Source organism: Dasypus novemcinctus, chromosome 10 (genome assembly GCF_030445035.2).
Source record: "Dasypus novemcinctus isolate mDasNov1 chromosome 10, mDasNov1.1.hap2, whole genome shotgun sequence".
Taxonomy (NCBI): Eukaryota; Metazoa; Chordata; class Mammalia; order Cingulata; family Dasypodidae; genus Dasypus; species Dasypus novemcinctus.
In genome coordinates this window covers 163285-218621 of record NC_080682.1, presented here as the reverse complement: position 1 = coordinate 218621, position 55337 = coordinate 163285, and the positions used below count along the sequence as shown (strand labels likewise).

General features: G+C 48.5%; 1 protein-coding gene, 3 long non-coding RNA genes and 1 pseudogene across 7 annotated transcripts; 2 read left to right on the top strand and 3 right to left on the bottom strand.

The window, feature by feature from the left end:
- Window positions 1-4243: 4243 nt before the first annotated feature.
- On the bottom strand, window positions 4244-6936 carry LOC139439776 (uncharacterized). Its single transcript, XR_011649817.1, has 2 exons — window positions 5669-6936; window positions 4244-4624 (listed from the first exon to the last, which is right to left on the bottom strand). It is a non-coding gene; the product is annotated as an uncharacterized lncRNA (long non-coding RNA).
- Window positions 6937-11425: 4489 nt separating this feature from the next.
- LOC101441477 (uncharacterized) lies at window positions 11426-24105 on the bottom strand. Its single transcript, XR_189068.4, has 3 exons — window positions 16408-24105; window positions 15160-15284; window positions 11426-11572 (listed from the first exon to the last, which is right to left on the bottom strand). It is a non-coding gene; the product is annotated as an uncharacterized lncRNA (long non-coding RNA).
- Window positions 24106-24161: 56 nt separating this feature from the next.
- On the top strand, window positions 24162-25197 carry LOC131279944 (interferon-induced transmembrane protein 1-like). Its single transcript, XM_058304853.2, has 2 exons — window positions 24162-24475; window positions 24866-25197. Exons 1-2 carry the CDS (start codon window positions 24227-24229, stop codon window positions 25055-25057), a joined length of 441 nt encoding a protein of 146 aa, XP_058160836.1. The 5' UTR covers window positions 24162-24226; the 3' UTR covers window positions 25058-25197.
- Window positions 25198-25674: 477 nt separating this feature from the next.
- On the top strand, window positions 25675-46862 carry LOC101417694 (ethanolaminephosphotransferase 1-like; annotated as a pseudogene).
- A 2773-nt stretch (window positions 46863-49635) lies between these two features.
- LOC131279942 (uncharacterized) lies at window positions 49636-54980 on the bottom strand. Of its 4 annotated transcripts, XR_009187443.2 has the most exons (5): window positions 54454-54980; window positions 53748-53918; window positions 53150-53214; window positions 52180-52227; window positions 49636-51663 (listed from the first exon to the last, which is right to left on the bottom strand). It is a non-coding gene; the product is annotated as an uncharacterized lncRNA (long non-coding RNA). The 4 variants fall into 4 exon arrangements; XR_011649816.1 differs by lacking the exon at window positions 53748-53918 and having other exon boundaries at window positions 49639-51663; window positions 54454-54726; XR_009187442.2 differs by lacking the exons at window positions 53748-53918; window positions 54454-54980 and adding an exon at window positions 53575-53682 and having other exon boundaries at window positions 49639-51663.
- Window positions 54981-55337: the final 357 nt, after the last annotated feature.

Here is a 55337-nt window from a genome sequence, read left to right as displayed (position 1 = left end):
TGAGGAGAGAGGGCGAGCGGGCGGGGACCCCTGAGGGAGAGAGGGCGGGCGGGCGGGGACCCCTGAGGAGAGGGGCGGGCGGGCGGGGACCCCTGAGGAGAGAGGGCGGGCGGGCGGGGACCCCTGAGGAGAGAGGGCGGGCGGGCGGGGACCCCTGAGGAGAGAGGGCGGGCGGGCGGGGACCCCTGAGGAGAGAGGGCGGGCGGGCGGGGACCCCTGAGGAGAGAGGGGCGGGGGCGGGGGCGGGGGGACCCCTGAGGAGAGAGGGCGGGCGGGCGGGGACCCCTGAGGAGAGAGGGCGGGCGGGCGGGGACCCCTGAGGAGAGAGGGCGGGCGGGCGGGGACCCCTGAGGAGAGAGGGCGGGCGGGCGGGGACCCCTGAGGAGAGAGGGCGGGCGGGCGGGGACCCCTGAGGAGAGAGGGCGGGCGGGCGGGGGACCCCTGAGGAGAGAGGGCGGGCGGGCGGGGACCCCTGAGGAGAGAGGGGCGGGCGGGCGGGGACCCCTGAGGAGAGAGGGCGGGCGGGCGGGGACCCCTGAGGAGAGAGGGCGGGCGGGCGGGGGACCCCTGAGGAGAGAGGGGCGGGCGGGCGGGGGACCCCTGAGGAGAGAGGGCGGGCGGGGCGGGGACCCCTGAGGAGAGAGGGCGGGCGGGGCGGGGACCCCTGAGGAGAGAGGGGCGGGCGGGGCGGGGACCCCTGAGGAGAGAGGGCGGGCGGGCGGGGACCCCTGAGGAGAGAGGGCGGGGCGGGCGGGGACCCCTGAGGAGAGAGGGCGGGCGGGGCGGGGACCCCTGAGGAGAGAGGGCGGGCGGGCGGGGACCCCTGAGGAGAGAGGGCGGGCGGGCGGGGACCCCTGAGGAGAGAGGGCGGGCGGGCGGGGACCCCTGAGGAGAGAGGGCGGGCGGGCGGGGACCCCTGAGGAGAGAGGGCGGGGCGGGCGGGGGACCCCTGAGGAGAGAGGGCGGGCGGGGCGGGGGACCCCTGAGGAGAGAGGGCGGGCGGGCGGGGACCCCCGAGGAGAGAGGGCGGGCGGGCGGCCCCCTGAGGAGAGAGGGCGGGCGGGGGACCCCCGAGGAGAGAGGGCGGGCGCCCCCGAGGAGAGAGGGCAGGCGGGCGGGGACCCCCTGAGGAGAGAGGGCAGGCGGGCGGGGACCCCTGAGGAGAGAGGGCAGGCGGGCGGGGACCCCTGAGGAGAGAGGGCAGGCGGGCGGGGACCCCTGAGGAGAGAGGGCAGGCGGGCGGGGACCCCTGAGGAGAGAGGGCAGGCGGGCGGGGACCCCTGAGGAGAGAGGGCAGGCGGGCGGGGACCCCTGAGGAGAGAGGGGCAGGCGGGCGGGGACCCCTGAGGAGAGAGGGGCAGGCGGGCGGGGACCCCTGAGGAGAGAGGGCAGGCGGGCGGGGACCCCTGAGGGAGAGAGGGCAGGCGGGGCGGGGACCCCTGAGGAGAGAGGGCAGGCGGGCGGGGACCCCTGAGGAGAGGGCAGGCGGGCGGGGACCCCTGAGGAGAGAGGGCAGGCGGGCGGGGACCCCTGAGGAGAGAGGGCAGGCGGGCGGGGGACCCCTGAGGGAGAGAGAGGGCGGGCGGGCGGGGACCCCTGAGGAGAGAGGGCGGGCGGGCGCCCCCGAGGAGAGAGGGCGGGCGGGCGCCCCCGAGGAGAGAGGGCGGGCGGGCGCCCCCCGAGGGAGAGAGGGCGGGCGGGGGACCCCCGAGGAGAGGGCGGGGCGGGGCGCCCCGCCGGGCCGGGCGGGGACCCCCGAGGAGAGAGGGCGGGCGGGGACCCCCGAGGAGAGAGGGCGGGCGGGGACCCCCGAGTAGAGGGCGGGCGCCCCCGAGGAGAGAGGGCGGGCGGGCGCCCCCGAGGAGAGAGGGCGGGCGGGGACCCCCGAGGAGAGAGGGCGGGGCGGGGCGCCCCCGAGGAGGGCGGGCGGGGACCCCTGAGGAGAGAGGGCGGGCGGGGACCCCTGAGGAGAGAGGGCGGGCGGGCGCCCCCTGAGGAGAGAGGGCAGGCGGGGCGCCCCCGAGGAGAGAGGGCAGGCGGGGACCCCCGAGGAGAGAGAGGGCAGGCGGGGACCCCCGAGGTAGAGAGGGCAGGCGGGGACCCCCGAGGAGAGAGGGCAGGCGGGGACCCCCGAGGAGAGAGGGCGGGCGGGCGCCCCCGAGGAGGGCGGGCGGGGACCCCTGAGGAGAGAGGGGCGGGCGGGGACCCCTGAGGAGAGAGGGCGGGCGGGGCGGCCCCTGAGGAGAGAGGGCAGGCGGGGACCCCCGAGGAGAGAGGGCAGGCGGGGGACCCCCGAGGAGAGAGGGCGGGGCGCCCCTGAGGAGAGAGGGCGGGCGGGCGCCCCTGAGGAGAGGGCAGGCGGGGACCCCCGAGGAGAGAGGGCGGGCGTCCCCGAGGAGAGAGGGCAGGCGGGGCGCCCCTGAGGAGAGAGGGCAGGCGGGCGCCCCCGAGGAGAGAGGGCAGGCGGGGACCCCTGAGGAGAGAGGGCGGGGGCCCCCGATGAGAGAGGGCGGGCGGGGGCCCCTGAGGAGAGAGGGCAGGCGCCCCTGAGGAGAGAGGGCAGGCGGGGCGCCCCTGAGGAGAGGGCGGGGCGGGGCGCCCCTGAGGAGAGAGGGCAGGCGGGCGCCCCTGAGGAGAGGGCAGGCGGGGGACCCCTGAGGAGAGGGCAGGCGGGGGACCCCTGAGGAGAGGGCAGGCGGGGACCCCTGAGGAGAGGGCGGGGCGCGGGCGCCCCTGAGGAGAGGGCAGGCGGGGACCCCCCGAGGAGAGAGGGCAGGCGGGCGCCCCTGAGGAGAGGGCAGGCGGGCGCCCCTGAGGAGAGGGCAGGCGGGGGACCCCTGAGGAGAGGGCAGGCGGGGACCCCTGAGGAGAGGGCGGGGCGGGGCGCCCCTGAGGAGAGGGCAGGCGGGGACCCCCGAGGAGAGAGGGCAGGCGGGCGCCCCTGAGGAGAGGGCAGGCGGGGGTCCCTGAGGAGAGGGCAGGCTGTCCATGTCGGTGCATTTTAAATAAGGCCTGTCAAATCAGGGCCTTCCGTCTAAAGAGACGGGGACGCTGCGCCGATGCACCTGCCATGCGACGTGGTTCCGTATTGGTCAGCCAAAGGGGTGCTGAGGCCAAGTACCAGAGCTCTGCGGGCTTTTATGAGGGCGTTTATTTGGGGTGGGAGCTTCCAGGTACCAGGCCATACGGGGTAAGGCACTTCCCTCACCAAAGTCTGTTGCCTCGCGTTGGAGCAGGATGGCTGCCGACCCCTGCGAGGGTTCAGGCTTCCTCTTCCTCTCAAGGCTCCGTGGTCCCGGCTCCTTCCTTTCTCAGCTGGAGGCTGCACTAAGGCTCTTCTCTCTCCGGGGCTCGTTCCTCTCCAGGCTCAGCGGCTCGGCACTCTCCACGAGCCCCGCTGTGGACTGTCCGGCAAACATCTCGCCCCTCTTCCCAGGGCCTCTGTCGTGTCTCGTGGAGCCTTTTCTCTCTCTCTTCAGGAATCTGCTTCTCCGTGTATTTACTAACTGGGGCTCCAGCATTAAAAATCCAGCCAACCCCTCTGCCTTGTCGCTCTCTCTGTCCTACTGACGTGGCCCACTCAAAGCCTTAATCATAACTTAAGAGTGAAGCCTCTGAATCCAATACAAGATAGTCTGCCCAGAGGAACACACCAGTTTATGGATATAATCCATTACCTATTTTTGGAGTCATAAACAATACCAAACTGCTACGTCTACCAAGGAAACCGGCAGCATCCAAGTGGCTGGAAGCCCAGACCCTCAGCTCTGCAGGAAGAACCCAGCAGCTTTTCTGAAGAGCTGAGCAAAGGCCCCTTCTCTTGAGGGCGTGGGCAGCCCCACGCCAGCTCTCAGGGCCCAGCTGCTGGTTCCCAACCACTTAGACTTGACCCTTGGGCCATGGTCAGCCAGGCTGCCCCTCCCAGGAGATGCCCACCCATAAGGTGAGGCCAAGCCTCTTGGGCATCCCCCACCCTCTGGATGTCCCCCCAATGCTGGCAGGGTTGGGGCGGGGGGGATCTCCTTTTGTCTACTTTATGCCCTGGGTGTAAAGAGCTATCCTGCACTAAATTAAATCCAGGTCCAAATTGTATTCTTCTCCCCGAGTTTCCTTCCTATCCTGTTTTTCACCCCAAATTATTCTTAACCACTTTATCAAAATCTTTTTTTCCCCCCAAAGAACTTCTTGCTTTAATATAGAGAGGACATAAATGGAAGAGTTCTTTTGATTAGCTCTAATATGATTGGAGACCATGGAAAGCCTTTTTATTTTGCAATAAAACAAAAGATTCCTCTGATAATTCAAGTCCTGTTTACTTAAAAAATGTTTTTCTACTTAATTTTCCACTTAGAGTTCCAAAGAAAAGACATGAGAATCTTTGCCACAGAAATTTCACCATTTCAGTAATTGCTCAGATATCTGAAAGACAGTGTTGATCAGATGTCTAAAAACAATATGTGGGAGGGGACATGACTCAAGTGGTTGAGCACCTGCTTCCCACATGGGAAGTCCTGCAAAAACAGCAGCAACAAAACAAGCAAAAAGCAAACAAATGAAAAAAACAACTCGGGATCCGAAGTGGCTCATGGTTGAGCACCAGCTTCCCACATAAAAGGTCCAGTACCTTAAAAAAAAAAAGGAAAAACAAAAAACAATGTGCATTTTCTCTTTTTGGTCTGATGACATTATCACTTTATGGCATTGAGCAAACTGATTTCTTTCCTATTGTTTGAGTTAATTTTTGTCAGTTATAATTTAATCCAGATTTCAATTACAGAGTGTGACGTTTATAATCTAAAATTTATTGCTATTGTAGAAGTCGAGAGAGGTTCAATTATTTGCATATAGAAAGGCCAGGACTCAGGAATGATTTTGAGAAGGAAAAAATGGTTTATTGACGGGCGGCCGGACTCGGGAGCTTTCTGTTTGAAATCCGATCCCAGAACAAGATTTTCACGTTCCTTGTATACAGGGTGGGGAGTCAAATGGTGCTTTTATGAAAGAAAACAACTTTCTTTGTTAGTTAAGTCTTTGCCTGAGTACCAGGTAGGTTTTGAATTAACGTATCGCCCACACCTCAGGTGAGCTTGAATTAGCATCTTGCCCACATTCCTCTGGATGCAACCTTGAATACACATTCAGTCTCACGTCCTTTCTGAACATTCAAAGCCCATATCACTTAACTGGATTTCTAGAGTCTAGGCACACTTGGATACAGAATTAAATGATTTTGAATTTATGCACAGGCTATATTATATTTCCCATTCCAGGCCAAGTCCAAGTCCCTTTAAGCTTCGGCATCACCACCATCAGAGTCTCCCTGGACTGACTGGTATGTATAGAGAGTTTGCATTTGCTAAATGGCCTCCTGGGACTGGAGTCGTTGCCTTGGCCACCAAGGGCGGGGCTGCGGCCCCTTACTGCCCCACACCCACAGGTCAGGACACAAACAGCTTAGGTTAGCCACGAAGGGACAAACAGCCCCCCACCCATAGCCCACAGGTTTTAAAACACATTACACAATTATTTTTTTTTTTTAATCATAACCCAGGAAAGATCTCTCCATAGTTTTTATGGACTTTCCTTTACTTACTGAAATTTGTTAATAGAGCCACTAATTACCTTTATTTTGTTGGAAAGAAATCTTCTGAAAGAAAATAAGGCTTACCAGATCGTGGAGAAGAATTTATTCTCAATCTTGCAAGTAGGTGCACAGAGCCAGATATGGCTGGTGCCCCGAACAAAGAAAAATGACACAATTTATACCCCTAAGCCTAGCATGCAAGCTCTTCCTCTGTTTTCCGTAGATTGGATACTTCAGAAGTTACAGCTTATCTGAGATCTAACCTTCCCACGCAAAAGTTTGTGATTTAACTGCTTCCTCTATCACATTCCAACCATTTTAGTTTTTACCTGCTCCCCTTTGTCAAATAAGGAATAGAATTTAGTGCTGAAATGGCATCGACTTAGTCCTTCTTGGGCATCCTTCCACTGCCCATAGGACTGGCCTAAACTGGTCTCCTCCACTGCTGTCCAACCCGGGAGTGGGAGACTGAGCAGCAGGCCCCCAGGTTACACCAATCAACAATTTTTTCCTTACGTGAAAATTAACCTAGTCTTTGTTTTTGTTTTTGTTTTTTATTTTATGGCTGACAAAAGGTTTAAACTGGGAAATTACAGGGCAAACTGATTCTTAATTCCCTAGCCTAGTAGATAGGTTTAATCTGCCACACCTGGTCTTGCCTTTAAAGCTCTTGCAAAAGGAGGCCCTTTCCCAATTGTTTCTATAATCAGATTTCTATGACTTTTTCATCCTGCTTAGTTTAATTTGGGCTTTAAGAATATTTACAAATATAACTGCATATTTAATTTTTAACAATTTGAATAGACTTCTTTTAAGAATTTTTATTTGTTAATTTGATATTATCCTGATGTATGAAGACATACACTGAGCATTTTTTTTAAAATGGGCAGACACAAAGAGTTAGACACAAACACAACTCATTGATATTACTTATAATTTGCATTATTTTATATACTGTTTAGCTTAATTAATTAGGGGTCCAGAAATACATATTACTTATATAACTGCATATTTAACCTCAACAATTTGAGCAAATAGGCAGATATAAATAGTTTGAGACAAAAACATAACTTTAATTACTTTAAACTTCTAATCTTTACAAAACAAGTGTGACTGCAAACATTTCAAAGACTCCTGAAACTTTCCTTAATTTGCACTATGACCATGCAGTTTACCACAAGAATTTTCCTTCTTACTTAATGGATTGTAATAACCAAAATGTTCTCAATGCCTTAGCACCATTTTGTTTTAGAACTTTATATTTTACTTTGAAATTAGCAGAATTTTGGATAAGCAACAAGATTAATTTTATAAATATTTACTGAGGCTGTTTGAAGCCTCAGGGAGACAGACTGGTTTCTCTCATGAATTGCCACTCTTAGGAACACTGACCGTCAAGGCAGGAGACTTCTCCCCCTCCACCCCCCTTTTTGATTTTGGAGATAATAAAACTCCAGTGGTCATTTAACCTTATTCTATCAGGCAGCAATTTATTTAGTTTACACTTGAATTCATGAGAGAAAGGGTTACTAATACCAGGACAGGAGACAGTGATGTCCCAGCTCTTCTCTGGCCTATAGGAGCAGAAGCTATTATGAAATAACCATAGGCAAAGGCAAGGGGTGAGGGAAACGGACTTTGGCCCAGTGGTTAGGGCGTCCGTCTACCACGTGGGAGGTCCGCGGTTCAAACCCCGGGCCTCCTTGACCCGTGTGGAGCTGGCCCATGCGCAGTGCTGATGTGCGCAAGGAGTGTCCTGCCACACAGGGGTGTCCCCCGCGTAAGGGAGCCCCACGCGCAAGGAGTGCACCTGTAAGGAGAGCAGCCCAGCGTGAAAGAAAAAGTGCAGCCTGCCGAGGAATGGCGCCGCCCACACTTCCCGTGCCGCTGACGACAACAGAAGCGGACAAAGAAACAAGACACAGCAAAAAGACACAGAAAACAGACAACGGGGGGAGGGGAGGGGAATTAAATAAATAAAAATAAATCTTTAAAAAAAAAAAGGCAAGGGGTGAGGTTAGCCTTGAAGTAACCATAAACTAAGGAAAGGTAAAAAGTTTAGAGTTTACACTTAATAATTTCAAGCTAAATTCACCCAGCTATAATTTCAGTTATTACCTTTCCACTGTTTTATAATATAAATGCATTTATAAATGATTTTAACGACAAAGTCATCTTCTATTTCCTTAACAATAAAAACACATTCCATATATCCCACATACTAAGTTACCAGGCAAACTTCTTACAACATATAATTGCCATTAATACTAAACAAGCTTGTTAAAATAATGAACTTTTCTTCACTTTAAATACTTAGTAGCATGTAATACCAGAAACAGTTTCTTTGGAAGCAAGTTGGCAGGGGAGGCTGGCTGCCAAATAAATTTATTATAAAATTACCTTTTATTATTATTATTATCAATTCAGTTTTTGTTTAATAATGACTTTCTGCAATTTGCCATTTAAATACCTTAATTTAAACAATGGTTTGTAAAACCTTTATAATTATTTATACCTTTAAGATGAATTTTACCTTCACAGAACACATTCTCTTACTTAAAGTTACTATTCTAAGAACCTGGGCAGAATGCAAACGTATTTTGGCTGACACCCTAAGGAGGGAACTTTACTGCATTTATTCTGATTCTGCTTTTCACCCCCTTCACTTCCCCCCCTTCCAGGCAGTCGGGTGCACAACAAACAGGAATGCGGCTTATGAATAGAAGGGTGGACTCACTGGAAAGGGCAAGCCGCTCCCCCCTTTCCAGCTTTCAGCCAAAATGGGCAGACAGAACCTACTCAAATTTGGCAACTCCCCCAGGGACCCAGCCACCCTGACTGGGACATCCCCAACAAACTTGGGTGCTTGGCGTGGACACAGATGGCCTCCAAGCCCCGGCAAAGGGCCAGACCAGAGACAAGACAGCAGAGCATGCACAAACATCTAGACTCCACAAACAGCCAGACTCCTCAGCTTTTGCCCCAGAATCATTTCACCCCCTTGCCAATGGCAAGGGAGGGCTCCAGCTCAGCTGTAATTCCACTCTACATAAGGACACAACTCCAACACTAGCATTGAGCTGACACAGACAGAAGCACAAAGGTCACTAATCTGACCCACAAGTTTATATATATATTTTCACCACGGCTGCCCCCACAGCCATCACAAACCTCAGAACACTTAACATTTGGTATAAAGCGAATTCATTCACAAATTAGCACCATAACAAAAGATTTCAGCTAGACTTTTTCCACTGTTTAAACTTTACACCCAGACCAAGCTCCACCAGAAAAGCCGATCCATTTTCCTGTAACCAAGTTTTGTTTTTCTTAATCTAGACCAATTTCCAGGACATTAGGACTTGAACCTATAAAGAGCCCTTTTTACTAAAATCAAGACTCCACTCCTTTAGTGGATATAAGACCAGTACCAGATTCTAACATGCAGTTAGACAAACCCAAAACACCAGGGCTTTTCCCCGGTTTTTCTCCTTTTCCCAAGCCTAGAGAGAACGGCTTCCCCCCAGCCTTCTGGGGCTACTAGGGTTCTCTCGGGAGGTGATCAGCCTCCCCCTCCTAGCAATTAAAGCTAGGGCCTTCCAGACTGTGCTCACCCGGGGAGTCTTACCTTCTTCCATGTTCGGAGTTCTTTTTCGTTCCCAGAATCTTTCTCTTCAGACCTTCCATTGCCCTCGATTTTTGTCGGGAAGATTCTGGTGGAGCCCACATCTTTTCTGGATTAAATTTAATCCAGGGGCGCCCAGATTTGGGGTTCACCCGAGTCCTCCCGGCTTCCTCGGGGATTTGGAAGGGGCAGCAAAATGCTACCATCTCTGACCTTCGTTTGTTGTCCCACCAGAGTCGCCAAAAATGTTGTAGAATTTGAGAGAAGTTCAATTATTTGAGTATAGAGAGGCCAGGACTCAGGAATGATTTTGAGAAGGAAAAATGGTTTATTGACGGCCGGCCGGACTCGGGAGCTTTCTGTTTGAATCCCGAGCCCTGAACAAGATTTTCAAACGTCTTTTATACAGAGAGGAAAGGCCAAATGGTCCCTTTGTTTCAGTTCTCAATAGGCTTCAATTAGCATATATATCTTCCACATCTTAGGTAAGCTTTTAGCATGGACTCCAGATATTCTAGATAAGCTTTTAGCATATTTGGTTTTTGCATTTCCCCTAAATACTTAAAGTTTATAGCCCTTGCATTGTTAAACTGTTTCCTGGGACTGGAGCCTGTTGCCATTGTCCCTAAGGGCAGGACTGCAGCCTCTTACCGTTCCACACCCACAGCCTTCAGCTTAGGTTATCTCTGAAGAGACAAAGAGCCTTCCACCCATAGCCCACATCATAACCAGCATCTTCATGAATTTTAGAATTGCCCACAATGGACCCAGCATTTGAAACAAATGACATAATATTTAAGTAAAATTTTAAGAAAGACCAGGGGAATATTTTAAATATATGTAAGAAAATTTTTGTCCATGAGGTCATTCACATGGCATTTGTGATAATGATAAAATAGTCCACTGAAATTTATTGCCAGCTTGAAGATTCTTAGAGCTTCTGCCTGTTTGGTGTGGAGGGTTTCTGAGAAAATTATTTGGTATTTCAATGTGAAAAATTCCTGCTACGTGAATCCTAAAAATTTCATTTTTTTAATTTTTAATTAACTTATTTATTTTTAAAGATTTATTTATTTATTTAATCCCCCCCTCCCCCGGTTGTTTGTTCTCTGTGTCTATTTGCTGACAAAATTGTCCGCTTCTGTTGTCGTCAGTGGCACGGGAAGTGTGGGCGGCGTCATTCCTGGGCAGGCTGCACTTTCTTTCGCGCTGGGCGGCTCTCCTCACGGGTGCACTCCTTGCGCGTGGGGCTCCCCTATGCGGGGGACACCCCTGTGTGGCAGGGCACTCCTTGCGCGCATCAGCACTGCGCATGGGCCAGCTCCACACGGGTCAAGGAGGCCCGGCGTTTGAACCGCGGACCTCCCATGTGGTAGACCGACGCCCTAACCACTGGGCCAAGTCCGTTTTCCCATTTTTTTATTTTTCTCTTATGAGGTACCAGGGATTGAACCCAAGACTTCAGATATGGGAAGCAGGCGCTCAACCACTGGACTACACCTACTCCCTTAAAATTTTATTTTGAAACATCAAATCTATATTCCTTGTCAAAGCAAAGTAATGCCCAAAAATATAGCTTGGCAAAGCCAAATAGTGCATAATGGAAAAGGAAAATGTTACTATAAGGTCAGATTAACTATAGGTGTAAAGAGGTTTCAGAAGCATAGCAGCTAATGTGTCTTATTTGCATCCTGAGTCAAACAAATAAACTATAAAAAATAAATATGAGAGAATTAGAAATTTGAACACTGATCAGATAGTTTATGTGAAGAAATTATTGTTAATTTTTAGGTGTGACAATGGTATTGTGGTTATGTTTTGTTCTGTCTTCCTTTCTTCCTTGGTACTGGGGCCAGGAATTGAACCTGGGACCTCATATATGGGAAGCCGGCACTCAACCACTGAGGCACATCAGCTCCCCTGAACTGGTTTTTTTGTTTTCTTTTAGGAGGCTGCGGGAACTGAACCTGGAACCTCCCATGTGGGAAGCAGGTGCTCAACCACATAAGCCACCTCTGCTCTCCTGTTGTTCTTTATTAGAGATGTTTGGGTTTACAGAACAATCATGCACAAAGTACAGGATTCCCACACACCAGCCTGCTATTAACACCTTGCATTGGTGTGGAACATTTATTACACTTGATGAAAGCACATTTTTATAATTGTACTGTTAACTATAATCCATAGTTAATAGACTGTGTAGTGTAGTTTTGTTGTAGAATTTGATACTAGGTTCAGTTATTTGCGTATAGAGAGGCCAGGACTCAGGAATGATTTTGAGAAGGAAAAATGGTTTATTGACGGCTGGCCGGATGCGGTAGCTTTCTGTTTCAATCCCAAGCCCGAACAAGAATTTTGAGTCCCTGTATAAGAGAGGAAAGGCCAAATGGTCCTTTTGTTTCAGTTCTCAAAGCCCCCAGCATGAACTTCACACATTCCAGATAAGCCTCTAGCCCATTTGGTCTGCATTTTCCCTGAATGTTTAAAGTTTATAGACTTTGCATTGTTAAACTGTTTCCTGGGACTGGAGTCGCTGCCATGGTTACCCAGGGCAGGACTGCAGCCTCTTATCGTCCCACACCCACAAGTCTCAGACGGCTTAGGTTATCTATTAAGAGACAAAGAGCCTTCCACCCATAGCCCACATCAGTTTCACCATGGTCTTTTAAAAATTTTAATATATATTTTTATTAGAGAAGTTGTAAGCTTACAAAACAATCATGTGCAATGTGCAGAATTCCCATATAACACCCTCCACCAACACCTTACATTGTTATGGAACATTTGTTACAGCTTATGAAAGAACATGATCAGACTGTTACCACTAACTGTGGCCCATAGCTTACACTTGGTGTATTTTTTCCATACACCTCTACATTACCACCATGTAATAGTATCATGTATTTGTTATAGTTTGTGAGAGCACTCATATTTGTACTGTTAGCCGCAGTCCATCTTCCAGCACATGGTTGACGGTGTTATACTGTCCCATGCCCTGTACAGTCCATCCAAAGTGGACACTCAGTGACTTTCATCACCCCAGTAAACCTTTGAACATTTTCCTTAGTTCAAAAGAGAAAACCCCATACCCCCCTCTTGCTGACCTTTAGCATCGATATAGATCCTTCTTTGACATTGATGCAAGAATATTACAATATTGCTGTTAACTATAGTATATAAGTTACATTAATTGTATTTTTCCATGAATCACCATATTCTGACCACCTTGTAGTGGTGACATATATTTGTTCTAGTTCATAGAAGAACATTCTTCTATTGTACTATTTCTTTTTTAAGATTTTATTTATTTTCCCCCTCCCTCCCCCCATCTGCTCTCTGTGTCCATTTGCTGTGTGTTCTGTGTCTGCCCGCATTCTCATCAGGCAGCACTGGGATGTGTCTCTTCTTTGTTGCATCATCCTGCTGCATCAGCTCTCCGCTTGTGTGGTGCCACCCTGGGCAGGCTGCGCTCTTCACACAGGGCAGCTCTCCTTGTGGGGCGCGCTCCCTGTGTGTAGGGCTCCCCGATGCGGGGGATACCTCTGCGTGGCACGGCACTCCTTGCGTGCGGCAGCACTGTGCGTGGGCCAGCTCACCACACGGGCCAGGAGGCCCTGGGTACTGAACCCTGGACCTTCTACATGGTAGGCGGATACTCTGTCAGTTGAGCCACATTCGCGTCCCTCTCTTGTACTATTAACCACAGACTATTAACCACAATCCTCATCCACCTCTGGGTTCACTGTGTTCACTCTAGTCCCTAGATTATTCTCTAATTCTCTGGATTGAGATTTATATCCCTAGACTACCCCTTCCTGCCACAATCCCATTTATACTCCAGCTGTGTTAGTTATACTCACTGTAATGTGTTACCATCAACTCTATCCATTTCCACACTTTCACAGTCAAGCAGAATAAAAATTCTACATACATTAAGCATCACTACCCCATCTCAGCACTCCTAGTACCTAGTATACTCTAGGTTTTAACTCCATGTATCCAAATCATTTTAATAGAATTTATACTTTCAGCTCAAACAACAAGAGTAAGGGTCTTTAATAATTTGAGAACAGGAATTCAAAGTGCAAACATTTGCATATAAAGTAGAATTAATTCTTTTCCTCTGTAAGCTAAATTTCAAAGAATGTAAACAAAATTCCTAAGTTCAAGTACAGACAGTTTGAGTATTGAGAAAGAAAAGAATTCCACATGGGGAAAAAAAAGAACTTAGTCACAAAAAAACAAGGAACTCGCAGCCCTTTTCCTGAGTAACAGCCCAAATCCTTTTGAGACTCATTATTTCTGGGACTTTTGGGGGAGTGGCTTTGGGTCCCCTGGGGCAAGTTGATTCATCAGCCCAGTCCACAGAGGCAGATGGATTTCTGATGAGTGAAAACCGTCCAGTTTCCTCTCTGTAAACCTGCCTGAAGAGACACACATGGAGCCAAGCTTTGTCTTTGGCTGGTTCCTCGGTAGTAAGTCTGGAACAAAAATTGCGTACTTGCTCACAGTCTGAGACTTTTTCCTTTAACAGTCAAGAAGAGTTGCTTTTTTTTTGGTTGTTGTTTTAATCCTCAGTGTCTCAAGTGGGCCCCTCACCCCAGCACCCTCTCCACGAGTTGGGGGTGGCTGTGGCCCTAGAAGTTTCTGCCAGGCCTGCCTCTCTGCCTGGGTGGAACTTCCAGCCCCTCTGGAATCAAATCATCACAACCAAAGTCCCTCCCCTTTAAAAAGGCAGAGAGAACTGGATGACTGTCCTCAGAGCAGCCCCGCTGCACCCCACGATGAAAAGCAAGCTCCGCCCCTTACGAGAGCTCGGGGTGCAGCCGGGGAGTCTCGGGAAGAGAGAAGAGGCCGAGAAAGGCCGGTCTCCCCAGGGGTGACCAGCACAGGCTGTGCTCCCGCCCTGTGTCCCCTGGACAAGGGGCCGTCCTGAGCTGCCCAGGCCTTCGGGATCTCGTGTGGATGCAGGGATCCTCAGTGCCGTGGGCAGCTGGGCTGGAGGAGGGGCCTGCGTGGTGCTGGGGCCCCTCCCCGTGAGGAGCCTGGGGCAGCCGCGCCCACCCCCTCCCGGCCTGGCCATGGCGCAGGGAAGGGCAGCCTGCCTGGAGGAGGAGCTGGGAGGGCACTGCCGGACAGCCTGCACCGCTGGGACACATCGGGGAAAATCCTGCGTGCGTGTGGTGGGACAGGACACGCTGACATGTGGCCCAGCAAAGCAGAGGCACGTCAGTGGCTGCTCTCCTCCATTTCAGAGGACTGGCAGTAGCAGAAAGTATGACTGCATCTACTCATTTGTGCAAAATAAGCAAAAACCAGAAGCTGAAGAGATTGGTTGCAGAGAAAGGGCAAGAGAAAGAGGAAATAAGAATGGGAGAGCAGGGAGAGGAGGAGGTGAGACTTGTCTTCTTATATAAATCTGACTGCTGGAACCAAAGTAAAGCTTCACATACTCTTCACATACTCCAAAAACAAACAATTAAAACTCAGTGGGATGTGGGGATGCAGATGAATCCAACTGTGTTGCAATAACTAGCATAAGGGGGTAAAAAAGAACTAACCTGGGAAGCAGATGTGCCTCAACCAACAGAGCATCTGCCTACGATCTGGTGGGTCCAGGGTTCGATCCCCAGGGCCTCCTGACCCGTGTGGTGAGCTGGCCCATGCGCAGTGCTGCCACGCGCAAAGAGTGTGCCCCACAAGGAGAGCCACCCCACATGAAAAAAGCACAGCCTGCCCAGGAGTGGCGCTGCTCAAACAGAGAGCTGACACAATAAGACGATGCAACCAAAAAAGAGACGCAATTTCCTAGTGCCGCCTGATAATGCAAGCGGACACAGAAGAACACACGGCAAATGCACACAGAGAGCAGACAATTGGCGGGGGGGGGGGGGGGTGAAAGGGAAGAGAAATAAATAAAATGAATCTTTGAAAAAAAAAAAGCACTAACCTAAGATTCCAAGTGGAAAAGCCCTCAGCTGGAGGGGAAGGCTGAAGGCGCAGCCTGGTTCGTAAGTGGGTTTTCCTGAGAATGTGGCTCGGCAGGTGGGAAAGCATGTTGTCCATGTACCAGACCTGAACAAACAAGGAAATCTACTGTCAGTTTTAAGAGCTGGTTTCTCGCTGGGGGAGGAAACAGTTCTCCACCAGGAGAGAAGTCTAACATGACCCCTGCGGTGTAGGGTGGAAACCCATGGTATCTGTATAAACTCCCGGTTTTTAAATCTATGTACAGATAGACAAACACAGAAATTTAGATGTGTGTGCACTCAGCTTCTAGGCTGAGGAGACCCAGAAGCGACGGCACCGCGGTTGACAGGAGCACCTGTGGAACCAGCCTTGGCTTCTAGACTCCATTCTTCAGGAAAAGGGACTGAGGCTTCTTGGAGAAATGGCTGATCTCGGGCTGTGGCAGGGAAAATACCAGATGAGCCAGAAAGTAAGAATGTGCTCAAAAAAGGATAAGGCATCTCGCAAGAGCACAAAGGGCAGGAAGGAGCCTCAGCCACAGGAGTACAGCTTCGGATTATAAACCACAGAATAAAATACATGAGACCATACTGATCTAAATAAGTAAGTGATTAAATAAGTAAGTGGGAGAGAAGGACAGCTTGTCCTTACAAAAGAATTCCAATTAATAAATGTAGAAGGGGAAGAGGAAAATAAAAAATCACTTGGGGGAAACGGACTTTGGCCCAGTGGTTAGGGCGTCCGTCTACCATATGGGAGGTCCGCGGTTCAAACCCTGGGCCTCCTTGACCCGTGTGGAGCTGGCCATGCGTAGTGCTGATGCATGCAAGGAGTGCTGTGCCACGCAAGGGTGTCCCCCGCGTGGGGGAGCCCCACGCGCAAGGAGTGCGCCCGTGAGGAAAGCCGCCCAGCGTGAAAAGAAAGAGCAGCCTGCCCAGGAATGGCGCCGCCCACACTTCCCGTGCCGCTGACGACAACAGAAGCGGACAAAGAAACAAGACGCAGCAAATAGACACCAAGAACAGACAACCAGGGGAGGGGGGGGAATTAAATAAATAAATAAAATCTTAAAAAAAAAAAAATCACTTGGGAAACCTCACACCACAATATGGTTGTAGACAAAATCCACTGATGCATGAGGACAAATTTGAGGAGAAACATGATTTACATAGTCTTAAAGGATTTCCCCAGTATCCTTATTATTTTTAAAGGAAAGATGCCACTTTACCTGAAGACCCCTGTAGGCACACCTTCACCAAGCGCTTGAGGTCCACGTCACTAGGAAGAGGACACATCGGCTCACGTCCTGGTGCTCCGAGAGGACCAGCACCGTTTCTGTGGTTTTCTTGGCAAAATGCACAACTCGTTCCAGTCATGAGGAAACGTGAGCAAAACACAAATGGAGGGACATTCCACAAAATATCTGACTGATACTTTTCATAAGTATTAAGACCACGAAAGGCAAGGAAAGACTGAAGCACCGTCCCGGGCTGCGGGAGAGACGCGGGGCGGTGTGGCGTCCGGGCTGGGTCCTGGAGGAGCTGAAGGACCACAGCAGACAGACAGGTGAGACGTGATCAACGCTGAGTTACTAGTATAGACCCAGTGTTCATTTCCTGGTTTTGATCATTGCACTGTGTAAGATGCTATCGGTAGAGGAAGCTGGGTGAGGGGTGTACTGTTTTTGCAACATTTCCATAAGTCTTAACTTATTTCAAAGCAAATAGCTAGAAAAAAATAAATATCAGGCATTTTTAAAGAAATAATACACACGGTGGAACAAGCAGATGGCATGGGGCAGGTTTAGACCCCTGCTCGGCTGCACCCAAGCACTGCCTAAATGCTTTCCCCCCCTCAGGGTGTGTGGCCCGAGCCCTGCCTCAGGAGGAGGTGCTATCATTACCCCATTTCCCAGGACAGAACGGTGCTTGGCACGGACTCCACGTCCTGGGCACGCTGACTTTCTTCATGATCACAATGACCAGAATTAGAACCAGGTGATGGACACAACTGTCGGGCAGGTTAGTGCACTGGGTGATCAAGCGGGAGCTGTCCCGGGAGGTAACATGACAATGAAGGGATGAGAAGTGCAAAACAAAGCTGAAAGGTGTGGAGAAAAGAAGCAGAAGTTGCCTACATCTCCATAGGGAAGAAGATAGAAGAAAAAGAAAACAGAGAAGGAATATTTGAAGTAACAGTGAAGGCAAATTTCCCAAAATTAAAGAGAGATACAGGGAAGTAGATGTGGCTCAACTGATTGAGCTCCCACCTACCACATGAGAGGTCCGTGGCTTGGTTCCTGGTTCCTCCTAAAGAAGACAGAGAGCTGGCGCAACAAGAAGAAAAACATAATGGGAGACACACAAAGCAGGGAGCAGAGGTTCCTGGTGCCTCCTAAAGAAGATGAGCAAGACAGCAAGCTGACGCAACGGGCAGGTGCATCAAGCTGACCCAACAAGATGGTGCAACAAGAGTTACCAGAGGAAAAGCATAATGAAAGACACAGCAAAGCAGGGAGCAGAGGTGGCTCAAGTGATTAGGTGCCTTCCTCCCACATTGGAGGTTATGGGTTCAGTTCCCAGTGCCTCCTAAAGAAACAAAGAAGATGAACAGGCACAGCAAGTGCAAATAATGAGGGGGAAGGGAGAAATAAATAAAATAAATCTTAAAAAAAAAAACGCTACAGAGCTTTGGACTGAAAAACTGCAAAGAGGCAAGATTAGAAATAACCCACACTGAAATGGACTACAGTGAAATGGAAGAGTATCACAGAAAATAAAATTCTGAAAGTTCCAGAAAGAACAGATCACCGACAAGGTGGACTAAGAATCTGATATTAGATTTCTTAGCAAATCCTATAAGAAGACAAGAGAGTTGTATTTTAAGTAACTGAAAGAAAAAAATTAAGACTAGAATTTTATATAAGGCCAAATTGCCATTCAAATGTCAGCACATAATAAAAATATTTCCAGAAAGCCTCAAAATGTGGTCTCCCAGAAACCGACATTGACATATTCTTGGTGAAAGTGCTCATACAGAAGAAAAACAAATCCAGGAAATGCTGTAAGAGATAGGGGAAGTAAGGAGAGGGCACCAAAATTTTTTGCAAGGTTATCTGCTGACAGGAACAAGACAGCAACAGAAGGTGGAAGCAAAGGGTAAAAGTGAAGGGAAGTACAGCTGTAAAATGCTATACGAAATGGGCATCTGTAAAGGGGAGGTCAAAGGGTGGTGGCCTAGATGCCAGTGGGTTCAGGGAGCAAATGGGTTGACAGGCGCCACCAGAACACACCTGGAGTGTGCAGTGTCCACCACCTGGGGCAGTCCTTGGCACAAAAGCACTTGTTAGATGAATGAATGTAATTTTTGAATAACAAAAAGAAACATGATCCATCTCCTGAAAAAACAGCAAAAGAGAGAGCAAAAGAATCATAACTACAGTAAATATGATGTATGATGTCTGACATTCTGGAGGTAACACTGTTGTGACAGTGAAAAGATGAGAGTTTGGAGGAGTGGACCGGTGAGCATGGGGCATCATTAGGGCAGTGAAACAGTTCCATGTGGTCCCGGATGCTGCTACTTGCCACTACATGTGTGTCAAACCGCACAGCTGCACATCTCGAGAGGGAACCTGCTAGTAAACTGTGGGCCTGAGTAACAGTGTATCAATGTTGGTTCATCAGTTGTGACATATGTCTCACACTAATGCAAGATGTCACTAATGGGGGAAACTGTGTGGACAGATGTATGGGAAATATCTGCACTTTCTGTGCATTTTTTCTGTAAACTTAAAACTGCCCCAGGAAACGGACTTGGCCCAGTGGTTAGGGCGTCTGTCCACCACATGGGAGGTCTGAGGTTCAAACCCTGGGCCTCCTTGACCCGTGTGGAGCTGGCCCATGTGCAGTGCTGATGTGCACAAGGGGTGCTGTGCCACGCAGGGGTGTCCCCACATAGGGGAGCCCCACATGCAAGGAGTGCACCCCATAAGAAGAGCCACCCAGCGCGAAAGAAAGTACAGCCTGCCCAGGAATGACGCCCCAGACATGGAGAGCTCACAAAACAAAAAGAAACACAGATTCCCCGGTGCCACTGATAAGGATAGAAGCGGTCACAGAAGAACAAACAGCAAATGGACACAGTGAGCAGACAACTGGAGGGGGGGGGGAGAGGAGAGAAATAAATAAAAAATGAATCTTAAAAAAAAAAACTGCCCTAAAATGAGGTTTTTATTAAAACATAGTAAATACAAAACAATATGGCAAAAATAAGTCCTAAGGGAAGAATAATTACAATAAACATAAAGTAAAAGACAGAGATCCAACAAAAACACACTGTAAGAAAAGATATAGAAATATTGAAAAAATCCCAGTCTCTGAACTTGGATTTAGGTGATTCCAGGGGTTTGCCAGAATTCACAGGCAGTCCTCTCTAGGAGCTGAAATCATCTCAGGCCTAAATTAGCTCTGTCCAAAGATAAAGAGGTGCACAAAGAGATAAGGGAAAAAGAAAAAGAAAAGAAGGGGAATTGGTACAAGAGACAGTCAACAAAAACTGTAGCTCCTGCAATTTCCAGACACTAATAGAAAGGCTGTGCTTAGTAAGTTCTTGGAGATAAAAGGTAAAATTAAAAATTTTATCAACAGAGAGTGGATATAGCTCAGTGGTTGAGTGCCTTCTTCCCATGTATGAGGTCCTGGGTTCAATCTCCGGTACCTCCTTAAAAAAAATCATCAAGGAGTTGGAAACCATAAAACGCGGCATTGGGGAACTGCGAAGGTACTACTTGATGTTCTAGAACGTGAGGCATAATAACCCAAATGAAGAACAGCTGGAAATGAGGTAGAACAGCTGGGTCTTCCTGTGCCTCTGAGTCCCTGGGGGTCTCGCTGAAAAGCAGGTTCTGACTCAGCAGTCTGGAAGGGCCTGAGATTCTGCATTTCTAACAAGCTCCCAGCGAGGCAGGTGGTACTGGGTGAAGACTCACAATGAGTGGGAGATAGATCAAAAGAAACCATCCAGAGGGAAGGACAGAGGCAAGGGATGAAACCTATAGAAGAGGGTAGAAGAGATATGGAAGACAGAGGGAAAATTCAATTTATGTTTGATTGGAGTTCTAGAAGTAGAGGGAATGGGGCAACCTGAATCTACAGACTTAAGAATCCAATGAAGCCCCAGCAGATAAGTAAAAAGGAACCCTCCCCATGATACTGATGTGGGCTGTGGGTGGGACGCTCTCCATCTCCTTGTAGATGACCTCAGCTGTCTGTGGCTTGTGGGTGGGGGACAGTGAGAGCTGCAGCACTGCCCTTGGTGACAATGGCAACGACTCCAGTCCTGGGAAACAGTTTAGCAATGCAAACTCTATAAACTTTAAATATTCAGGGAAAATGCAAACCAAATGTGCTAAAACCTTACCTAGAACATATAAAGTCCATGCTAAAAGCTTACCTAGGATGTGGAAGATATATATGCTAATTCAAGCCTATTGAGAACTGAAACAAAAGAACGATTTGGCCCTTCCTCTGTATAAAAGAAACACAAAATTCTTGTTCAGGGCTTGGGTTTGAACCAGAAAGCTCCCAACTCCGGCCGGACATCAGTAAATCATTCTTTCCTTCTCAAAATCATTCCTAAGTCCTGGCCTTTCTATACCCAAATAATTGAATCTCTCTCGACTTCTACAACATGGTGTCTTCATGTGCTGAAATAAAATGATTGTCAAGCTAAGATCAATACCAATAGAAAATACCCTTCTAGAATTAAGGTGGAATAAATATAGACCCAGCAGGCCCCCACAAAAGGAAATACTGAAGAGTTCCTCCTTCAGATGGGTGTTCTGGAGGGACGTCAGAAATAAAAGATGGAGTAAAAGCAACGAGGCTTATGTACAGATACGTGAGTCGTATAAATAACACATGAATTGCACTAAACGGTGACAAAATCCTTGTGCCAGGAAATGTAAAATTAAAGAACACAGTAACAACTGTATAATGAGGAGGGAGGTAAAGGAAACCAAAGGGTTCTAAGGCCTTTGCAACTTTAGGTGAAGGGTAAAAGTACATAATGGTATAAGATTTGGAGAAATTGCAGTTATGTCACAATTTATGAGGCGACCATCAACATGATAGGAGAAAAGAGTATAATTTTCAAGCTTTCAGATGAAAAACTGAAATACAATAATAAACATTAGGCGAAATGGAGAAATTATTAGAATGAATAAGAGAGTTGGGCAAGGTTGCCGGGCGGGAGGTCCACGGACAAGCTTCAGTTTATCTCGATGAACCGGCCACGCGCTTGGAGCCTGAGGAAAGGTGCTGGCTGCCTACAACCCTGGCCCGATATCCTCCCCTCCTCGCACCGTGACCCTGGAAGCGGAGAGCTGCAAAGGACATGGATGCGGGAGGGGAGTCGCTGGGGCTCTTTTTGTAAAAGAGAACGGACACGCTTGCTCTGGTTAACAAGGTGCAGTGGCGGTGACGGGTGTGAGTTCCAGGCCCCGTGCCTCTGCACAACTCTGGCCTCTTGCAAACCCTGCCATGGCTTCAGAAGAAGCCTACGGGAGCCTCTTGGAGGATGGGAAACTCTGGGAAAGAGCCGAGGTGTCCCGATTGGCCCGTCCTAACCCCAGCTGACCTGTCAGCTGACAAGAGCTCAGCCTAGGACAACGGAGGCTGGTGCAGATAGGCAGGACCTTGGGGTGTGTGTGTATCAGTTAGCTCTTGCTGTATAACAAGTAACCCCCAAATTCAGCACATTCCCCAGGGGACCCTGGCATGTCCCGGTGGTACCTGCCCTTGCACCGCCCGGTCACTCTGCCTTCTCTACCTGGCCTTTCTCTCCAGCTTTGCCTGCACACCTGTCCAGACTAAACATGGCAGCCTGCTGCCTGGGCGTCCAGCCTCCTTGGAGCTCCTCAGCCCCAGGTGAGGCCTGTTAGCTTGGCCCCCCCATTCCTGCCTGCTCCGCATGAGTGTGAGTGTGCGTGTGAGTAAATGTGTGTGCGCATAGGTGTGTGAGTGTATGCATGAGTGAATGTGAGTGTGCGCGTGTGTGCGTGAATAAAGGTGTGTGTATGTGTGTGCGTGCGTGTGTGAGCATAGGTGAGTGCATGCATGAGTGAATGTGAGTGTATGAGTGTGAGCATGTGTGCATGAGTGTGCGTGAATAAAGGTGTGTGCATGGTGTGTATCCGTGTGTGCATGTGTGTGCGTGTGCGTGTGAGCATAGGTGAGTGTATGCATGATTGAATGTGAGTGTATGAGTGTGAGCATGTGTGCATGAGTGTGCGTGAATAAAGGTGTGTGAGTGTGAGAGGGAAGGTGCGGGCCAGGGGAGGAGACGCAGGGCAGGAGCTCCCCGTGTGGCTTTGGGAGCCCACAAAGAAAGTGGACAGGTGAGAGTCTCCAGGGGGTTGGGGTCTGCTTCAGGGGAGGAGGTTGCAGGGCCCCCCGAGGAGGCGAGGCCAGGGAGGGTCACTGCCGGGGTCTGGGTTTCTAGGAGGGTGATCCCCTGGGGTCTGAGTGCGAGGCGGCCCGTCTGGCTGCTGCGTGGATGGAGGAGTAGGGGTGGGTAAGGGTGGAGCTGGGCCCAGGCAGGGGTGCTGGGGGTGGGCGGGTTCTGGTTAAGGCTGAGGGTGCCCGGATGTGGGGTGAGCCGGATATGGGCGCACGGGAAGGACAAGCTGGTCTCGTTAAAAAAGTAAAAGGAAGGAGGTGAACTTAATTTTTACAATTTAAAAAATCTAACCAATATATCCATGATATTATGGCAACATATAATCAACAAAAATATTATTGATGCAATAGTTTGCATCTGATTTTTTCTTGCTATGTCTTCCAAATCCAATGTACACTTTACACTGCTGGCACGTCACAGTCGTGACTTGCATCTTCTGAAGGAGACTTGACTGTGCGTGGCTGCCTAGTACCCATGTGTGGCTGCCCGGTACCCACGTGTGGCTGCCCAGTGGCCTCGCATGACTGTCCAATAGCCATGCATGGCTGTCCAGTGACTGCATGTCGATCTCCAGTGGCCTCTTGTGGCTGTCCAGTGGCCTCTGGGCTAACAGGTGGCCATGAGCAGCCTTGGAACAAGCAAAGGCACTCGTTAGGCAGGAGCGGCAAGGAGGGACAGGGCAAGGAAGCATTGTGAGTGGACAGCGGATGGGCGTTGGGTCGCCGGGCCTCTCCACAGAGCGGGGGAGGGAAACCTGAGGGTCCAGTTCTCGGGGAGCAGAGCAGTTCCTGCAGGCAGCTGGCCCCAGAGGCCCCCATGGCCAGGCGCGGGGGGCAGAGGCTGCTGAGCCCGTGGCCAGCCCAGGAGGAGGGTCCCTCCGGGGTGCCTGCCTTTCCGGGCTGCTGAGGCAGGACGGGGAAGAGCAGCAGGTACCAGGAAGGCCCTGAAGAGGCAGGTGGGGGTCGCCTCGCCCCAGGCCCCTGGGTGAGGAGTTCAGCCTGTGGCTCTGGACCCTGCCCGTCCAGGGCACCTCGAAAAAATGAGGGGTGATAGGAGGGGAGAGGTTTGAGTGCGCAGCACCCGGGCCCTGGGACCCCAAATGCTGCTCGGTGCCCTGGATCTCCTGCCCACGCCCCCTGCCTCCTTCGCAGGGACCTGGGGGAGCATCCCGCCACCAGCAGCCACACGGAGGAGGCTCAGGCGGCTCTGCCTGGGCTTGGCTCGGCCTGGGAAGGGGCCACACTTTCACGCAGGCCGTGGTGGGCTTTGGGGGCTCCCCGTGAAGTGGTGGCGGCCACGTGGGACCCCACAGGCTCTGCTCACCTCAATTCTGGACCCGCGGGGCCAGAGGGCGGCCGCGCCCTGGGCGAGGGGGCGTGGGGCGGCAGGACCCCCTAGGCCCCGCCCCGTCGGCCCCGTGTAACCTGAGCCCCGTAGGCCGCTCCTCCAATCACCAACCTGCCGGAAACAGAAACTCTCCAGAATCGAAACTGCGGGGTAGGAGGGGCCGCGGAGGGGGCCGGAGGGGCCGCGGAGGGGGCCGGAGCCCGCTGCGCTCAAAACCCTCGGGCCGCAGACCCGGCAGCATGAGCCGCTCGTCCCAGGCCGCGTTCGCGCGCGCCGGCGCCGGGCTGCCCCCGACCTACGAGATGCTCAAGGAGGAGCACGAGGTGGCCGTGCTGGGGCCCGCGCCGGGCGCGGCGCCCGTGGCCGCCACCGTCATCAGCATCCACGGCGACACCTGCGTGCCCGACCACGTCGTCTGGTCGCTCTTCAACACGCTCTTCATGAACTGGTGCTGCCTGGGCTTCGTGGCCTTCGCCTACTCCGTGAAGGTGCGCGCCGGGGGCGTGGGCGGGCCTCGCGCGTCCTGCCCGCTGGGCCGCGAGCCGGCTGCGTGGGGCGCCGGGGCCACCGTGCCCCGGGACGCGCCCCGGCCCCCGAGAGGAGCCTCCAGCCCGCCCTCCGACCGGGGTCCCCGCTGCCCCGGAAAGCGCGGAGGGGCCCCCGCGCCCGCGCCCGTCGGGGGGCGAGCGCCCCCTGGGAACACACGCGCGCGGGGCGGGCCCGCGTCCAGGCCGCAGGCGGGAGGGCGGCCGGGGAACTGCCCACTCGCTCGAGGGCAGGGGTGCGGAGTGGACCCCAAGGGCCGGGGAGGTGCGGGACCCCGGGCGCCCGGCCCCCCACCCCCGTCTCCCCAACCCCCCCACTCCTGTCTCCCCCAGTCCAGGGACCGGAAGATGGTGGGCGACGTGACGGGGGCCCGGAGCTACGCCTCCACGGCCAAGTGCCTGAACATCTGCGCCCTGATCTTCAGCCTCCTGCTGACCGTCGGGATCATCGTGCTGCTGGTCACCGGCTCCCTGATAACCGTCCGGGGTGTTTCGCAGTACATGAAGGACCAAGGAAACTACTAGAAGCTGCCTTGGCCCCGCCCCGAGCCCGCCCCCTCCTCTGCTGGCCCTGCTATCTGGGGTGTCGACCCCTCCCCCTCCACACCCCTTTTTTACGCGGCTTTGGTCTTTCGAGGCCTGAACACAATAAAGTGCCAAGTTGCCCTGGTTGCACTCAGCCTGGTCTGCGACGGACCCCAGGGTCGCCCGTCCCCTCTCGCGCCCCGTGCGGGTCTGGGAGGCGCTGGGTGGGGGGCAGGCCGCCCGTGGAGGCAGCGTCTGGCCTGGTTCCTGGGGGTTCCTGGAGCTCGGGGCCCTCCTGGGTGGGCACGGGTGGGGGGGGCGGGGCTGCCTCTGACCACCGTTGGCCCCGAGGTGCCCCCGCTCCGAGCTGGTAGTTGCCGTGGCGATGCCTGGCGAGGCGTGTGCCCTTCGAGGCTCGGGATCGCGGCTCGGGTGGCATGGCCGGTGGCTCCGGCATGAGCCTGTCGTGCCCCTGAGGCCCGAGGCTGTGCACCACAACCTCTCCCTTAGGCTGGCTAGTGCCCTGAGAACACGGAGGCCTCGTCTCCCTCCTGTTAGAAGCAAAGCGCTAAGGCCGCACTCGAGTTTCAAAGCATTTGTGGCCGTCAGCCACAGGGATGGCGCCCGGGGCAAGGGGAGTTGGGTGCGGGCCAGGGGCTGTGCGGAGGCCAGATTTGGGGCTGGGGGTGGGGCTGGGTGAAGGAGATGGACAGGACGTGCTCTGGGCAGAGGAGCAAGTTCAGGAGGAGCTCGGATTCCAGGGCTTGGTCGGCGCTGGGAGGGAGGGGAGCCCTGGAGGCCCCCCCAGAGCAACCGCGTGGGGTGCAGAGGCGGCTTCTGCTGAGGCAGCAGCCCCTCCCTGCTGGAGGCCCCCCAGCGCAGCCAGGCATGCCCGGGGCAGGGCGAGGCAGCCTCCGGGCCAGGAAGTTCCTGGCCGCGGGTGGCGGTTCCTGGCTCCTGGCCAGAGGGCACGTTGGAGAGGGTCCCTGGGCACCGGTGGCCCTGGTATGTCCTGGTGGTACCTGCCCTCGCACTCCCCGGTCACTCTGCCCTCCATCTGGCCTTTCTCCTCAGCTTTGCCCGCACACCTGTCCAGACAACGTGGCAGCCTGCTGCCTGGACATCCAGCCTCCTTGGAGCCCCATGGCCCCGGGTGGGGCCCGCACGCTGGCGTCCCCCTCCCCGCAGGCCTGCTCTGACTCCTGGCTGCCGGAGCTCCATGGTCCCTTCAGATGGCAGCCCCTGCTTGGCCCCGGGCCTTGGCAACTGCTGTCCCCTCTCCTGGTGGGCCTGTGGCCGCTCCTCGGAACCTTCCAGAACTCCTTGCTAAGGAGGAGCCTGCTCCGTCCTGGGCTCCTCTGTGTGTCTAGCCACCCAGGCAGGGTCTTGGTGGTCCTCTGGGGTCAGACTTCCCTGCTGGACGGGAGCCCCGTTGAGTTTGTTCCCTCCAGGCCTTTCCCAGCAGGACTCAGAGCAGGCGGTAGGGGATGTTTGTTGACTGGCCGAGTGAGCAACTAGATCTGCTCTTGTCTCCATTTATGAGCTGGGGTCTGGCGCCGTCCCGGCATGCAGTAGGTCCTTGGTCACATTTCCTGGCTGCTGGCTGGAGAGGGACACCTAACCTCCTTAGTTCACACCCTTTTCTGTACCTGGGGGAAGGCAGGGACCCAGGTGCCCAGGGCAGAGGGGCTGTCATCCTGGGTGAGTGTGCGTGAACGTGTGTGAATGTGTGAGTATGCGTGAGTGCATGTGTGAGCATGTGCATATGAGTGTGAATAAATGTGTGCATGGGTGTGTGAGAGTGTGCATCAGTGCATGAGTGCATCCGCCCCTTTCTTGATTATGCAATGTGTGCAAGCGTGATTTCCTGAACATACTAATCATACAGTTATATAACCAGCCATGTGTGTTCATCCATATGCATAAAAAGTAAGTAGGAATTTGGGAATGCTTTTGTAAAAGCCTGTTGAATTTTATTTAAGTAGACTGCTCTGGACATTCCTTTCAAGGTATAGATTAACCTAAACATTTCACAGTAAGCTGTTTTAGGCATTGATTGTGCAAATTTACACAGTACCAACATTTGGTTCTATTGTAGAGGTTCTGGATGATTTGCAAAATATGTGTGAGGGATGATTGGTACCTTCCCTCAGGGCTGGTTACTGGCAGGTTCTGTAGAAGAAAGAACGGCCTTGGTATTGGGTGGAGCTTTTTCTTCTTGAACAGAAACCACAGGTCCTCAGCTGGTTCCATATTTTGCTTCCTGCTCTGGTGTGATCTGCAGTTCAGGATCTCCTTTATCTGCTGGCTCTGATAAGTAGAAACATTTTGCACTGGACTGATGGACTCAGGACTTGACTGAGTAGCTTAAGAGAAGAATGAGAGGGAAACGGACTTTGGCCCAGTGGTTAGGGCGTCCGTCTCCCACATGGGAGGCCCGGGCCTCCTTGACCCGTGTGGAGCTGGCCATGCGCAGTGCTGATGCGCGCAAGGAGTGCCCTGCCACACAGGGGTGTCCCCCGCGAAGGGGAGCCCCACGCGCAAAGAATGCACCCGTAAGGAGAGCCGCCCAGCGCGAAAGAAAGTGCAGCCTGCCCAGGAATGGCGCCGCCCACACTTCCCGTGCCGCTGACGACAACAGAAGCGGACAAAGAAACAAGACGCAGCAAAATAGACACAGAGAACAGACAACCGGGGGGGGGGGGGGGGGGGGGGGGGGGGGGAGGGGGGGAATTAAATAAATAAAAATAAATCCTTAAAAAAAAAAAGAGAAGAATGAGAGGCTAAAGTGCTGTGTAAGGTCCCGCCCATTTAGGTTTAAGCTGAGCTTCAGGGTTTTTGTTCCTAAACTTTTAAAAGAACCTGATCCGGGACTGAGAGGGGGTGGAGGGGCTGGTCCGTGGGGTATTTTAGGTGCATATTTGCAAACGGTGCCTGGAGGTGAGCAGCTCTCCTACCTGCAAGGCCCGCTCATGGAGGCTCCCTCTAAGGGCGCTGGTGAATTGGGTCGAAGGGGCCTTCCATACATCAGCTCAAAAGGACTTAATTCAAGTCCTCTTCTAGGGGCCACCCTAACCGAAGGAGAGCTAGGTGAAGTGCTTCTGTCCATTTCAACTGTTTCTCGACAAATTTTACTTAAGGTTTTCTTTAAGTATAGTTCATCCACCTTTCCTGATGCCTCAGGTCTCCAGGCTGCAGCTGTTTCCACCCAGTTCCAAGACACTGACTGACACCCTGTCCCACAGCTGAAATAAAAGCAGGCCCATTATCTGGCTGAGTTGTTTGGGGCATCCCAACCTCGGGATGATTTCCTGGAGGAGGAATTTAGTTACCGTGGAATGCTGTTCTGTGCAGCAGGGAAAAGCTTCCACTCATCCTGAAAAGGTGTCTACAAATAACAAAAGATACGTAAAATTTCCTGTGGTTTTTGTTGGACCCCTTGTGATTTAGTGAAAAGCATTGAAGGAAGGCTGAGGGATTTGCTGCGGTTCTTGCTGGACCTGCTGTAATTTAGGGATTGGTTTTTGCCTTGGAGCACCTTTCCACAGCCCAGCAGGAATGCAGACCGCAGTGGTCAAGGCGGTTCTCATGGCCTAGGTCATTAGGATTCCAACGGGGATCATTTCAGGGCCTGCCTCATTTGGGGAGCTGTAAACCGGGTTTTGAGGTGCCGCCTGCTGAGAAGCCTCGGCTTCTTGTCTTGTTTTTTCCAGGCCCATACGTCTTTCCTCGGGGGTGAGGAGGACATTTATAAGGGCTTGTATATCAGCCCAGGTTGGATCGTGTGCAGCAAAAGTGGAAATAAACAGGGTCTTTGCTTTCTCAGGACCTGCACGATAAGCCGGAGTGTTATTTTTCCAACTAAATAAATCAGAGGCGGTGAAAGGAGTGTGGATGAAAAGAAAGCCTCGGGGTCGTCCTTGATCATCAATTCTTTTTGGAACTTGCCAGAACGGGGAACTGACCTGCTGTCTCCTTTGGATTGGGGGGGGGGGGGGCTGCCCTGGCCAAAAACAGCTCCAGTCCGAGTATGGGGGGGGATTGGAGGAAAGGCCTTGCGGGAGGGAAAGGGGCCTGGTATCTCTAAGGGAAGAGCGGGTTTTGGCAGTGGCCCTGGTGGGGAGGAGGCAGAGGTGGTCTAGAATAATGAGGGGCTGGGGTACTTAAGTCAAGGACTTCATCAGTGGGTTCTAAGAGGGGGTCCCAGGACCTCAGCTGTGTTTGTAACCGGGGCTGAAGGGGGCCCACACAGCATTAACCCACAGCTCCTTCTAGCTTCCTTATCTTTCCACAACTCAAAGAAGACTTGAACATATGGGATTTCTGCCCATTTCTCTTGCTGTTTACAAAACAAATCCCGTTGCAGTATAGTATGAAAATTCAAAGGCCCATTTTCTGGCCAAATTTCTCTGTCTTCTATATCTACGCCAGGCTTCATTACAAAAAATAATTTATTTTTCTGTAATCCAGATCCCCCAAATTTAGACCAATTTTTCAGGATGCATCCTAGTGGGGAGCACTCAGGTACCGGCGCCTCGTTCCCCATGGCGGCAGAAAGAGAGAGAGAGAGAGAGAACAGCCAAAAGTAAAGGACAAAAGGCAGCAGGCTTCCCCTTAGAGGGAGTGAGGGAGTGGGGCTCAAACCCACGGAACCTCTCCCACTAGCACCAAACCTCCACTACCGTAGTGAAGGTAAACCAAGTGCTAACTAGCCATTAACTTAAAGAAAAAGAGTAATGAACGAAGGAACGAGCTCACCCGCCAGGGGAAGGAGACGACCCGGCCCTCTGTCCTAACCTTGTGAGCCTTGGTTCCTTTGGCGGCTGGAAAGGGACTCTGCCCCGGGGACCCCTGAGTCCTCGGAAGATCCCGAGCGGCCGCTGGAGTCAGGGATGCCTCGGTGCAGACAACCCCCTCCACAGCTCACCCTGGCAGCATTCTCTGGTTACTATTTTTATTTATTTATTTAGTCCCACCTGGGGTGCCAATTTGTTAGGCCTCGAGGCAGGGCCTTGATGGATAACCAGAGATGGCATGAAGAAAACTCAACACGAGAGTTAGGCAAACTCATTTATCACGACTGCAGAGGTGAGGAGCCAAGGCCCGTCCAAAGCAACTCAGACCCAACTCCCGGCGCTGCAGTTCCACTCTTGCTTAAATACCCAAGTTACTACTTAGCATTGATTATGCATTAGTTTTATGCATATGGATGAACACACATGGTTGTATAATTGTATGATTAGTATGTTCAGGAAATCATGCTTGCACATGATCAAGAAAGGGGCGGACGACTCCACCCCGGGTGGGAATTTCACTATGTTAATTAAGCAATTGAAGTGAGGACAGCAAGGGGCTGCTTCCGCGCAGGTCCAGCCAACCAGTTGAAGCTGTTTTTCATACTTCATTGCTTCAGCAGGATATTCTTGATCACCAAAAGTGGAATTTGGCACAAAAAAAGAGGGTTTTATTTCATTACCTTCTGATTTACATACAATTCTTTCCTTTGTATCCTAGCAACAGGGAGAGAAACAAGTTACTTGCAGGTATTCTGTCATCCTGCATCCATCATGGGGAGGACTGAAATTCTGAGCTGCCAGGATGGGGGCACGTGTGGGGAGAGGGGAGCAGGCTGGAGGGGTCCCAGGGTGCCCTGCTGAGACCACTTCGCTTACAGGGTGCTCAGGGAGGAGGTGAGCGTGTGGGGGGGTCACAGGGAAGGCGGTGGCAAGGCTGCAAGCCACGACCACCCTTTAAGAGGGACTTCGGGAAGATGGTGAACTGGAAAGATGTGGGATTCTCTCCTCTCGGAAAAACAGCTGGAGGACGGCAGGAGCGGCCTGGAGAAAAGTCCTTGGTTTAGGGCACGGGCAGAGGAAGAGAACCTCGCCCTTAGGACGGTGAGGGGAAGCTGCGACTGGGGGGGCTGGCGCCTGCCCCACCCAGAATTCGGGGTCCCTCTCCTCAGGGAAGGGGAGAGGGAGGGCCCAGCCTGGGGCTGGCTCAGCTCTCGGCCCAGAGGTCTGGTGGCCAAGTCCCAGGAGCCCGTCCAGGTGGGGAGGGGCCCAGCGTTGCCTTGGGAGATGAGCCTCCGCGTCTCCAGCTCTGCTGCAGGGCTTGGTTGAGGTTGCAGAGTCGAGTGGAAATATCTCCGACCTGGGAAAAGGGAGGGACGGCCAGCGAAGGTCAGAGAACTGCCCCAGAAAAAGCTGGAATTCCGAGGCTCTTGGCCTCTGGGCAGGACCCTCTGTCACACTGATCCAGTCCACGGTGCAGTGAACACGCACCAACCAGGCCCTGAACGGAGAGGGCTGCCAGAGAGACACAAGGAGGAAATTATAAAGAGAGACACAACAAAGCAGGGAGTAGAGGAGGCTCAAGCAATTAGGGGCCTCTCTCCCGCATGGGAGGCTCCAGGTTCAATACCCAGTGTCTCCTACAAGGAAGATGAGCACACCATGAGCAGACAGCAAGTGAGAATGAGGGGGTGGGGAGAAATAAATAAATAAAATAAATCTTAAAAAAAACAAATTAGAGGCATACAACAGCAGACGCAAAATGATAGAAGAATAAGTGATACAGAAGACAGAACAGATGAAATGGAAAGAAAAAGAAGAGAGAAAAGAATGGACAAAATTGAATAGAGGCTCACAGTGTTGAATGGCATCACGAAACACAACAACAACGTGTCGGGGCAGTTCTAGAAGGAGAAAAGAAGGGAAAGGGGCAGAAAGAGGATCTGAGGAAATAGTGGCTGAAAATATTCCAGCTCTCATGAAAGAAATGAATTTCCATGCCCAAGAAGCACATCGCACCCTAATCAGAATAAATCTGAATAGACCTACTCCAAAACACACACTACTCACTCTTTGAACATCAAAGATAAAGAGAAAATTCTGAGATCAGCAAGGGAGAAGCAAACCATCACATGAAAGGGATACCCAGTAAGACTTAGTGCAGATTTCTCATCAGAAACCATGGAGGTGAGAAGACAGTGGTATGATACAATTAGGATTCTGAAAGAGAAAAACTGCCAGCTGAGAATTCCTTATCTGGCAAAATTGTCCTTCAAATATGAAGGTTAGTTTAAAAATATGTGTGTGTCCATTGGCATAGCCGATGGGGTCTGGCAAATTCAAAATCTCAATGATTTAAAGTTTATCCTGATGCAGCCCCTCCTGGCTATTGCTCCAGTGTGCTCAGTGCCTCTTGTGTCCCCAGCTCCTGGCAGGGGCATCCAGACGCACTGAGGAAGGGGCGTTGCCCCTGCTGTGGGGCTGGCTGCAGACTGCGAGGGCTTGAGTTCTGAAGACCTCCCCAGCCCACTGGACAGGAGAACAGTTCTCAAGCACAGGCTGGCCTCTCCTGGTGGGGAGCTTCCCAGCACCCCGGAAGTGTCCCCTGCACACTGGGCATGGGCACGTGAGTCTATGTGCCTCGGCAGGGCCCAGGGCTGCAGCTCGGGACAGGTAGGAGTCGTGCCTGGTGAATGCCTGGAAGACTCTGTCCAGAAGCAGAATTCCTTTCCTTTCAGTCCCCAGAGGAGCAGGACGGGGAGTGGGCCCTACTGCTCCAGCAAAGGGGCAATTGGGAAGGGGGCACTGCTGGGATGTGGCCCCAACAACGTGCTGCAGGGGATCCCGAAGACGTAGGGGGCGTGCGTGAGTGGGAAAGGCTTGCCCGGCCACGTTCCCTGGCTCCCCAAGGTGTGGCCTGGGAATGACGCCTCCTATACCGTCCTTCCCAAGCCCGTTACTCAGAGAGCGATGGTGCTGCAGCCACACAGCGCCTTCTGGAAGGCAGCTGACGGCGCCCAGCGAGAGCAACTGGGGGCAGTGCTGGAGGACGGGGCAGCGGCGTCAGGCGACTGCAGGCGATGAGGACATGCTGAGAAGACCCTGAGCTGAGAGCAGAGGACAGAAAGCATTGCTCCTCGAGCTCCAGGGTGAGCGCTGCTCCAGGAGAGGGCACCGACCTCCTTGTCCCAGCTGAACTTGGCTCTTCCCTGGATGATAACGACACAACGCCCCCTCCCCGCTGCCTCTCAAGCGGAGGCTCTGTTCTCCCACCCCCACATTCTGCAGGTGCCTTCCGCTCCTCCTGAGACCATCGCCCTCTCTTCCTGGAAGCTCCTGCATCATCAGTCTGTTCACCAAACACCCCAGCCTTCCTCCTTCTGCACAGATGGGAGGAGTTTTAGTTTGCCAAAGCTACCAACGCAAAAATACCAGAAGTGGGTTGGCTTTTATAATGGGGATTTATTAGGGTAAAATCTTACAGTTCCAAGGTTGTGAAAATGTCCAAATCAAGGCATCAGCAGAGTTGCTTTCTCACCAAACGTTGGCTGCGGTTTGGACCCCGGGCTCCTGCCACATGGCAAAGCAGAATGGCAGCTTCTCCTGGCCTGGGGCCTGCTCTGCTGGTCCAGCCTCCCAGCTCTCAGGGCTTCTCCATCTTCCTGCAGTCCTCTCTCTCACACGGCAGGGTCCAATTCACGGCGGTCTTTCTCTGTGTCTTTCTTCTTCCAGTTCTCAGTTTACACACGACCCCAGCAAGAGGGCAGAGACCTAGCCTGGGTCACAGCTCAGTGACAGAGTCCAATCGAAGGTTCTACAGTGATCCAGGCAAGGTCCCTTCACAGAGTCCAAAGCAAGCAAAGGGCCTCGCACCCACAGGAGTGGGTTAGTTCTAAGAACTTGATCTTTTCTGGGATTCTCAAAACTTCATACTATCACAGGGGGAGACCACTTCCCCACCAGCTCTGAAATTAGACATACTCATGGGACTTGCTTTGGCCAATGAATTAGAGTGGAAATGATAGATGTTGCTTCTGGGCAAAAACGGAGAATGTATGTAATTCACTAAGTCTCCTTGCTCCCTGCCTTGGTGGCCATGGAAGCGTGTGAGGATGGACCTCGCATCCGGGTGCCCGGGTGCTGCAAGAAAGAGGCCCCGACACCACTGCAGACCCACCCTGGAGTTGAAGCCTGAGCAAGAAACAAATCTTCCTTTTAAATCATTGAGCTTTAGGATTGTTTGTTACCTCAGCACAAGCAAGCTCATCCTGACTGATACAGAAATTGGTCTTAAAAGTGAAATGACTCAATAATTAAAAACCTTAAAAATGTGTCACTGGCCTAAGGTCAGATGGCAGCAAATAATAAAGTTGTTATTGGCCATGGAAAAAGGTGACTCATGTTAAGCAGCAAGAAAATATGTGATAAATTTGCCACCTGTGACATTTGGAGGCTGCTCGAGAATCTGTAGCCCTCAAAAAAGAGCAAATGAATGCAAGTCTAGTAGAAAGAAAGAAATTTTTAAGATTAGAGAAGACATTTAAAAATAGAAAACAGAAAAATTATAGAATCAACAAAACCAAAGGTTGGTTCTTGGAAAAATCCAACAATATAGACAAGCCATTAGCTGTATTGAGTAAGAAACAAAGAGAGCAGATGCAAATTACTAAAACCAGAAATGAAAGTGGGACTATTACTACCATTTTACAGTTATGAATGGATTATAAGAGAATATTATGAACAACTGCATACCAACAAATTTGATAACCTGGATGAAATGGAAAAATTCCTAGAACACACAAGCTACCCAAACTGATTCAAGAAGAAATAGAAAATCTGAACAGACCTATAACAAGTAAGGGGATGAAGAAAAGCCCAGGACCAGATGGCTTCATCAGTGAATTCTACCAAACATTTACAGAATTTACAATAACCCTTCTCAAAATGCTTCTAAAAAATTGAAGAGGAGGGAACACTTCCTAACTCGTTCTAGCAAACAAGCATTGCCTAGTCACTAAAGCCAGACAAAGACAACACAAAAAGAGAAAATAGGCCAACATCTCTTATGAATAAAGCTGCAGAAATTCTAAACAAAATAATGACAAACAATATAAGGAGATATTAAAATAATTATCCACCAGGATCAAGTGAGATTTATCTCTGGAATGCAAGGTTGGTTCACCACAGGAATATCAACCAAGGTAATACACCACATTAGTAGAATGAGGGAAAAGAGCCATGCAGTATTCTCAGTTGATACAGAAGAAGCATTAGACAAAATTCAACACATCCTCATGATAAAAACTCTGAATAAAACTGGGATTAGAAGGGAACTTCCTCTACATGATAAAGGCCACATATAAAAGCCGGCTAAAAGCAGCTAATTTCTAACTCAAAAGTGAAAGACTGAAAGCTTTCCCTCTAAATCAGAAACAAGACTAGGATGCCCATGTTAGCCACCTCTGTCCAGTATAGGATTGGAAGATCTAGTCAGAGCAAGTAGGCAAGAAAAATAAATAGAAGGCACTCGATTGGAAAGGAGAAAGTAAAATTACATATTTGCAAATGCTGTAATCATACATGTATAAAACCCTATGGAATCACCATAAAACTGTTAGAGCTAATAAACAAATCAACAAAGTTGCATGATACAAAATCAATATGTAAAAATCAGTTGTATTTCTATATACAGGCTATGTACAAACTGAAAAGGGACTTAAGAAAACTATTCCATTTATAATAGCATCAAAAAATAAAACACTTAGGACTAAATTTAACCAAGGAAATAAAGGATGTGCACACTGAAAACTATAAAACATTACTGAAAGAAATTAAAGTCCTAAATAAATGAAAAAGAAATTCCATGTTCATGGACTGAAATACTTACTATTGTTCTAATGACAATACTACCCAACGTGACATACAAGTTCAATGTAACCACTCCTGCGGCGGTTTGAGGCTGTCTGTACCCTAGAAGAACAGGCTTCAAGGCTAACCCCTTCCTGTGCGTGGGGACCCAGTGTCAGCAGGACCTTTCGATAGGGTGACTTCAGTTAAGGTGGGACCCACCGCATTCAGGACAGATCTTAGGCCTCTTACTGGAGTCCTTTATAGGCGGAATTAATACAGAGAGTGTGAGAGAGAAAACCGTGGAAGCAAGAAGCCACTCAGTGACACCCGAAAGAGCAGGGAGAGCCCAGCAGACGCCGCCGCGTGCCTCGGCAGGTGGCAGAGGAGCCCAGGGCCGCGGCGGCCGGTCTTCAGGAAGAAGCACCGCCATGGTGACGTCTTGACTTGGACATTCTCTCAGCCTCAAAATTGTAAGCTAATAATTCCCATTATTTAAGCCAGCCCATTTCACGGTATTCGTTTGGAGCAACCTAGGAAATTAAACACCTCCCAAAATCTCAATGGTTTTTTTTTTTTTCCAGAAATAGAAAAACTCATCCTAAACTTCATTTAGAATTTCGAAGGACTCCAAAGTAGGACCTTTAGGAGTGTTAGTTAAATGAGGCCAAACTGAATTAGGGTGGCCTCAATCATACAAGTGGTGCCCGTATACAAAGGGGAGAGACCTGTGGAGGAGAACGCCCTATGAAGATGGAGACAAGGACGTGGGACGAGGAAGGCGAGGATGCAGTGATGCACACAAGGAACGCCGCGGGCTGCCAGCAAACACTGGAAGCAAAGAAGGCAAAAAAGTGTTCTCCCTCCAGGTTCCGGTGAGAGAAGGACTTGCTGACACCTTGGTTTTGGACTTCTGCCTCCAGAACTGGGGACAATAAACTTGCACTGTTTTAAGCCACCTCGTGTGTGGTACTTTGTTACAACATCCCAAAGAAATCAAAACAAGTCCCAAACATTCAGTGGGAAAGTACAGTCTTTACACAAACATTGCTGAGAAAACTGGATATCCACATGCAAAAAGTGAAATTGGACCATTACCTTAAACCATATAAAAAATTAATCTAAACTAGATCAAAGACCTGTCTTAAGAGCTAAAACTGAAAAGAACTCTTAGAAGAAAACATAGGAGAAAATATTTATGACTTTGAATTTTGCAATGGATTCTTAGATATGACAACAAAAGCACAAGAAACAAAAGGAAAAAAGCAATCGATTGAACTTTATGAAAATTAAAAACTTTTGTGCATCAAAGACACTATAAAGAAAGTGAAAGACAACCCACAGAGTAGAAGAGAACATGTGACAATCATATATCTGAAAAGGATTTGATATCCAGAATATATAAAGAACTCATACACCTCAACAACAAAAAAAGCAAACAACCCACTTTTAAAAAGGCAAAGGACTTGAATAAACATTTCTTCAAATAAGATATAAGAATGGCCAATGAGCACATGAAAACATGCTGAATATCACTGGTCATTAGGGAAATGAAAATTAAAACCACAGTGAAATATCACTTCACACCTACTAGGATGGCTATTATCCAAAAAACGGAAAACTGTAAGTGTTGGCAAGCTTGTAAAGAAATTGGAACCCTAGCACATTGCTACTGGGAATATAAAAAGGTGCAGTCACAGTGGAAGAGAGTTTGGTAGGTCATTAATAAGTTAAACATAGAATTACCACATGACATGGTAACACCACTCCTATATATATCCCCAAATAATTGAAAACAGGGACCCAAACAAATTCATAACAACATTAATCTCAATTGCCAATAGGTGGAAAAAATCTAAGTGTCCATCCATAGAAAAGTGGATAAGCTAAATATGGTTACCCATAAAATGGAAGATGATTCATCCATAAAAAGAAATGAAGTACTGATACTCTACGATGTGGAGGAACATTGGAAACCTTAGCAAAGTGAAATGAGTCTGACACAAGGAAAAAAAATAATTATACTTCCAGGAGGTGTCCAGAATGGCAAATTCATAGAGACAGAAAGTAGGAGAGAGGCTGGGGTGGGGGGCTTGGAAAGGGGAGGTATTGCTAAGTGGGTACAGAGTTTTTTGGATGATGGAAAAGTTCTGGAATAGACAGAGATGATAGATGTATAATGTTGTAAATATAGTTAATGCCACTGAATTGTACACTTAGAAATGGTTAAAATGGTAAATTTTAAATTATGTATATTTTATCAAAATAACGAAAAAAAAGCGATATTCCAAAAAAGCGATAGAGAGAGAAATGAAATGAAATAAAATGAAATGAAAGCAGGGACATGACTACTGACCTAACAGGGGAAAATCACTCTAAGAGAATACTGTGAGCAATTTTATGCCAACAACTTAGACAACTGAAAAGACCTTGTCTTAATTTTTCAGAGCTTCTATCACAAATACCACACCATTACGTGCCTTAAACAACAGGAAGTTATTGGTTCACAGTTTCGAAGCCAAAAAAAATTCCCAAATCAAGATATCGTCAAGACTTGCTTTCTCCCTGAAGGCGGTGGCATGCTGGCGCTGGCTGCCGACCATCCTCGGTGTCGTTGGCTTGCATTTTTGCCCCCGCCCGCGGTCACAGGTCATGTCCTCTTCTTTCTTGCCGCTGTGACTTCCGGGTCCTCTTCACAAGGCCTCCAGTATCTGGATCAAGACCTGCCCCTACCGACACGGCCGCACTTCGGCTCAAAGCCACTTCAAGAGGTGCTACCAACAACGGGCTCACACCTACAGGAAGGAAGATTAAGAACATGTGCTTGTTGGGGTAAAAAATCCAACCAACCACAGACCAGTAACAAATAAAGACTTTGAACCAGTAATCAAAAACTTCCCTGCAAAGCCCCACCCAGTAGTATCCCTTTGCCCCCGTCCTATCCCTTCCCTTTACAACTACGTACCTCCACTTTATCATAGATTTCACCCATGTAGGTGTAGGCGCTGGGGTTGGTGAATACTCAGGAGACGTGAATCTCTAGACTGGTCATGTGCCAGCTTGGCCCTGAGCCTCAGCAGAGCTGCAAATCCTACTCTCCAGTTCATTGGACTTACCCAGATGAGCTAACAGGAGGTGAAGAGGGTCAACCACCACACCAGGGAACCAAGAGTGCCTACAACTCCAAGCAGAAGGATCACATCCATCAGTCATGTGGGATCTAAGCCGCCTCTCGATTTAGAGGTGGAGTGGACATCACCATCCCAGGGTCCACAGGAGTGAGGAATGAAATATGGATTAGAGTGGACTTAGTGGTATTCTACTATAGAACTATTGTGACTCTAGCAATGGAAGAAATTGTATCACTGATGTGGAGACAGTGGCCATGGGAGTTGCTGAGGGCAGGGAGAGGGAAGAAAAGGTGTGATGTGGGGCATTTTTGGGACTTGGAGCTGCCCTAATTGATATTGCAGGGTCAGATGCTAGACATTATATCCTGCCATAACCCACTGAATGGACTGGGGGAGAGTGTAAACTACAATGTAAACTATAATTCATACTGTGTAGCAGTGCTCCAAAATGTATTCACCAAATGCAATGAATGTGCCACTATGATGAAGGAGGTTGTTGACATGGGAGGAATGGGGGTGTGGGGGGTGGGGTATATGGGAACCCCTTATATTTTTTAATGTAACTTTTTTTGTGATCTATGTATCTTAAAAAAAAAAAGACAATTAAAAAATAATTAAAAAAAAAAAACACCACCACCACCAACAAAAAACACTTCCCAACAAAGATAACTCCAGGACCAGATTGCTTCACTGATGAGTTCTACAAAAAGTTAAAAGAGAGGGAACACTTCCTTGCTTATTTTTTGAGGCCAGCATTATTAAAAAGTCAGATAAAAGCATCACGAGAAAAGACAACGATAGACCAACATGAATATAGATGCAAAGATCCTCAACAAAATACTAACAAACAGAATCCAGGAGCACATTTAAAAGATTATACACCAGGGCTGAATGAAATTTATCCCTAGAATGCAAGGGAAGTTCACCATAGGAAAATCAATCAGTGTAATATTTCATTAAGAGAATGAAGAAAAAAAGCCACATGGTTATCTCAATTGATGCAGAAAGGAACATTTGACAAAATCCAACACATTTTCATGGTAAAAATTCTCAATAAACTTCTTCAACATGATGAAGATCATATATGAAAATGCAATAGCTAATGTCCTATTCAATGGTGAAAAACGAAAGGATTTTCTCCCAAATCAGGAACAAGACTAAGATGCTCACGTTAATCACCTCTGTCCAATATGGACCTGGAAGATGTAGCCAAGGCAGTTAGTCAAGAAAATGAAATAAAAGGCACCTACAGGCAAGGAAGACATAAACCTATCACTATTTACAGATGACATGATCTTATAGGGAGAAATCCCTAAAGAGTTCATGAAAAAAACTATTAGCGCCAATAAACAAATTCAGCAGAGTTGCAGGATACAAGATCAAGACTAAAAACTCAGTTGTGGGAAACGGACTTTGGCCCAGTGGTTAGGGTGTCCGTCTACCATATGGGAGGTCCGCGGTTCAAACCCCGGGCCCCCTTGACCCGTGTGGAGCTGGCCATGAGCAGTGCTGATGCGCGCAAGGAGTGCCGTGCCATGCAAGGGTGTCCCCCGCGTGGGGGAGCCCCACGCGCAAGGAGTGCGCCCGTGAGGAGAGCCGCCCAGCGTGAAAAGAGAGAGCAGCCTGCCCAGGAATGGCGCCGCCCATACTTCCCGTGCCGCTGATGACAACAGAAGCGGACAAAGAAACAAGACGCAGCAAATGGACACCAAGAACAGACAACCAGGGGAGGGGGGGAAATTAAATAAATAAATAAATCTTAAAAAACAAAAAAAAAACAAAAAAAAAAACTCAGTTGTATTTCTATACCTTAGCAATGAACAAACGCAAAATGAAATCCAAACAATTCCATTTACAATAGCATCTGTGATGGTTAGACTAGTGTGTGAACTGAGCCAGGTAATTGTGCCCAGTTGCTTGGTCAAGCAAGCACTGGGCTAATTGTAATACAAGGACATTCCATGGACTTTAATCATTAGTGAGTTGATTGCATAGATGGCTGATTACATCTATAATCAATCAAGGAGATCGCCATCAGCAATGAGTGATATTTTGTCCAATCGGTTGAAGGTCTTAAAAGGGGAAATGATTCCAGCATTCAGAGAGAGAATTTCCAGTTCCACTTTGGACAACCAGTGTCTCCTGGGAACTCATTAATGAATTTCATCACAGCTTCTGGTTTGCAGTCTGCCCTGCAGAATTTGGACTTGTGCATTCCCATGGTCGTGTGAGAGAATTTTATAAAATCTCACATTATTTACAGTTATCTTCAGTTGGTTCTGTTTCTAATACAGCATCTAAAAGAATAAAATATTTTGGAATACTGACGAGGTGCAAGACTTGTACACTGAAAACTAGAAAACATTTTGAAAGGTATTAGAGAAGAACTAAGTAAATGAAAAGGCACCCATGTTCATGGTTCTGAAGATTTACTACTGTTCAGACGGCAATACCCCCAACTGATCTAGCGAGCCCATGTAACCTCTATTAAAATTCTGTTTTCTTTGCAGAAATGGACAAGCTGATCCTAAAATTCATATGGAATTGCAAGGGTCCTAGAAGAGCCAAACCATTTTAAAAGGAAGAACAAATTTGGGTGATTCACAAAGGTACAGTAATAAAAACAGCAGGCACTGGAATAAGGATAAACACACAGATCAATGGAATAGAACTGAGAGCCTAGAAATAAACCCATACATCTATGGTCAATTGATATTTTACTTTTTTGAGGAAAGAATAGATTTTTCAACAAATGGTACTAGGAAAGCTGCAAAAGAATGAATTTGTACCCTTATGAGTACAGTGAGTTTGTACCTGTGGCAGTCTAATGTTATTTATGAATTCCAAAAATAGATAATGGATTAGATTTGTAAATTAGCCTGTTCCTCTGGGCATACTAGATTGTATTAGATTTAGAGGTTTCACTTTCCCTTGATTAAATTAAGACGGGGGCTTTGATTTGGCCACATCAGTAGGACATGGGGGCAGGGACTCACCAGAGAAAATGACAGGGCAGAGGGAAAAGTTTAAGTTTTTTATGCTGGAGCCCCAGGAAGTAAATACACAGAGAAGAAGAACACAGAGAAAGAGAGACAACTCATTAGATATGTCAGAGGCCCCAGGAAGAGAGATGAGCCTGATAACCTACAGCTGATCTTGTAAAGAGAACTGAGCAGCTGAGCCCGGAAAGAAATGAGCCCCAGGGGGACAGACAAACCTTATGCCAGCCAGCAGCTGAGATCAGAACTTGGGACCACAGAGCCTTAAGAGTAAGAGGAAGGCTGAACCCTTGCAGGCATCACCTGCCATCTGGTGTCAACACAAGGCAACAGACTTTGGGTGAGAAAGCTCCCCTTATGGTACCTTGAGTTGGATACTTTAGGGCCTCATGACTGTAAGCTTCTATCCCAAATAAATATACTTTATAAAAAGCCAACAGACCATGTGACGGCCAGGCCCTGGGCCTCAGCAGACTTGCAGCTCCTACCCTCTGGTTTCTTGGACTTACCCTGGCCAGCTGACAGGGAGGTGAAGAAGGTCAACCACCACACCAGGGAGCCAAGAGTGCCTACAGGTGCAAGCAGGAGAATTGCATCCATCATCCATGTGGAAACTAAACCCTCTCTTGATGTAGAGGGAGACTGGACATAGCCATCCCAGGTCCACAAGATGGAGTAATAAGAGTATGGATTAGAGTGGACTTACTGGTGTTCTGCTGGGGAACTATTGTGATTAGTAAGGGAAGAAATTGTAGTAGTGACATGGAGAGGGTGGCCACGGTGGCTGCTGATGGTCGGGAGAGGGAAGAAGAGATATGGTGTGGGGGCATTTTCAGGATTTGGAATTGTCCTAGGTGGTGCTGCAGGGATGGATGCTGGACATTGTGTGTCCTGCTGTGGCCCACTGGGTGGACTGGGGGAGGGTGTGGACTACAATGTGGACCACTGTCCATGTGCCACAGTGGTTCTCCAGAATGTACTCACTGGGTGCAGTGGATGTGCCACAATGATGGAAGAGTTTGTTGATGTGGGAGGGTGGTGTTGGTGGGTTGGGAGGTATATCGGGACCTCATATTTTTTTAATGTAACATTTAAAAAAAAATAAAGAAGAAGAAAAAAAGCCAACAGAGTTCTGGTACTTTGCATCAGCATTCCTTTGGCTGACCAATACAGTACATTAACTCAAAATAGACCAAAGACCTAATTTGAGAGCTGAATATATAAAACTTGTAGAAGAAAATATAAGGAGAAATCTTCATTGCCTTGGATTTGGAAATGGTTTCTGTAGCAGTATGATATGGTTATGAATTCCAAAAACAGAGATTGGATTGTGTTTGTAATCTGGTCTGTACCTGGGCATGACTGAGTTATGGTTAGGGCACTGCGTTCCCACCCTTGGTGGGTGGAGACTCACAGATAAAAGGCATGGGGAAGAAAAGAGTTGAGAGTTTCTGATGTTGGAGTTTTGATGTTGGAGTTTGTTGCTGAAGACTTAAGCGGGAGCCCTGGGAAGTAAGCTCACAGAGGAAAGAGAAGCCAGCCCCAAGAAGAAATGAATCTTGAACCCAGAGAAAAGCAAGCCCCAGGAATGTAAGAGCCCAGGAAGCCTGAACCCTTGCAGACATCGGCAGACATCTTGCTCTAACATGTGAAAATAGACTTTGGTGAGGGAAGTAACTTATGCTTTGTGGCTTGGTAACTGTAAGCTCCTACCCCAAATAAATACCCTTTATAACGCCCAGCAGATTTCTGGTATTTTGCATCAGTACCCCTTTGGCTGACTAATACAGTTTCTTAGATATGTTACCAAAAGCATAGGCAACAAAAGAAAAAAATAGATAAATTGGATGTCATCAACATTTAAAACTTATGAATCAGAAGACACTATCAAGAAAGTGAAAAGACAACCCACAGAATGAAAGGAAAATATTTGCAAATTGTATATCTGATAAGGCTTTAATATGTAGAATATAAAAAGAACTCATAAAATCTACAGACAAAGAGATAACTCAATTGTAATATGAGCAAAGACCTTGAATAGCCATTTTTCAAGAAGAAGTACAAATGGCCAAGATGCACATGAAAAGATGGTCAATGTCATGGTGACTAGGAAAATGCAAATCAAAATCACAATGAGATACCACTTCTCATCAACTAGAATGACAATAATAATAAAAAAAAGAATATGAGAAGTCTTGGCGAGGATGTGAGGAATTGGAATCCTGATGCATTGCTGATAGGACTGTAAAATGGTGCAAAACGTAAACTGTAAAAAATGGGCAGTTCCTCCGTTAAACATAGATTTACCATGTGATACAGCAATTCCAACCATAGGCATGTTCTCCCAAAATTGAAGACAAATGTTCAAACAAAAATGTATACACAAATATTGATAGCAGCACTATACATAACACCTAAAATGTGGAAAAGTGTGAATGTCCAAAAATGTATGAATGGATAAACATCTATCCATGTAATGGAATATTATTCAGCCATAAAAAGGAATGAAGTGCTGATACACGCAATAACATAGATGAACTTTGAAAATGTTAAATGCTAAATGAAAGCAGCCAGACATAAAAGGCCACATGTTGTATGATTCTACTATTCAAAATGTCCACAACAGTCAAATCTATAGAGAAAGAAAGCATATTAGTGGTTGGCAGGCACTATGGCAGGGAGAAATTTAAAACTACTGCCCCATCAAGGACAAAGTTTTATTTTGGGGTGATGAAAATATACTGGAACTAGATAGAGGTGATGGCTGCCCAACATTGTGAGTGTACTAAATGTCACTGATGACACACTTTAAAGTAGTTAAAATGGTGAATTTAATGTTATGTGTCTTTTACCACACATACACAAAACAAGAACCTGTGGTCCTAAAGTAAGATGTTGTAGAGCAAACAGTAGCATGCAGTGCAGGCTGCACGCTTTGGCATGATGAGCTGAGGAAAACTGACGGCTGGTGGGACAGGAAGATGAAAGGAAATAGACCAAGTCCAGGAAGTGAGGATTTCCGGAAAGCAAAGAGGCAACAGCCTTCAACCCTAGCCCATAAAAGACAAATATTACAGCAACCCTTGAATAATAAAACTCAATGTGGCTGCAAGGATTTAATCAAGGCTGTGGCTACGACATTCACCATTAAAACTCTGAATAGATGAAGAAATCTTAGAGTAAGGATCCAACTAAGCATGTGGTCCCAGGAAATCTGAATCAACTGTTTGGAATTCTTTAGTCCAGGGAACACCATGACGCATCCAGGGAAGAAATGAACTAAGAGGCGGGTAAATTGAAATATTGGTGAATTTCACCTTCTGAGTAGCTGCTAGCACCCCTCCCCAACTGTTGGCAAGAAGCACTGGAGTCTGCAGTCTGGGATTCTAGTGCAGTTGAATATTGCCAGGCTAAGCTATAAAGACCCAGTTTTCAAAACCCGGTGTGAGGGCTGATTTCTAGTCATTGCTTTTGAGTGGCTACTTGGATTGCTGGGTGGCTGCTCTAATGGTGGCGCTCGTTCTAGTCCTTCTCAGGCAAAAGAGGCAAGAGAGTCCGTGAGATGAGGTACCTCTTTTTTTTTCTTTTTTTTTTCTCTTTTCTAATTCCATTATCCATTTGGGAGCCATAAGAGTTTGGAAGAGTCACAAATTGATGGCTTCAGCCCTCAATGAGAAGAGGGGGAAAAATGCCTAGCAATCCCAGAGGAGTGGAAGATCTAGATTTATAGGGTTATAACAATATAACACTCATAATGCCCAGTTCTCAACAAAAAGTTGTAAAGCACACAAATAAATAAGAAATTATGACCCATTCACAGGAAAAAAGAATTTTCCAGAAACCGTCCCTGAGGAAGCTTGAACATTAATGTCGAAGACATTGAACCAACTATCTTAAATATGTGCAATGAACTAAAGAATCCATATACAAAGAACTAAAGGAAATTAAGGGAACATTGTCCAAATGAAATAAAGAGATACAAAATCTCCTCCACAGAAATTTTGGATTCATATTGCACAGCCTCGTCGCAGAGAGTCGCTGCCGAGTGGGCGCTTGGTTCCTGGGTGGTCACAATAGTTGGCTACGAAGATGTGAGCCTGGAGCAGCTGGTTGGCTTTGATCAGTACAAGAAGGTACCGGGGATTGAACCTGGGACCTCGTGGGAAGCAGGCACTCAACCACCGAGCTGCACTCACTCCCTGACATTTTGCAGTTGACATTCACCTTGATCACCTGGCTGAGACGGCATCTGTCAGGTTCCTCCACTGTAAGTACAGTGCTGTGGACACCAACCCACTTTCTCTGTCTATCATGCACCCATTTTGGCATGTTATAGTAAAGGTTTTTCCTATTGGCTGGCTCCGAATCTGATGACCTTCTCTGGCTCTCTGCTGGTCATATCCCGTTTTCTCTTCTGGCACACTGTGACCCTGACTTTTACGCTTCAGCACCAGGTCACAAGCATGTACCTAATTGGGTTTGGATTGTAGTGGACATCCTCAACTGCACAGCCTACACTCTTGATGGTGCGGATGGAAAGCAAGCCCGCAGAACAAATGCCAGCACCCCCTGGGGAGCTTTTTGACCACGGCCTCGATAGTTGGTCGTGTGTTTATTCTGTGTAACTGTCTATTTCATCTTTGGACCAGGATCAACTGGTGTCAGTGCTTCTGTTCTTTGTCTCCTGTTATGGGTAGTTTTGTTTTCTTTCATCCTGTCTCACTGGGAGAAGTATAACACAGGGATTCTTTTCCTGCCATGGGGATATGACATTAGCCAGGTGACTATTTCCTTTGTCTACATAGTAACTGCAATTGTGGGAGTTGACGCCTGGTATGAACCTTTCCTGTTTAATTTCTTATATAGAGACCTATTCACTGCAATGGTTATTGGTAAGAAGCTCTGTGTTGGAGCCTGTCTTTACCATTACTTGGTTATCAAAAGCCAGTGTTTGATTATTATAAGCAACAACCCACCCCTACCCCCTGCCTCCAGCCAGCAGAACAATCTTACAGGATTTCAGCCTTTTCGTTAGGGGAAAACATTCTATTTTCTTTCCTTTTCTTTTTTTCCCCCAGCACCAGGCTACTTCTAATCAGAGGGAAAATACAAAAATAGATCACACAAGCCTTATAAATTAACTATTTGAAGTAATCTAGCCTGCATTGGAGGAGCCACATTTAGGTGAAAATTTGATATAGGTTTTCTACTTATCTAAATATTGAAGGTTATTGGTTTGCATGAAATGGAATCAATGAAACAAATTATCTTTTAACACATCCACCCCAAAAATGGAGCCTTTAGTTCCTCTCAGATACATTTCTGCATATCACATTGAAAGCTAGATGAAGATTGTTGATAGTAGGTAATATTTCCTGTTTGATTTAGCCAAAGGGGAAATTTGTAGGATGGTTGACTGAGTGAAAGAAAGTGTTGTGTTACGGAAAAGGGCAAAGTGGAAGAGGAATCTGGATTGTTATTTTGAAGCACCAAGAGTGGCACTAAGGACCATAGAAGTAAAAAGGTATATTTGTTACCTAGTGCTCCGTCCCCTCATCTGAAAATAACTGTCTCTTTCTGTTGATGAATGTTGGCATGGAGTGGGAATTCGCTGAGGTTTAGAACTTTCTGGGAAGATGGTGCATTAGTCACCGGGCTTTAGGAAAAGAGTGGCTTGGGCCTTTTTTGCTGACTCTGGACCGCAGGTATTTTAGGGAATCCTCTGTAATCTACCAAATGTTTATTTTTGTTACTTTATGTGTTGTTTTATCTTTACCTTGAATCTCCTTTACTTTTATTCTCCTACTATGTAGTGAAGTTTTTGATTTAAGCAACTTGTCCTGTGGCACATTTTCTGCATCTTCCCATTTAAATGTTACATAAGAAACTCCTGTGATATATGTGACATATTTTTGAATAAATGGGTATTTTTATATTGATCGCCAATAGGCACATAACTTATAAGTTTATCTGTACTTGTAGCTTAAAAGTTTATCTGGGGAAGCAGATTTGGCTTAACTGATAGAGCATCTTCCTACCACACGGGAAGTTAGGGTTCAAACCCAGGGCCTCCTGACCTGTGGTGAGCTGGTCCACACACAGTGCATGCAAGGAGTGCCGCGCCACTCAGGGGTGTCTGCCGTTTAGGGGAGCCCCACACGCAAGGAGTGAGCCCTGCAAGGAGAGCCATCCCGTGCGAAAAAAGTGCAACCTTCCCAGGAGTGGCACCACACACGGAGAGCTGACGAAGCAAGATGACACAACAAAAAGAGACACAGCTTCCTGGTGCCGCTGACAAGAATGCAAGTGGACACAGAAGAACACACAGCGAACAGACACAGAGAGCAGACAAGGGGGGGGAGAGTAATAAATAAAAAATAAATCTTAAAAAAAAAAAGAAATTTTGGAGCTGCAAAGTACAGAAATTGAAATGAAAACTTCATTTAGTTGAGGGATTCAATACCAGATCTGAACAGACAGAAGAAAGGATCAGCAAACTTTGAAGGCAACACAATTAATTGTAATTACTGAGTGTAAGAAGTAGAGGGGAAAAATGAAGAAAAATGGACATATCCTGTATACCAATATATGTATCTTTGGAGTCTTAGAAGAATAAGAAGAAAGGGACAGAAAAATAATTTAAAGAAATCAAGGCCAAAAACTTCCCAAAGTCTGATGGAAGTTCTAGCCAGAACAAACAGGCAAAAGGAAGAAATAAAAGGCACCCAAATTAGGAACAAAGAAGTAAAACTATCCGTATTTGCAGATGCCGTGATCTTATATATAGAAAATGCCAGAGTCCATGAGACTGCTAATAGAACTAGTAAACAAATTCAACAACGTTGGAGTCGAGGACCCGAAGGGTATCAGGAATGAAAGACAAAGAGAGATTGGCATCAGGGGATCTGAGAGCACTGAAGCCTCAAGCTCATCAGACAAGCTTACTGATCTCAGGGGCTTCCTTTTATACCCTGTCAGCCTGTTAAAGCAGGCAATTATTCCTAGTTAGTTATTACCATTACATCAACCCATTCCAGTAAAAGTAGATACACATCTTAAGTACAGGACCTACATGATTACACCTCTAGGTACAAAATCACCGTGTTCTTTAACATTATTCTATAGGGAAGCGGACTTGGCCCAGTGGATAGGGCGTCTGTCTACAAGGGAGATCCGCGGTTCAAACCCCGGGCCTCCTTGACCCGTGTGGAGCTGGCCCACGCACAGTGTTGATGTGCGCAAGGAGTGCCGTGCCACGCAGGGATGTCCCCTGCATAGGGGAGCCCCACGCGCAAGGAGTGCGCCCCGTAGAGAGAGCTGCCCAGTGCGAAAAAATGTTCAGCCTGCCCTGGGGGAGGGAAGGGGAGAGAAATTAAAAAAAAAAAATTCTTTAAAAAACAACACCACTATTCCATAAACAAGCCTATAAATCGTGTTGCTTAAGGTGAGCACCTGAACACACGCACCTCCTTGCTGGCCTTGTGACCTGCACATAAAGCCACGGTGACAGCATGCCTCGGTGGTCAAGGAAGTAACTTGCTCCATGGAACAACATGCCCTTGTTTTCCACACAACAAAGCAGCAGGATACAAGATAAACACAGAGATGCCAGTGGCTGCTAGACCCTGTGGCAGCAGGTCCAGCTACGTGTTACCTGCTAGCAGCTCGGGGACATCACCCACAGGTGTCCATCGCGCTCACTCCAACGACTGCAGCAAGGACCTCACCAGATGGAACATACTGGCTATAGCAGTTTGATATAATTGATGAATTCCAAAAAGAAATATTGGATTATGCTTGTAATCTGACCTGTACCTGGGCATGACTGAGTTATGATTAGGGCGTTGAGTTCCCGCCCAGTTCCCGCCCCTTGGTGGGTGGGGACTCCCAGATAAAAGGCGTGGCGAAGGACAGAGTTGAGGGCTTTTAATGTTGGAGTTTGATGCTGAAAACTTTTTTTTTTAAAGATTTATTTATTTATTTCTCTCCCCTTCCCCCCCACACCCTTGTTGTCTGTTCTCTGTGTCTATTTGCTGCATCGTCTTCTTTGTCTGCTTCTATTGTTGTCAGCGGCACGGGAATCTGTGTTTCTTTTTGTTGTGTCATCTTGTGTCAGCTCTCCGTGTGTGCGGCATCACTCCTGGGCAGGCTGCACTTTCTTTCGCGCTGGGCGGCTCTCCTTATGGGTGCACTCCTTGCGCGTGGGGCTCCCCTACGCGGGGGACACCCCTGCGTGGCACGGCACTCCTTGCGCACATCAGCACTGCGCATGGACCTGATGTTGAAAACTTAAGCTGGAGCCCTGGGAAGTCAGCACACAGAGGAAAGGGAAGCCAGCCCAGGGAGGAAGGAACCTTGAAGCCAGAGTAAAGCCAGCCCCAGAAACACAGAAACACAGGAAGCCTGAACCCTGGCAGGTGTCGGCAGCCATCTTTCTCCAAATAGACTTTGGTGAGGGAAGTAACTTACACTTTATGGCCTGGTCTCTGTAAGCTCCTACCCCAAATAAATGCCCTTTATAAAAACCAACCGATTTCTGGTATTTCACATCAGCACCCCTTTTTTGGCTGACTAATACACTGGCCAAGGACAGATTCTAATGGCACGATGGCAAGTGGATTACAGTGGTCCCTCCCAGTCTCGGAAGGGGCCAGGTGTGCTTCCACTTCCACAGACACTGCCACGGAACTCAGGCAAGCTACTATTAAAGAAACTACATTTACTGGCCACCTCATGCAATCTTAAGTTATAAGTCAGAATATTGTTTAAACTTTCTATCTACCTTCACTGGTGCAGGTCTTACAGAAAAAATGAATAGCCTTTGAAAGGAGCAAATAAAAAGCAATAAGGGATCTTTACAGCTATGGATTAAGAAATTGTCTCCAACTTACCCTGTTTAAATTCAGTACCTCAGGCTGCAGCCCCTGCTCCAGTTGTGCTAATAGCAAGACCGATGCAATAATTGAGAATATGATTTAAGGGACCAGTAGTCCTATAGCCCCAAAGGGAAAATAATAATAATCTGCTGTTGCCTGTGCCTCAAACCATACAAACTGAGAAAATGAGGTCACCTGGCCGTGGTGCTGACCTGTGCAGCCTCGCTGATTGGGTATCTTAAACCCATGGGAAATAGGTGTCACCCAAAACATTATTATAAAACTACAAGAAAATTTAAATATCTTTTAGCATTTGTAAACACCTTTCCAGGATGAGTGGAAACTTTTCCCTGCCGCACAGAACAGCATTACACGGCAACTAAGTTCCTCCTCCCGGAAATCATCCCAAGGTTTGGGCTGCCCCAAACAACTCAGCCAGATAATGAACCTGCTTTTTATTTCAGCTACAGTGCAATGTGCCAACGAAAGTCTCAGAATTAAGTGGAAATTGCATACAGCCTGGAGACCTGAGTTATGAGGAAAAGTGGAAAAGGTGAATTATACTTTAAAGAAAACCTTAAATAAAATTTGTCAAGGGAAGCGGATTTGGCTCAATGGATAGGGCATCCGCCTACCACATGGGAGGTCCAGGGCTCAAACCCAGGGCCTCCTGACTCATGTGATGAGCTGGCCCACACGCAGCGCTGATGGGTGCAAGGAGTGTCGTGCCATGCAGGGGTGTCCCCCGTGGAGGGAAGCCCCACGTGCAAGGAGTGTGCCCTGCAAGGAGAGCCGCCCCATGTGAAAAAAGCACAGCCTGCCAAGGAGTGGTGCTGCACACATGGAGAGCTGACGCAGCAAGATGACGCAACAAAAAGAGACACAGATTCCCAGTGCCACTGACAAGAATAAAAGCGGACATGGAAGAACACACAGCGAATGGATACAGAGAGCAGACAACTGGGGGGGGGGGGGGGGGAAGGGGAGAGAAATAAATAAAAAATAAAATCTTCAAAAAAAAGAAAACCTTAAATAAAATTTGTGAAGAAACAGTTAAAATGGGCAGAAACACTTAACCTAGCTCTCCTTCGGGTCAGGGTGGCCCCTAGAGGAGGACTTGAGTCAAGTCCTTTCAAGTTTACGAATGCAAGGCCCTTTCTAAGTAACCTCAGGGAGAAACCCAATTCACCAGCGCCCTTAGAGGGAGCCCCCACAAGCGGACCTTGCAGGTAGGAGAGCTGCTCACCTCCAGGCACCGTTTGCAAATATGCACCTAAAACACCCCATGGACCAGCCCCTCCACCCCCTCTCCGTCCTGGATCAGGTTCTTTTAAAAGTTTGGAAAACAAGCACCCTGAAGCTCAGCTTAAACCTAAATGGGCGGGACCTTCCACAGCACTTTAGCCTCTCATTCTCGAAAGTTACAGAGAATCAAGTCCTCTGTAACGCTTGCCAGAGCAAAATATTACTACTTACCAGTGTAGGAAAGAAATCTCCTTCTGGAAGAAAATAAGGCTCATCCAACTGTGGAGAAGAAAAGAATTTATTCTCAATCTTGCAAGAAGGGGTACACAACCAGAAAACATGGCTGGTACCCCGAACAAAGAAAAATTATGCAATTTATACCCCTAAGCCTAGCACGCAAGCCCTTCCTCTGTTTCTCCATAGACTGGATACTTCAGAGGTTACAGCCTATCGGAGAAATCTAACTTGCCCGTGCACATTCCCCAGTTTTTGATTAACAGCTTCCACCATCACATTCCAACTGTTTTGGCTTTTACCTGTTTCTTTTGCCAAATAAGGTATGGAATTTAGTGCTGAATTGGGTATTGACTTAGCTTTTTCTTGTGCATCCTTTTCACCAGCAATAGGACTGGCTTAAGCTCGTTTCCTTTGTTCCTGCTTAACCCGGGAGTGGGAGACTGAGGCAGTGGGCTGCCAGGTTACATTAATCAATATTTTCTTCCTTTATGTGAACGCTAAACTGATCCCCGTCTCTTACACCAGGGCTGGCAGATAAAGGAGGCCCTAAAGCAGAGACCACACTTGAGCATGAAATGAACTAGGAAGTGGAGTTGGTTGGGAAACCTGCGTTTCCTTTTCAGGAAGAAAAAACTCCACCAGAGTCTAAGTCTGCTCTTTCTCTTACAGAGCCTCCCAGTAACTGGCCCCGAGGAAGATGCTGATTACCCCTCACACCTGTTCTGCAAATCATCCAAAATCCCTACAATAAAATCAAGTGTTGGTACTGTGCAAATTTGCACAATCGATACCCAGTCATGCCTGGACCAGCTGTACTGTGGAACGCCTCAGTTAATCCACACCTTGAAAGCAGTAGCCAGGAGAGCCTACGTAAACAAAACTCAACAGGCTTTTGTAAAAGCAGACCCCAGAACAGGTAATATCACAAATAATTTTTAAAAAGCTAATTAATCCCCTTGTTTACCTTTTTAGGAATCTCAGCATTCCCTGGGACTGAAGCTGCATCCTTATACTCAGCCACCAATCTCTCTAAAGATGTGAGAACATTAAGAAACCAAAGAACAAAGTCAATAACGTCATAATACAGGGAAACAATTCCACCTTCTGGAACCCATCCAGCTTCCCCACATGGCTGCCCCCCTTGTTAATTTTCTTAATTCTTTTGGCGGTTGCACCTATACTCAAACCATGCATGCAATGCTTTATTTAAAAGCAATTGCGAACTCTAACAGACTGCCTTTTCCCCCTCAGACCACCCTCTTACTTCAGTTTTCTAAGAGATCAACCCCCATGGAGCTGATATGAGCTGTGTGTGTCGGTTGTGTGTTTATTCAAGAATAACCCAGGCTGTGTGTGTAAGCTCCCAAAAGTTAACATTCCAGCATAAACCTTGTGTGCTCGCCAACAACAGGAACTGCAGCCCCGCCTCTCATAATCCCGCCACCCGGTCCAGCCTGCCTCATTCCCGGAAAGACCCCGAGCCCGGAGAAACCGAAACCTAACCCTTCATGCCAACCTTTCCTAACTCCACCCCCCATACTCCCTGTATAAAAGCAACCTACAAGACAGGCTCAAGGCTTGGGCTTTTTGGACAGGAGTCTGGTGGGCCAGTCGTAATAAATCTCCCTTCTCAGAGAATTCCTGCGCCCTGGCCTTCGATAACACCGACTTCTCTCATCTACTGCAGTGTCAGCAGGAAGTAGTTATGAAAGATCCGAGCTTCGTCCTTTTCCCTGGAGATAAGATTATCGCCAAAAAACTAGGAGGGAATTGATGGATGTAGGGTGACTGAATACCTGAAAGTAACTTGTTTCTCTCTTTGTTGCTAGGATACAAAGGAAAGAGTTTATGTAAAGGAGAAAGCAATGAGATGCAACCCTCTCGTGGTGCCAAATTCTGCTTTTGGTGGTCGTTATTCCTGTTGAAGCAATTAAGTATGGAAACCAGCTTCAACCAGTTGGCCAGATCTGCGCAGAAGCAGCCCCTTGCTGTCCTCACTTCAACTTGCTTAATTAACATAGTGAAATTCCCACCCAGGGGTGGAGTTATCTGCCCCTTTCTTGATCATGCAATGTATGTGCAAGCGCGATTTCCTGAACATACTAATCATACAATTATATACCCAGCTATGTGTGTTCATCCATATGTATAAAAACTAATGCATAATCAAAGCAAATGCTAAGTAGTAACTTGGGTATTTAAGCAAGAGTGGAACTGCAGCACAGGGAGTCGGGTCTGAGTCACTGTGGACTGGCCTTGGCTCCTCACCTCTGCAGATGTCATAAATGTGAGTTTGCTTGTTGAAGTTTTTTCTCTCCATCGCTGGTTATCCATAAAGGTCCTGCCTTGAGGCATAACACTCAGAAACATTGCTAAAAGAAATCAAAGAGGACCTAAATAAAGAGAAGGACATTCCATGTTCATGGATTGGAAGACTAAATGTTGGTAAGATGTCCAGCCCACCCCATACGATTTAAAGATTCAATGCAGGCCCAATCAATGTTCCAACAACTTACTTTGCAGAAATGGAAAAGCCAATTATCAAATATATTTTGAAGGGAAGGGGTCCCCAAATAGCCAGAAACATCTTGAAAAAGAATAGCGAAGGTGGGGAGCTCACACTTTCTGACTTTAAAGCATATTACAGAGCTACAGTGGTAAAAATAGCATGGTAATGATGCAAGGATAGCTATATAGACCAATGGAATCAAATAGAAAGTTCAGAAATAGGCCCTACCCCTATAGCTAATTGATTTTTGACATGGCTACCAACTCCATTCAATTGTGAAAGAATCGTCTCTTCAACAAATGGTACTGAGAGAACTGGATATCCACAGAAAAAGAATGAAAGAGGATCCTAATCTTGTACCATGAACAAAAATTAACTCAAAATGAATCAAAGACCTACATTTAAGCACCAGAATTGTAAAACTTGTTGAAGAAAATGTAGGGAAGCATCTTCAGGATTATGCTGCAGGCAGTGGTTTCTTAGACTTTACACCCAAAGCACAAGCAACAAAACAGATAAATGGGATCTCACCAAAATTAAATACTTTTGTGCATCAAATGACTTTATCATAAAAGTGAAAAGACAGCCAACCCAATGGGAGAAAATATTTGGATCCCACATATCTGATAGAGATTACTATCCA

Coding starts and splice junctions, on each gene's coding strand:
- LOC131279944 (XM_058304853.2), top strand. CDS start 24,227: ATGAGCCGCTCGTCCCAGGCCGCGTTCGCGCGCGCCGGCGCCGGGCTG. Junction 24,476..24,865: donor CCTTCGCCTACTCCGTGAAG/GTGCGCGCCGGG, acceptor TGTCTCCCCCAG/TCCAGGGACCGGAAGATGGT.